The 72,089-nt window shown below is 41.6% G+C and overlaps 2 protein-coding genes and 1 non-coding gene across 4 annotated transcripts in view; all 3 read right to left on the bottom strand.

Moving 5' to 3' along the window:
• LOC145418541 (eukaryotic translation initiation factor 4 gamma 3-like) overlaps positions 1-16,403 on the bottom strand; it is a 536,301-nt gene extending 519,898 nt beyond the window's left edge. For both annotated transcript variants that reach the window (XM_080286907.1, XM_080286908.1), the window contains exon 1: positions 16,100-16,403. In XM_080286907.1, the coding sequence (XP_080143033.1) occupies positions 16,100-16,199 (100 nt within the window). In that variant the 5' untranslated portion in view covers positions 16,200-16,403. The remainder of the gene's footprint in view (positions 1-16,099) is intronic.
• On the bottom strand, positions 5,403-5,521 carry LOC145418671 (5S ribosomal RNA). The gene has a single exon (XR_013900731.1). It is a non-coding gene; the product is annotated as a 5S ribosomal RNA (ribosomal RNA).
• A 22,575-nt stretch (positions 16,404-38,978) lies between the features above and the next one.
• On the bottom strand, positions 38,979-50,250 carry LOC145418543 (flavin reductase (NADPH)-like). The gene is made up of 6 exons (XM_080286911.1): positions 50,157-50,250; positions 47,477-47,611; positions 47,017-47,123; positions 42,222-42,313; positions 40,468-40,635; positions 38,979-39,188 (listed from the first exon to the last, which is right to left on the bottom strand). The coding sequence occupies exons 2-6, from the start codon at positions 47,609-47,611 to the stop codon at positions 39,028-39,030; spliced, it is 663 nt and encodes a 220-aa protein (XP_080143037.1). The 5' UTR covers positions 50,157-50,250; the 3' UTR covers positions 38,979-39,027.
• Between the last annotated feature and the right edge of the window lie 21,839 nt (positions 50,251-72,089).

Here is a 72,089-nt window from a genome sequence, read left to right as displayed (position 1 = left end):
GATAAACTTCAAACTGGATACATTAGCTAGATGTAAAATACAGTTGCCTTAACCCCTTCAGTCCAATGACATTTTTATTACATTCTCTCTTCAATTCTGGTACCTTTTCAAACTGGGTGCATTAAGTATACTGGTACAGTATGTAAAATAATCTTTACCCCTCCAGATGATCATATTCACCTCAGGAGAGACCTTCTGAACCAGAGAAGTTGGTCATAGCTGTCACTGCCTTCTTTACTACCTTTGGTCTTTCTTAAGATGACTAAAACTGTCTGATGGTAGAAAGAATGGTGTAGAAATGACATCAATGGATTGGAGGATCGTTTAGTTGCATTTTTGAAGGCTCCAGCATGCTTGCATGCACTGGCCTTGGTCACCTATGGCAGCTCTCCATGCTGCTTGATCTCTGGCAACTTCCCTATTTAGTCCCTTACTCCTGAGGTCACACTCAATGACCTCGTCTCAGGTCTTTTTCAGTCTACCTCTCGCTACCCTACCCCCAACATTAACACTTCTCACTTTCTGCACCCAATTATCATCCCCTATCTTCTCCACATGCTCAAACAATCTCAATCTACCTCTCATCACAACAATAATACATTTTTTAAGTTGAATAAAACTATGTGGTCACAGCAAGAATAAACTAAAAAAAAAGGACGTCATCTGGAGTGACAAGGCTAAAGGGATCTGAAACAATGTGACTAATCTCTTCAGCTGAATGATGAGTTCTGTTCACTGTGGTTACTCCCAGGTGATTTTGTATGGCAATAACTCAAGACTGAAAGGGTTTGAAATAATCTCCACCAATCTTGTTAAGATGATGGTGATAAGGATGACAATGATGGCTTGTTTTACTCTAGCTGCTGACACATGATATTATGCAGCTTTATACCCCATGACTAGGGGTCACATTTTGCTTTCCCTAGACAATTTCATTTAGCTCTGAAGAGACTTTCAAACTGGAGAGGCTGGATTTAACCTCGACAACCTCCTGTATGAGAGATCTGTCCTGAGTTGAATAAAACTACGAATAGAAAGAAGGTACGACAAAATACATCACAGGACTGAAGGGGATAATAACAGAAATCCTAGTAATCAGAGGCTTTGAAAACTAACTTCAGTATCCCTGTCTCTGATATTGGTGCAGCTAAGAATGTAATTTGGACAATTTCTAAGCCAAGAGATATTACATCAGTCCTATGGTTAAAATAAGTACAGCATTCAACATCAAGAAGCACACGAGTAATGAAGAGTTTAATGACAGTTGCACCAAACCTTTCCAGTTGAAAATCCCTCTAGCAACATAATATTGCCTGGTGATAACAAGAGAGAATGGAGGGTGAGAGACTGACGAGGAGCGTGTATGTGAGTGAGGTGGAGGAGGGGTGAGGGAGGGGGAGGCTGAGGATGAGATGGAGGGATGGGATGGAGAGGTATGTGAGGGAGGGGGGTATGAGATGGGAGCAGGGCAGTAAAATGGCAGGGGACAGCGCAACGTGGAGGCGATTTGTTTGTGGCCACCCCGTATGGGATTGAGGCGTCTGGCAATAGATAGATAGATAAATAGACATAACAAGAATTACATAAAGAGATAGCACTATTAAAGGGCTAATGGATTTTATCTTTGCTATCATTAATTTTATGCACACGCAGGTTGGCCCCAAGGGGCTGATGTTATGGATCCATATTCTCATTAGGTAAGGAAACTCCCTAACACCTCTTCCTTAGCAATTTATTTTTAGATATACACATTGCTGGCTAATGTACTTTTGCATGCTACTTAGGGCAGAGTATGGGTTTATATAACACATAATAAGAAAGTCTCTATCTATCTATTGCCGGACACCATAATCTCGCAAGGGTGGCCATTTGACTTTGAGTTATTTGTTTTACAGGGAGGGGCACTAACCCTCCACCAACCCACTTGCAGACACGTAGGGAGCACATATGGTAAGATGAAATAAGTAAAATACAGTAAACCACCAAGGAAAAGGTGTTAGGGAACTTCCTAAATGTACAAAAGCTGTCTATTGTTGAAGAGGTAAATGAAGGCTGTATGTAACCTCTCCATCTCAGTCTCTCCTAAGCATACTATAATTAATCTTTCAGAGGTAGCAAGATTCAATAGTAAAATGATGTCACCATACTGAAGAGGTTAAGGAGTTTATTTCAGCTACCAACACATTATTTCATTAACCTGCAGGACAGATCAAAGGGTTGATATCACATCCCCCCCCCCCAAAAAACAAAAAATCTAATATTTTGTATTTTATTCTTGCTACTACCAGGCAAACGGTTCAATGAGTTGATATCAGATACCCCCACCACCACAAAAAATAAATAAAGAAAGTTAATAATGTATTTTGTATCATATTCTTGGTACAAACAGGCAATGTTTATTCAACTTAAGAAAGCTCTCTAGTTTTGATAGGTTAATGATGGTTCTATCAAACCTGTCCCATTCAAAAAATCTCTCCTCTAAGCTGAATACCATCATCCACACGTGGCATAAAAAAATGTAAAAAGATGTCATTACACTCAACAGGTTACAGACTTTAGTTCGGTCATCACCACAATGTTATTGATTTGCAGACTGGTTCCCAAGGGCTGATATGTCCTTAACTATTATACTGTATTACATAACCTACCGTACTGTATTGAAAAATGTAACTCCTCACAGCTTAAGCCCACTCAATCCAGGGTAAGTACTTTTCAGCAGGGCAGTCCCCACTGGTCGCAGCAGGATTAGGGAAGACAAACCCTCATGAACTTCCATGAATAATCAAAACCCTTCCAAAAAGTCTCAGCAGCTGTAATTTAACTACATTATGTGACTGCCTGAAAACCCTTTGCAACAGCCTCAAAGCATCACCTGACATCAGATTCTACTTGTTAACATAGCAGTATATTTTTAGATGATTTAACACCACAGGTTATTGAATCATCCCAAAATACACCATAGGAACATGCAATAACTGCAACCAGTACAGCACTGGTAATGCAAATCCACAAATGGCTGACTAAGGGAGGAATGTACTGTTAATTCATAGTATAGTACTACCACACCAAATTATTTTATTCAACTTATGAGTAGGTGAAGCCTCTCGTAACAAAAGGGTTTAGCATCTAACCCCTCCAGTTTGCAAAGTGCATCCTAAGATGAATGAAATAATCAAGAATTAAAAAGAAATACATTGTTTAAAAATGTCATTACATCATCAGGCTGAAGGGGCTAGTGCCATGATACAACAGCTAGCCATATACAGTACTGTATTCTGCTGCTGAATAGTGAGCTACAGTCCTGGCCAATGATTTATACAGATTACAGCAAGGATTAATAGAGCTTGTAATTAAACCTGGCTTTCCATATGACAGCAGCTATTTGACCCATTCACTGTGCTGACATCTTTTTTTGTTCTGATCAATTACCATCCGGCAATTTTACTCAGTTTATGATGGAGGTGAAATGGTGAAAGGATGATTGAAGGCTACAGTTACCTCAAAACCGAATAAAACTGTCTGGGAGTGGCATGAAAAAAATACTAAATGTCAATATATGTCAAAGGATAAAACATAATCCCGTTGGTCAAGACAGCTCCTGTCTTGTTCGAATGGTAATTAATTTTGCTTACTACATCTTATCATCTTGCATGTTATTTATGGCATTTCAATATTAACATGGATTGGATGAATATCCTCATCTTAAATGTCAGGACCAACCTGTCTAGCGTCAGGCTCCTACACTCCTCACGGGGCAACACAGGACTGGATGACGGATGGTTGGGGAAATATCAACCGGTATCTATCTATTGCCTGATGTCTTAATCTTGTACAGGGTAGCCACAAACAAACCACCTAATGTCATCCTGTTCCCTCCCATTTGGCTGCCCTCCCCCCAACTCACACCCCTTTCTCAAGTACAGTCTCTCTCTCCACTCTATCCCTCCATGTCATCCTTGGTCTCGCCCTCCTCATTCACATACCCATACACTAACTTAGTCAGTCTATCATTTTCCATTCTCTTCACATGACCAAACCATGTCACATCCACATCAACACCAAAATATTCCTTTACTAAATCATAATTTGTCTGTTTGTCTCTCAATGTAACTCCTCAAACTCCTCTCAAATAACTCCTCAAACTCCTCTCAAATAACTCATTTACACTGTACTCTCTTGATCTGTGCCCTTCCAACAAGGCCCAAGCTTTACACCATCCCATATACATGCCAGCAAATAAACTTTAAGAAAGAGGTATCATTGCCCCCCTCTCAAATAACTGCACCGCTCTTGAAATTCCATGAGCATTAATTATGAAGAGGAAATTTCCCCGGCTACCAAGACTAGCAAAATCAACTCTCCAGTACGAGTACAACTGACCACCAACTAAGCTGAAAGGGTTATACATCATTATCAGCCTAAAGATGCTATGGTCAAATCAACCTGCAAACCTGAGTACTGTACAGCACACTTGAACATCAACTTGGCTGTAAGGAGTTGGGAATCTTTGTCAAGTTAAGCATGCTGTGGTGAAAACAACCCTCCACCTGACCATCCATATGCTGTAATGGTTCAGGATCTTTGCCATGTTAGAACAAATATGCTACAGGTAGATTCCTTCAGTGATTACAATACAGTACAGGCCTATTTATGTTATGGGAATTTTAAGCTGCCTGCTCTAGGGTACGTGTCTGTATGGTCCCTTCTGCTTAAGATTTTTTTTTTTTTTTTTTTTTTTTTTTTTTTTACATCCCCCTCAATCTGGTAATGTATTCTTCCACTTCTTGCTATGTACAGATGTTTTTGTTCAGTTTAGGACATACTTTTCAAGCTAAAGGAGTTGGGATTATTCTCCCAAGCTAGACCTAGACAGATAATACAGCCTGCTATGGTTAGAGGAGAGCGTTACCCCTCCCAGCAACGGTATCTAACCGGGTGGGGCGCAAACTCTCGACCTCGCAATCTCAAGTCTAGCACTCTACCACTGAGCCACTCCGTTCCCTGCTACAGAGGTTGGAGATGGACTTACCTAACTCTTCATAAAATGTCTGGTGGCAGCAAGAATAACATGAGAAAGTGCGGCACATAATCGGATTGAAGCAGTTATTCTTATCTCCTTACGACTATACTCAACTCAGGAGGCACTTTTTGATCTGGAGGGAGGAGTGATTAGATAAATTATAGCCTTCAACCTCTTCACTACTACAGTACAGGTCTGTCCTGTGTTTAATAAAAATACATGCAAACAGCAAGAATAAAATAGGGAAATACATGTCATTCGTTCATTCATTGCCAGACGCCATGTATCCCAAACGGGGTAGCCAAGGGCTTAGAGTTAATTGTTTTACAGGGAGGGGCACTAATCCTCCACCAACCCCACTTGACACGTAGGGAGAACATTATGCCAACAGCATCTGGTGTTCCCAGAAGGTCACCCATCCAAGTACTAACCAGACCCAACGTTGCTTAACTTCGCTGATTGGACGGGAAGCGGTGTACTCAACGTGGTATGGCCGTTGGCATATATTACATGCCATACTGTAATATAAAGGGACCATTTTTATATCTACATGATTTTAAGAGGGATTAAATATAACCCTTATTTACCCCTTCACTTAAAGGAAGTTCTAGGTTGAATTTACTATACTCCATTTCACCAAGTTTGGCACCACCAGTGATGTCCTCAAAGCCTGTAGAGTTGATGTAAAACCTCAGCACTAAGTACAACTTTATGTTTTACCTTGAGAACCAATATATAAAGACAATACAAAAAGGTATAGCCTATCTAGTACTGAGGATCTTTATCAATGCTACAGGTGTTGAGGACATCACTGATGGTGCCAGGCTCGGTGAAATGGAGTATAGTCTGGTAGCAGCTACATCAAACAGATACGTGTATGTGACATCCTCTGGCTGAAAAGTCAATCCCCTTCAATCTGGTGACTGGTATTGTACTTTTTAAATTTATTATGGAGAGAACAATTTAAGGAATTGTTGAACATAAAGAATGGAAGTAATGCAAGTAAAAATGGCTGGGGAATGGCTGGGAGAAGGAGGGAGGTGAGAAGACAGGAAGAAATCAGTAGGACAGAAGTTGTGAAAGCAATGAAGAAAGTCAAACAGGAGAAGAACCCAGGAATTGATGAAGTGCGTTATGAAATGCTGAAGCATGGGGGAGAGATAGCAGTAGAACGGATGTGGAAGATGTGAAGATTGGCCTGGAAGGAAGGTAGAGTCCCGGAGGATTGGAAGTCAGGTACATCTGTTCCCTTATACAAAGGAAAAGGGGCATTTGTCTTCTTAGTGTACGGTACTTGGAAAAGTGTATGGTAGGATACTTACTGACAGAGTTAGGGAAATAACAGGGGAATTAGTTGGAGAAGAACAGGGAGGCTTTAGGAAGGGAAAAGCTTGTGTAGATTAGATATTCATTCTTAGATCTTTGGTGTAAAAGTTTCTAGAGAAGGAAAAGAAGTTGTATGCAGCCATCATGGATTTGGAGAAAGCATATGACAGGGTGGATAGACAAGGATTGTGGAAAATATTAAGAATATATGGAGTGCATGAGAAGTTGTTGAATGCTGTGAAGAGTATGTATGATGGTGCTAAGGCTGCAGTGCGTGTGGATGGTGAACTGAGTGAATTTTTCTCTTTGAAGGTTGGGTTGAAATAGGGATGTGTCATGTCTCCATGGTTGTTCAATCTGTACATGGATGGGGTAATAAAAGAGGTACAAGGTGGGGCAGTGGATGTTGAAGTGGCCCTAGTGAGAGAAGGTAGTGTTTGGAAACTCCCTGTACTGTTGTTTGCAGATGATACTGTGTTGTTAAATGAAGACAATGGGGAGCTGCAAGGCTTGGTGGATGAGTTTGGGAGAGTGTGTAAGAAACGGAATCTAAAGGTGAATATATATATATATATATATATATATACACACTGTATATATATAAGTATAAGAGAGAAGTGGAGGAACGATTGGGCAAATATGAATTGGAGTAGATGGGGGACGTGGAAGGTGTATGCAGGATATTTACAGAAGAAATATGTGCAGCATGTGATGTGGTGTGTGGGAGGAAGAGAAGACGGAGGGGGGGTGCAAGGAACAGCGTGGTGGACTGAAGAGGTTAGACAGGCTGTGGCACAAAAGAAGAAAGAATACAATGAATGGATGAGAAATAGAGGCGTAGAAGAAGTTGAGAGGCGGAGGAGAGAGTTATATGTAGAAAGAAAGAGAGAGATGACCACTACTTGGTGGTGGCCAGAATTAGGATACAAGTAAGATGGAGGAACAGAAGTAGGGAAAGACGAGAGGAAGGAGTAGTTGCAAGGAGAGTGGAGAGGTTACAAGAGGATGAGAAAAAGGCAGAGTATAAGAGAGAAGCGGAGGAACAATTGGGCAAATATGAATTGGAGCAGATGGGGGACGTGGAAGGTGTGTGCAGCATATTTACAGAAGAAATATGTGCAGCATGTGATGTGGTGTGTGGGAGGAAGAGAAGACGGAGGAGGGTGCAAGGAACAGCGTGGTGGACTGAAGAGGTAAGACAGGCTGTGGCACAAAAGAAGAAAGCATACAATGAATCGATGAGAAATAGGGGCACGGAAGAAGTTGAGAGGCGGAAGAAAGAGTTATATGTAGAAAGAAAGAGAGAGGTGAAAAGATTAGTAAGAGAGAGTAAGAAGAGAGTGGATGAGGAATTTGGAAGGAATCTGAGTGTAAAGTGGAGGGACTAAGAAAATGTTCTGGAAAGAGGTGAAGAGAGTAAGACAGGGTGGAAGTGAGGTTAGCAGGGGAGTGAAAGATAAAAATGGTACATTACTAGTGGAGAAGGGAGAAAAAATGAGCAGATGGAGAGAACACTTTAAGGAATTATTGAACATTCATCATTCATTCATTGCCAGACGCCATGTATCCCAAACGGGGTGGCCAAGGGCTTAGAGTTATTTGTTTTACAGGGAGGGGCACTAATCCTCCACCAACCCCACTTGACACGTAGGGATGCCAACAGCATCTGGTGTTCTCAGGCGGTCACCCATCCAAGTACTAACCAGACCCAACATACTACTGCTATATCTGGGGAATTTGCTTACTATGCTCTTGTTACTTTAACCTACGATTACGATGTCAGCAAAAATTTAGCAAAAAGAATGATGCTAGTCGTGAAGTGCAATGGAAAATGTGTGGAAGTTTTGTGTTATTCTACCACTGAGATACATGAAAAAAGCTGGTAAATGGACAAAAACCTGTCAAGTTACTTTAGGATTTCAAGACCTCTTAAGAAAATTCTGCCTGCCCCATTCGATGGGTTTATAGAAGGGACCCAGATGTTCCTCCTACACACAGTACTGGAAGTAATGCGAGTATAAGTGGCTGGGGAATCGCTGGGAGAAGGAGGGAGGTGAGAAGACAGGAAGAAATCAGTAGGATAGAAGTTGTGGAAGCAATGAAGAAACTTAAATCGGGGAAAGCCCCAGGAATTGATGGAGTGTGTGGTGAAATGCTGAAGCATGGGGGAGAGATAGTGGTAGAATGGATGTGGAAGATGTGCAGATTGGCCTGGGAGGAAGGTAGAGTCCCGGATGATTGAAAGTCAGGTATAATTATTCCCTTGTACAAAGGAAAAGGGGAAAAAGAAGTGTGTGGTAATCACAGGGGCATTTGTCTTCTTAGTATAAGAGGAAAAGTGTATGGTAGGATACTTATTGACAGAGTTAGAGAAAGAACAGAGGAATTAGTTGGAGAAGAACAGGGAGGCTTTAGGAAGGGAAGAGGTTGTGTAGATCAGATATTCATTCTTAGATCTTTAGTGGAAAAGTTTCTAGAGAAAGGAAAGAAGTTGTATGCGGCTTTCATGGATTTGGAGAAAGCATATGACAGGGTCGATAGACGAGGATTGTGGAAAGTATTAAGAATATATGGAGTAGATGGGAAGTTGCTGAATGCTGTGAAGGGTATGTATGATGGTGCTAAGGCTGCAGCACTTGTGGATGGTGAGCTAAGTGAATTTTCCTCTTTGAACGTTGGGTTGAAACAGGGATGTGTCATGTCTCCATGGTTGTTCAATCTGTACATGGATGGGGTAATAAAAGAGGTACAAGGTAGGGCTGTGGATGTTGGAGTGGCCTTGGTGAGAGAGGATAGTGTTTGGAAACTCCCTGTACTGTTGTTTGCAGATGATACTGTGTTGTTGAGTGAAGACGAAGGGGAGCTGCAAGGCTTGGTGGATGAGTTTGGGAGAGTGTGTAAGAAACGGAATCTAAAGGTGAATGTAGGGAAGAGTAAAGTGATGGTCTTTGAGAGGTGAAGTCAGTGAATGTACAGTGAGGTTGGATGGTGAGGAATTGGAAAATGTGAGTACGTTTAAGTACTTGGGTAGTGTGATGAGTAAGGATGGAGGTTTGGAGGGTGAAGTACTTGAAAGGGTACAGTAGGGAAGAAAAGTTGCTGGTTCTTTGAAAGCAGTGATAAGAAATAGGGAAGTGAGCATGCAAGTGAAAAAGTTACTACATGACAGTATTGTGATACCAACTCTAACGTATGTAAGTGAAGCTTGGACGTTGTTGGAAGGACACAAGTCAAGAGTGAGAGCTGTGGAAATGAGTTATTTAAGAGAAGCCTGTGGAGTCACATGGAGAGACAGGCTGACGAATGAGGACATAAAGGAGCGTTGTGGTGTGGATGTGGATGTGACAGGAAGCGTTAGGAGGAACACACTGAGGTGGTTTGGCCATGTGGAAAGGATGGAGGGTGCAAGACTGACGAAGAGAGTGTATGTGAGTGAGGTGGAGGGGGCAAGAGGGAGGGGGAGGCCGAGGATGAGATGGAGGGATGGGGTGGAGAGGTATATGAGAGAGTGGGGTATGAGTTGGGAGCAGGGCAGTGAAATGGTGGGGAACAGGGCAACGTGGAGGTGATTTGTTTGTGGCCACCGCAAACAGGACTGAGGCGTCTGGCAACAGATAGATAGACAGATATTCTTCCTGATTCCAGACAATGTTATTCATCTTGGAAGACCTCTTACAATGGAGTAGCATATGAGGATTCCATCTGACTCCTCCTAAACTAAATAAAACTACCTGAAGAGAGAATGAATGACTTGAAAAGGTCATCATCGTACTGAGGGGAGTGAGCCAATACAAATTCTGGCAGCTTTCATTCTAAGGGAAGAGTTCTAGACTACCATAGCTTTTTGCATATCTCTGCTAAACTGTGCGAAATGTGCATATTAACTTCACAGGTACCAATGAAACTTTAATGGGTAATTTTTCTATAAACTACTGATGAATTTACAGCACATGTGGCACAGGGAACCACCACTTTTTTTTTTTTTTTTTTTTTTTTACTGAGCACTTGACAGCACTGGTAGCAATGGAACTTTAACCTTTCAATCCAGTGATGTAGTTTTTGCTTAATTCATGCAGTGTCTAAACAATTTTATTCAGCTCGAGAGATTTGAAATTGGGAGTGTTACCGTACATATTATATATATATATGTATATGTATATATATATATATATATATATATATATATATATATATATATATATATATATATATATATATATATATATATATATATGTATATGTATATATATACAGTATATATATATATATATATATATATATATACAGTAAGCCCCCGCGTTTGGCGAATTTCAACTTGGTGAAACTCACTTTTGGCGGTAGGGTGGCCACGGACCACCGAATGTGCGCTTGGCAATTTGAATTCAAACTTGGCGGTCCCCTGGCGGTCCCCCCCACTCGATGTGCCACAAGAACAGCCCCAAAAGCAGCCACAAGAACAGTCACAAGAACAGCCGAAACCTCCCCAGCCTCCCCAGCCAAGCTTCGCTGCCCTCTTTAAGCTGGATGCTGACTTTTCTGGCTTCGATGAAGTGGATGATCAAGCGAGACAAATGGTTGCTAAGGGGGTTATGGGGGAGGAGGGGGAGAGTGATGAGGAAAGTGGTGGTAGCAACTAAGCTGCCCCCACTGCCACTCCGACGTCCCCAGCCAAGCAAGCCTATCTTCACTCTATTTACGGTTAGTTACAACCTTTATATCATGTCTTATTAGCTTTATTTATTGTTTATTGGTCTGTTTTCTACATGTGTATTAATATGTGAAGGCAAAAGATTTTATTTCAGCTCGAAAGATGGTGTTTTAGGGGTCAAAAGGGGGACTTTGGCAATGACCAAAGACTGATTGAGGCACTTTATAGGCAATTTATATGGTAAAAAGAACTCGCGTTTGGCGAAATTCGCATTTGGCGGTAGTTTCGCCAGACTAATTGGATCGCCAAACGCGGGGGCTTACTGTATATATATATATAGGCTATATGGAATTAATAAACTCTTTCCTTACATGGGGACACTTCTTAGGCTCAGTAAACTTGTCTCAAGATAAAATGAAGTAGAAAGCACGTCAATGGACTGAATGGATTAAAAAAGAATCGTTATTCAATTTACTGTGGACTTCATACCATTGGTGGCAATGACTTTTAAAGTGAATTTTTCTTTAATATACCTGTACTGAAAATTAAGACAAAGGATGAAAAATGTATAAATAAAAAATAAATGCTATTCATAACAAAGACTGCCATATAACCCCTTGCATACAATAACAACGGTACTGTACTGTATACTATGTAAAAAGCTTATTAAGTTCAGGCTAAAGTCACATGATTTTTGATCCCCAGTATAAATATGGTTTTTAATCCCAGTATAACTGCCTAAATCCTTTCACATGGGCTACCAAACAATGATTTATACCACAATTTAAGAAAGACTTGCAGTACAGTGGTTAACCTCCCCAATTCAGTAATGTATTAATTACTGTATACTGTACTGTAGTTATTTTATTCTTGTAATTTAATGATAATAATAATGGTATTCACTGTAGGACAGTTTTCTTTCTCTCCATGGGAGAGATATAAGCTTCATCAACCAGTTTACTGCAAGATGTCTCCCCAGGTTGAATAAAATAGTCTATTGGTGGCAAAAAATAGAGAAAAAATCTACTATTCAAGAAAATAAAAAATTAGTTTTCTTATAATATTCACACTCTTGTTATTAGAGGGACAAGGTAAAAAAAAAAATACATAAAAAATACTAATAATAATGCTCAGTTCAAGAGCCTATGTAAGTTAAACAAAAATATGTGGTGGTACAGTACTGTAACATTTAAAAGGATGTCATTGTTGTAGCTATTTTTAGTTTTACTCGTCTCCACACGACTTTATTCATCTAAGGGGAGACTCTGTGACCTGGTGAGATTAAACAACCTTCAAGAACCCCTCCGCTACTTGAGGATTCTTCATAACCTAAATAAAATCCTCTGACAGCAGCAAAAATACAGCACATATATCACCGTGGAGGGGTTACCATAATCATCTAGAGGAAGGCTGTTACCCACATAGTAAAAAGAATTCTGCATAGGCTAAATATCATACTGGAGGGGTTACAGTAATCACCCACAAGAAGGCTGTTACCCACAAAGAGGTAACCCCTTCAGCTTGGGGTACTTGATTATAGCCATCCCCTGATGAGTTTATTGAGCTTAAGACACACTTCTGAATGGGAGGGATTTGAAATAGCTCCAATTTCTCAAGCCCAGTGACCTATCTATCTAATATACCTAGACTGCTTCCCCCAAAGAAAGGGAGGCAGCCAAGACAGGACGACACACTCCCAGTTTACTCATCCAAATACACGCATACTTTATTCTTGTTGTCACCACATAGTACTATTCAAATTAGGGCAGACCTGTAGTTGTGAAAGGGTCAATAACAAAGGCTATACCTAACCCCTCCAGTTCACATCTCTCCTACACAACTTACCATAAAACTTAAGATATCAGAAAGGTCAAGGCAAAATATATACAGTAACTGGGCTGAATGAGTTAATAAGCTCATTCAATATATGATGTCTTTCCTAAGCTGAACATACAGTAAACCCTCGATATAACGAACCCCAGTATTGCGAAATTCGGATATAGCAAACAGCCAAATAGCGACCAAACTTCCCCCAGACTTTGCGAACAAAGGTCGTTAAATGCGGAGGAAGTTCGCGAATCAGCCCACGGTACCATAAGTGTACTGTAACCTTACTACATTATACTGTACTTTTATTACAGGTATTTTATTTATATGTACAATTTCGTACAGTACTGCATTGTATTTACAAGTACAACGTCATGAACCACTGAAATCTCGATGTAAAACTTCATAAGAATTAGTTTACGTTTGAGCACGTTGGACCGAACTACTCCCCTTATATAGCAAACTGTGTTCGGTAATCCCTCGGAAATACCAAACCCCTCATATATACCGGTAACAGACTTTCAGATGTAGTGACCCACCCCTCCCCCCAATTAGTTCGTTATATCAAAGGTTTACTGTAATCGTCTGGTAACTACACATACAGTAACTGTCTGGTGGCAGCAATACATTAAAAAGGCTAACACTAAATTTCAAGGTTTCAGAGATTTTCAGTGTAATGCCCACAGTACAGTACTGGTATTCTAAATGGTTTAACCACTTCTGCACAATGACAGATTTATGTACTTCTGCTACAAGACAATTTTATTTTGTTCACAAAAGCTCAGTAATAAAAGTTAGTGAAGGTTAAAGCTAACCCCTCCAGTTCAATATCTCTCCTAAGCTGAATAAATCATCAGGAGAAAAAACAAAAAATATCCTTGGGTGAACGGGTCAAAATACAGTATACAAAATTTCTACAGAATCATACAAGTCAAAGGTGACAGGAAATGTTTTAACAAATCCTGAAGTGTACAATATGAGAGTTCACTAGCTGAAGTCATCATCTACCGTAAATTTTTGGCTCAGAAATTATTCACCCTGTCATACTGAACCATTTGGTATGATTTTTTTCCCCCATTCATTTTTACTCATATGACAGAATAGCTTGTTCAGGGCAATTTTCAAGCCTAACTCTAGCATCCCTTGGTTCCAGCCTTGGCATTCTTGGATCCAAACCTTGCCATTCATTGGTCCTACCTTTGGTATCCTTTAGTCTTTGGTCCTAACTTTGGCATCACTGGTTCTAACCTTGGTATCCTTCACATCTAACCTTGTCATTCTTAGTACAACCATGGCAGTCTTTGGTCCTAACCTTGGCATTCTCTGATCCTAACCTGGCATCCTTTGGTCCTAACCTGGCATCCTTTGGTCCTAAGCTGGGCATTCTTCAGCTCTAACCTTGGCATTCTTTGGTCTTATCCTGGACATCACAGAAAGGGATATTACTGGAAATCACACAAACCAAACTCTACAATCACACACGTACATGGAGGTTCCGGGTGGTGGACTTTTCATAGATATTGGCCAAATAAACACTTAAAACACAGAGGATATCATATCAATATTGCATAACAAAGTGGCACTGGTCTGTCTATCACCTGACGCCTCAATTCCGTTAGAGGTGGCCACAAATAAAACTCCTCCACATACCCTTGTCCTCAGCCAACAGCCCACCTTTCTCCAATTCACACCCCCTCCCACATAATACTGTATGATGTTTTCATCCCATCCCATCTCCCTCCACCCTTTCACCCCACTCCATACTCTCCTAGTTAGTCTCTCATTCTCCATCCTCTCTACATGGCCAAACCATCTCAAGGCTACTTCTAATGCTTCCTGCACACCAATGTCAACACCACAACACTCCTTCCCTTCCTCCCTGGTAATCCTTTTCACATTATCGTGGTACCAAATCAAACTTTTCAGTAACTAAGTCGTTGTGTTGCCTTATTCATGGATAATACATAAAACCAAACTGGACAACATCTATCTATCTATCTATTGCCAGACACCACAATCCCGCAAAGGGTGGCCATTTGACACTGAGTTAGTTGTTTTACAGGGAGGGGCACCAACCCACTTGTTGACACGTAAGGAGCACGTATGGTTTGGTTATATGGTTACCACCCAGCGTTGTAAATGGTTTCTTGGCTTACAGGAAACCATTTGGCTTGTCACTCAATGTAAAGCCACCTGTAAAGGAAAGAAAAGGAATAAGAAGTGACAGGAAAGATACGAGAAATAGGAAGAGAGGAGGGCAGGCACAGGAAAAGAATGATAAAAGCTAAGGAAGTAGGCAGCACTACATGAAGTGAGTGGATGACATCTAACCTAACCATAAATGCTACTCACAGTCTTTAATTCCCAACTTTTGAAAAGAAAAGAAAAATAAAGTGCTAACAGCTTGCCCGGGTTAGGTCTGAGGTGTGTAATATCTACCAATAAGCCTGTGTAACTTATTTATACAGTTTAAATACCCTGCACCACACATCCAAAATGCAACATCAAAGAAATCAATATGAAGCAACAGTTTGGTAGGCTAAACAATAAGATCACAGCATCAGAACCCTAGAATCTATACAAAACAGCATTATAATTACTGTAACATTGCAATACAGTGCTACAAGTCATCACAATACTGTTAGGTTAGGTCTGAGCAGTGACTGTCTTCTGCCAAAATGTTCCTACACTGACACCTCCGTGATGAAAGCTTATGTATTAGGATATGATACCTGAAAATTATCATAAAGATCAATGGCTATCCTACCCATACTATGGCTGGGTAATTTTAGAACTCTCAGCTTTTACCAGGTATTTGTAGATTTCCAGAAACACCACTACTGAACTTTGGATGACTCATCACCACAAGGAAAAATTCACAGGAACAGAGGCCGAGAAAGGAACCACAGTCATGGCTGAAAAAATCAATTACGACTGCATCATGTAGGTGAAGCATTAAAATAATTTTGTCGGGATACAGTATGACACTGACCCAAATATTCAATTTTGCAGAAAAAAAATACGGTATACAGTACAGTACAAAATAAAACTTGTATATATTTTATCCAAGTGACGCCCATTTCTGTCTTCGTGTTTATTTGTATTTTATAATATGCAAACTATCAATGGTGAATATAATACGTGACTACTAAGGGAGTAAGGGAGGAGTGTCAGCTGAGCGGCCCTCCCACCACCGAATGTCAGCCGGCGTCCCTCCCCCTCCTCTACCCTCCGTAAAATCCATCATTCACCCACATCTACTCTCTAATTCCACTTACCTGGCGCTGTTTGGTGGAAATACTGAGCGTAGCTTTTGCCTGCGTGGTACCGACCCGCCGCCGTCACGAATTGCTGTTTCTTTGGGTTGTGACTCTGCATCTCAATTTCAGAGGAGGACTAGAGTCCCCATAGAGATGACCCTATGATTAGGGAGATTTTTTACAATTATCTCCGTCTATTTCCTCCAGAGACCACATAAGCACCTTTTGATGCACTATATATTTCACTAAGTATATCTTTCTGACACTAAAACCTTATATATAGGCCGATGGCCGACGATTTTATAGAAAATTCTTCACAATGGCTACCTTCAGTGGTAGAGCTTGGAGCTACCCATGTCTCGGGCCCAAGTTTCCCACACCTCCACCAGCGGGAACTTCAAAACATCACACATCATTACACACATCTCACCCACTCATGTCTACTATGCTCATTATTCATACGGATATACAAGCAATGGAATTATAACTCTGCGCTGAATCTGTGTTTTGGCGCTATACCGTCCGACTGGACGAGGAAATATCAAAACAAAACTCCGACTTGGAAATGACAGTTTGCAGTCGACATTGGCGATGCTTCCGCCATCTATGGACGACTTTGTTAACTACTCAGCGCGGCGTTGCCAAGCGTTAATCAAGTAATACAATCTTTATCTATTTTTCATTTAATTTATGAGATCCATAGCCCTCTGCAGCGAAAATAATTGCGAAGAAAACATTAAAATTAAAATACATAAAAAAATGATAAGTATCTCCCGAAACTGACGCCGAGGTCATTAACCTTTTTATTGATTAGTAGCATTGATTATAAAGTGAACAGTGCATCTGCTATAACAACGATAATGAGACCTGTGTGCCAAAGCTGGTTACTATTACCGGAGCGAATGTAAAGCACAGTCAGTAAAGAGGAGTATTAATAAGTTACTACAAGAGCGTTTTCTATTTTTTCCCTCGTACTATGAATGGGATATATCTACGAGAGTCATCCCATTAAGTCTTGCATGGAGCATCCTGTCTGAAAAAATAGGATGGGAGAATCCAGAATAGATAAAAATAGATCAACAGAGTGTATGGGCTATGGTGAGGCAAGATTTACTCAGCCAGGATCGGGGGTATGTGTACAAACACACTTAAAATCAATTTCCGTCGTAACTCAGGTGTTGATTTGCAGGAAGTACAAGGAGGGTCGCTTCTTCCTCGGCCTCTTGTTTTAACTTCATAAATAGTTCTAAGTTGCCAGACGAAAATTTGCTACAAGTTATAAGTTTTCTGCCCGAAGATCAGGGAAAGGAGCACAAAATCCTTCCTTGTCTAGGTAGTCTTACTGACCTTGGTTCTTCCTATAAAAACGTATCTAAGTTACGAAAGAAAAACTCTCATAAATATATCTGAGATTCCCATCCCAGGAGGTAACTTTCAAAATAAGATAATGTCGGAATCCTCACTCACATGCGTCAAACGCCTCCGGGTGCATAACCTCAATCACCTTGCGAGTACATCTACAAGGGTCCCCGGTGCAAGCCTCTGGGTGACTCTCCCCGTAAGTACCTCTAGACTAGTGCAATCGGTCATTACACATCCAGTCGTATCAGGGATACCCCACCATCCTGCCAAGGGACTACCACGTTGCTTTAAGTGCTCCAAAGCATAGTTTATTGTCCATGTCGCACAGCAGTAAGTTAAACAAGGAGCACCATTGCCTTGCAGAAACAAAATTTTGTCCAACACAAATATCAGCTACGCAAACTACTTGAAATGAGTCCGTAAGTCAGATCACTGCGATGGAATACCTCATCATCTGACCTAGCCCTGTTATGGGTCACACTACCAATGAATCTCGCCAAGATCTCTGTCCTCCACATGCCTGACCAGACTGTACGACTGTACTGCTTCATTCAACCAGCCACCAACTGTCTTGACCCAGGAGACCTTCAGTTCCAGTGCCTTTGCATCCTCGTGAAGTGCCTCAAGAGCACTCGGAAGTTTACAGCGACTACATTAGGAGAATCACCAGCAAAGTCAGTTGATATCCCACAGTGACTTCGACTCACAGCCTCAGTAAATTTCCTGTCATCGCACGTGCTCATAAGGGGGTAAGGACACATTCCCGTTTGGCTTCAAAACTTACAAGAAAAGTAAAGAATTTTCCTCCCCCTCATCCCTACATATGACATTCGCATTGGCTGAATACCGATTAGCTGAGTTGGATAATCCCTGTGGGTATATTCTGAATTTCGAGGGAACAAATCACGAGAGGGGACCCGAAGGAATCACCAGTTTATTCATATTGCCCCTCAGGTTTCTGAATCAAATGGTTTCTCGAGATCAGCATAGGCTGGCTGCTGGCAGTCCATGCTGAAACTAATGACGGAATCCGCTATGAGAACTCGATGTGCTTGGATCCGATCAATTACTGGGCATGAAACCGGATTGCTCAGACCTCTGAAACCAACAGATGGTCCTGCATATGCAGCTCGAACACGTGAGCCAGAACTTTGCTTGGCAATGTGAACACCACGGTGGTTACTGCAACGGTTGGTATCCTTTCTCTTGAGCAGACAGGGATGACCAAACCCCTTGTCCAGGCAGAAGGAATGACACCAGTACGACAAACGGGTTCTGTGACATGTCATTCCTGCGTCGTGGCCTCACCCACATCTTTGATCAGTTCTACAGGGATGCCACAAACACCAGACTCCTATCATTTTTCAGCCTTGTCACTGTCTTCCTGATATTGTATAGAGGAACCGTGACGTCGCGACGTCACAATTTCTCTATATTAGCTGCTGTTCCACTGGTCGACACGCGTCGACCAGTGGAACAACAGCTAATGGTTGCACACCAGCCAGTGTAAGTTCTCCACTGTGAGGTTCTGCCATATGAATGTGCTCAAAGTACTCAGTCCACCAAGCTCAAAACATACCCCCATCTGACACAAAATATGAATGTTATTTGAACAGAATTAACGTGGGCGGTGGATATCAAGCAGAGCTTTTTCAGAGATCAATAAGCAGGCAGGTCATTTGTATGAAAGCAATCTTGTAACTTTTTAGCAATTTCAGACATACCCCTCCTTGTCTTTTTCCAGCAAAATTCTTGCCTGATGAGAAAGAAGTGTGTGCTGCTCCCAATCCCCAACCAGTCTGACGACACGACTCGCATCAGCTGTAGCCAGCGTCCCCTGCGAGACAGATCCCCTTGATCTCGGATGCTCTCCAGCATTTTCATCAGCTACTGCCAGAGTGGCACGCTTGAAAGTATCTCCTTGTTCAGTGGGGTTCTTAATAACACTGAGCACCTCAGACCGATTCGAGACTGCTACTGCATCCTCGTGAGAACACTCTTCATCCCTAAATTTCTTAAGAGGGAACCGTTTCAAGTGGCATGTTGGAATTCTCTCAGTTCTGTTTTGCCCAAGTCTGTGATCAGCAGCAGAGGACTCTGCACTTCTTACTCTGCAGTTCAGAGGGCTCCTCCACTGAGTACTTAGGGAGATGTAATTAATCTCCTTAGATACCTACCTTATCAGCACTAGAATACCAAGTTCAGCAGCGAGGATAAATCCACTCAAACCGAGGTCCAACAATTCACAACTTACAGGATTTCTCAGACTCAAGAAGTTGAAAACCACTAGAATTCCCGGTGCCAGAGCCATGGGGACTTACACGTTTCTTGAAGCCCTCCGTCAGTGCCAGAAACTGCACTGAAGCCGCCCAGGAACAGTAATATATCCCACAAGGGGCACTGTTCCGCAAGTTAGTCGACTTTAGAGTAGACCTTAACATCACCCATCTCAGTAGGAGTGCAAATAGCAATTAGAGATGAAGCCCAAAGTTTGCTTCAATCTTACTAGCATTATACGCTCATTAACTGTAATAACCCTGTCCACAGATGAGGCAAAGCGAGCAGAAATCGCCACAACAGCACCCCTAAGGCGGACACCATAGTCACGTTCAGGCCAGTATCTACTCGTATGTTTAACCATCACTACTGATCTCACCATGTCCAGGCAAACCATTACAGAGTGCAGCCATACTGATCCCCAGTCACCCCGACTCTTACAACAAAGGCAACTGCTCACCCTCAAGACGTTTAGAACGTTGCAAGCCACCACGAAAAGTGGCCACAGAAGGTTAGACCTGTTTACAGAACTTCGGACTCATGGATCCTCTGTATCAATGTGACGTTCATTAAAAACAGGACAGGGACTAAGGGGTCCTCCCCCCTCCACATCCAGCTGTTGGGCCCCCGAAGAATGTCCAACAGCCTTCATGAGTAGTGACCACCTGACTAACGCTAGAGCCCTGCCCGCCCAGTACCTGAGGAGGAAATCACAGGTAAACCTGGGTCAGGGTCAGCAGAGGCCAGCTGGCTGTGTGGTGTTGGCGAAGTTTTTGCAGGGATGGAGTGCACACCCTTCCCCAAACCCCGCAGTTCAAGGGAGGACTTACCACAAGCCTATGAACAGGGACGTGGGATCCCTGGACACTAATGTAGGCCTGGCTATCCAGGTTTGGAATAAGAATATTCTCTCTCTAGCTGCCTGCCAACCAAGGGTAACAAGATCTATCTACCCTGCTGGATGACTATTGACATGAGAAACTCATCAGTCGCTTGACAGGCCTTCTTTTTCGTCCTGATGAGTGTGTAGTCACCCTTCTCACTGGGCACATCCAGTGGGGTTCCAGGTTTATACATGGTACCAGTGGTAGCTCAATACCTGACCTGACCATCCAGAATAAAACCATCCACTCACTCAATGTAGTGACAAGCCAAATGGTTTCATGCACAGTCTAGGACAAAAATTCGCCAAATATTCCAATATTTCTGATTCTTACTTCCCTCTTTTAGCTACTTTTCTTAAGCTAGGAGGGGCTTGGTGTGTTTCTGTCCTTAGATGAAAATGGCACGTTCACTTTTAGTGTCTGGAGTCAAAACCTTTCATGGAATTCTCTTGCAGCTTATACGTACGTATTTAGAATCAGGGCCTTGAACTCATAAAACCCAGTTTCCTTCACGATGCCACTCTATTTTCCAGTTCCCTTCTATACCGGTATTTACCTCATTTTTCTGTCTCACTGCATCGAGGTTCTTACAGCTTCACCAACTAGCATATCAGTCATTTCTCTATTTTATTTTCAAAGCGACGCGCTCACAGACGTCCAAAAAACTCTGCACCAGTCTGCAAAGTTCCTGTTTATTATTAGAAAGCAACACTGCATCATTTGCATACGTCAGAGCTGCAATACTCCACCTTTCATCATTCCTTATCATTCTAAACTTTCCTATTCACAACGCGAGATTAGGTTTACTTGCATCCCCATCCATACATACAGTATACTGAATAGCCACGGGGACAGCACACATCCTTGTTTCACTCCAACACTGATACTGACCCACTCACCCAGACATCCACCTATTCTTACACAGCCTAAGCTTCACTACCATCGTAAAACATTTTCAGCATTCAGCAGTGTTTCATTCACACCATACACACATAAAACCTTACATAATCCTTTCCTCCCATTCTTCAGCCGTATCACAGCATTCTTCATTTCTGTCAGTGTCACAGTTCCTGACATTACATTCCTTCTCTGCACACCAGAAAACCAGTCAGGTTTACTACCGCTCTCCTTTCACCTTTCTCATTTATCAGCCTTTCAAAATATTCCTTTCATTTTTTTCTTACTTCACTTTCATTTGTTAATACTCATTCATTCTCATATCTCACATTTTCACACAGTTTTGTACCATCTTCTACAGTTTCGCTCTACTTTCCAGAATTGTCCTCCATTTATAGAGTGACTTTACCTTTTCTTTCAAGATCATCGTTTACATCTTTCGTTTTCTCCTTACCAGTCTTTACACGTGTTTTTCAATCTCAGTATATTTCCTTCGTCTTCAAATGGAACCTAATTCTTGCATCCATCCAAGCCACTTCTATTTTCTTCCACTTCTTCCAGCACCCATACCAAACCACTTCTCTTTTCTTCCACTTCTTCCAACACCAATACAAAGACACTTCTCTTTTCTTCCACTTCTTCCAACACCAATACAAAGACACTTCTCTTTTCTTCCACTTCTTCCAACACCAATACAAAGACACTTCTCTTTTCTTCCACTTCTTCCAACACCAATACAAAGACACTTCTCTTTTCTTCCACTTCTTCCAACACCAATACAAAGACACTTCTCTTTTCTTCCACTTCTTCCAACACCAATACAAAGACACTTCTCTTTTCTTCCACTTCTTCCAACACCCATACCAAACCACTTCTCTTTTCTTCCACTTCTTCTGACACCCATACCAAGTCACTTCTCATTTCTTCCACTTCTTCCAACACCCATACCAAACCACTTCTCTTTTCTTCCACTTCTTCTGACACCCAGTGACACCAACCTATGCATTTTTTACTGTCTGCTACACTCACAAGACTATACACGACTTTTGCATCTCTAATCAGTCCTAACCAGACATTCTCTATATTCATTCCACAAGCTTCCCAAGGCCATTTACTCCCGGTTCATTGACTGTAGCTCCTCCACTATATTTCAGATTCGCCTACTTTGTTTTTCAGCTTCTCCACTTTCAATCTTCCACTCTTTCCCTTTATCCACCCTTCTCCTCTTAGTTTTACATACAATACCACAGTCATTTGATTAATTAATTCCCCACATCCTCCTCTCTGGAGCCGTGTGTTAACAGTGCTCCCAGTCTTCCTCCTTTCCACGTACACGTTTATCATTCCGTCTCCTTTGAACACTTTCTTCCGTAATCATTTAGTCTCCTTTCAACACTTTCTACAGTAATCATTTAGTCTCCTTTGAACACTTTCTACAGTAATCATTTAGTCTCCTTTCAACACTTTCTTCAGTAATCATTTAGTCTCCTTTCAACACTTTCTTCCGTAATCATTTAGTCTCCTTTCAACACTTTCTTCCGTAATCATTTACTGTAGTCTCCTTTCAACACTTTCTTCCGTAATCATTTAGTCTCCTTTCAACGCTTTCTACAGTAATCATTTAGTTTCTTTTCAACACATTCTTCAGTAATCACATTTAATCTCCTTTCAACACTTTCCTCAGTAATATTTCCTCCTCCTTTCAGCACTTTCTTCGGTAATCATTTAGTCTTTTCAACACTGTCCAGTTATTCAATGCTACGTACAAAGACACAAGCATCGTCCTAAAGTTTGACGAATACATAAGTGAAAAATCGAGCCATCTGAAACACGTACTATATATACCCTGTTCACTTTAACTTGGCCTAAAATTTTCATCTTTCCATCAGAGTTGTAACGATAAACACTACAATATTGTGCTAGTCGGGAAGTACTGTCCTGTGTCGTTAAAGCTCAGTATTCAAAACGGAGAGAACATTTTTAGGCCAAGTTAGAGGAAAAGGAGTGTTTTATGAGCATCCCCCCCCCCTCTCTCAAAAAAAAAAAAAAGAAAAAAAAAAGGGCAAGATAATTACAAAAACGGTGCATATATTTTTTTTTTTCTTCCCGGTAATCAAATTCTGAGTTACTGGAGGGAATTAATCGTTGTCTGCTATACTCTTTTCACCTTAACTTGGTCCAGATTTTTCGTCCATTTGTTGCTTATTTCACGTAGCTTAGTTGCAGAAAGACAAATGGACGAAAAATCTGGACCAAGTTAAGGTGAAAAGAGTATAGCAGACGGCTCTACGTTGTTTTCATGACTACATTTAAGTGTGAATATTTTGCTACAACTCCATGGCAGAAAAAACAGTGCCACGCCTCTGCATTCTTTCCATAGCACTTCTTCGTGACTAGTGCCCTAATGTAGTGTTAATACTGTCACCTCTGCATACGAGATAGCGAGATGTCTATAGCTGGACAAGTTTAAGTGAAAAATTGTTAAGATACGAGAAGAAGCGAGACCCCCCCCCTACAAAGGATAAAAGAAAACGGAGAAACAAGGGAGACTTAACTTAGTGGAGGCTGAGTGTGTGTTCTTACCTAATTGTTCTTACCTAATTGTATCTTTACATGAATGAGTCAAGCTCTTACTGTCCCGTGTCTTAAACCATATTTATCGTACATATCCTTAAATTTGTGAATTGTTTTGGCACACACTATTTCATTCGGTAGTGCATTCCATTGATCAACTGCTCTGTTTGGGAAACTGAATTTCCTTACGTCTTTATCACCTCTCTTCTTATGCAGTTTTTTGCAGTGTCCTCTTGCTGATGCTTCTCCATGTGTGTGTGTGTGTGTGTGTGTGTGTGTGTGTGTGTGTGTGTGTGTGTGTGTGTGTCCTGCTTTACCATTCCCATTATTTTATGCATGAGGATTTTTTTTTTTAATACTCCTGGCCAGGTAATTATGTTCCGTTCATGTTGTTCTACTGCATTATTTCCTGTTTTTTATTATTTCTTTTGTTCTGTGTTCATATATACGGTTATTTTGTTATCGCCTGACAGATCCCTAACTCTTTTCAATAACATCCCTAACTCCTTTCAATTACAAAGATCCCTAACTCCTTTCAATAACATAGCTCTAACTCTTTTCAATAACATCCCTAATTCCTTTCAATAACATCCCTAACTCCTTTCAATAACATCCCTAATTCCTTTCAATAACATCCCTAACTCCTTTCAATAACATCCCTAACTCCTTTCAATAACAAAGATCCCTAACTCCTTTCAATAACATCCCTAACTCCTTTCAGTAGCATCCCTACCTCCTTTCAATAACATCCCTAATTCCTTTCAGTAACATCCCTAACTCCATTCAATAACATCCCTAATTCCTTTCAGTAACACCCCTAACTCCTTTCAGTAACATCCCTAACTCCATTCAATAACAAAGATCCCTAACTCATTTCAATAACATCCATAACGTCCTTAACCCCTTTCAATAACATTCCTAACTCCTTTCAGTAACAAAGATCCCTAACTCCTTTCAATGACAGCCTTAACTCCTTTGAATAACAAAGACCTCTAACTCTTTTCAGTTCAGTTGACGGCTGAGTGTGGTCTGACTGGAGGATAAATTTGACTTGTAACAAAGGAGATTCATTCCTATTATAAGGCTAATAGAATTTCATGCACCCACAATTCTTCATTATAAGTGGCCCAGTCCCCTTAGATGAAAACAAATCAACTATATAAGTAACGATTTAAGTAAGATATAAGTAATGATAGTTTTTGCACCATGAATGTTGCAATGTCTCACTCTGCATCATATTAACTCCGGCTGCACCTTCAACGACATTAACCAGTGTTTGAATTTGCAATGGAGTGTAAAATAAACAGTCAGCGTGTAGGTATGGAGGACAAGTTTTTAGACGTAATAATTCCGACTAAAGGGTCCAGTCGTTTTAGCTACAAGTTTATTGCCTATAATGTTGTGTTACCGTCATAAATGCGGGGTTCAAAGCATTTTATTCTAATACCATGCTCTCTCTCTCTCTCTCTCTCTCTCTCTCTCTCTCTCTCTGTACCCATTATTTCAACATATTAACTAATAGTGAATGGCTTATACTTACAAGAACACCCACGGCGGCAAGCAGGGCGGTAAAGTATTAAGCCTGTTTTTCGCGCCAATATTTCGCTCGCTTACGACTTCATGCTAAGATGTTTCCTCGTAGCTTATTATTGGATATATTAAAAACAGCAGACTTTATTTCATCAGCTAACCTTGTAATTCCAAAAGCCGTTTTTGTATTGTTATTTTTGTATCGTATGGGTCTGTAGCCTATTTGTAGTGCAGGTATCGATAATGTTAATCATTCCCTCTCCTTCACACTCCTGAAAGTATGCTTCCTACTTACCCATTTCAGTTAACAAATTAAATTTATTACAAAACTGGTATATGTTAAGTGACAAAGGTAAATGGAGTTTTATTACCGACTACAGCGCCACACAAACTTGCTCAGTGATGTCTTTGAAAATGAAGATTTCTGAAGGTTACACAACACTGCTGACACTATATTCTGGTGGCTGAAACGACTAGATGTTGGGTTGCTTTCTTTTGCTAACAGGACTTTGTATTACGCATAAACACCAGGGAAAATCGTGACTGACAAACGGTGTGGAAACTGCCATCTCGTTTGGCATAGTGATCGACGTCATAAACCCTTGATTCTGCGGGTGAGTGCGGTCGTCAGTTGAATTTTAAATCTTCCTGTCTTTCCAATAATATTATACTATCGTTTCATGTTACAAATTACTTTCCCAGCCTGGGTCATTACTTGTGACTGATACCTGTTGATATTAATTACATCTAGAGTATAAAGACGAAATGGAAACGAGCTATTTATTACCTGAGTTCTCATACGTCAATCAGTCGCGCGAATGGAAACTCAGGTAGGCTCCAGGTGCAAGGTTCAAATGAATTCCCTACACTTTCCAACCCCCGGAAGGAGGTTAGTGGACTGCAAAAGGGCACCATAAGCCTGCAGTCGGTTCCGATGACCCTGGAATTGCAATAATTACTATGGTTAAAATTTTGCAGGCCACAAAGCGATTTCAGTAATGAAGCTGAACTTATTTTTTCTTTCTATGCAATACGTTCGATTCTGTCTGTTCATTCGGAAATAACATGGTTTTGTTTCGTTATGTTACAACCTTCCCAGGAGTGATGATAGGGCCTACTTGGAATCGAGTGATTTGCAATTAATATTTAAAAATAGAACTAATCACATAAACAGACATGACCAAAATAGTCTCATTATTGAATTAACAGTTTCCTGGTATTTATGGTAGGATGTTTTAGCCATTAACCTTCCCAGATCCTATTCAGCCTAAAGCACACCAAGGCAGTCAAACGAAAGACCTTACACACGCATGCACGGAAGCCTAATCGTCCCCCTCCCCGACCTCACTAATTTTCACATTTCACTTCCTACCTGTGATGTAAAGCAGGCTCCAGATCCTTGTAAATCCCCGTTGTTTGATGAGGGTTTCAGTAACACGCACACCACGACTGCCATGCCCGCTCTGATTTCAAAGCCTGGCTGTATTTTGGCGCGAGAGTTGGAGCGATCTGATTGGTTGTCAGTTCAAAAGTCGACCGCTGATTGGTTCTTGCTTTATCTAGTTCCGAGGTAGGCCGCTAGAGGGACAGACAACACTGCCATTTTAGCCTTTTTTTCCCGCCAGATCTCTCTTTTACGTGCTATCTAGCGGATAAATTCAGAACTGGCGGCCAGCTTTTCTTTAACTTTTACTATATTGTAAATGCTGACACATTAATACCAATGTCAACGTCGATTTCATTTCTTATTTTGGTATTACCTATACTCAATAAATTATGAAAACGTTAAAAATCTTTGCTTCCTTAGCCTCCCTCACCCCAGTGCTTGTTGAAAGAACATTCATAGAACATAGTAAAGAATAAACTGAAAAAACAGCATGCCAACAAAAAGATTAATGCCATTCTTGCAATCTGGGTAGAGTTAAAAGGAAGTGGAAAAGTGTGTTATGAGTAAGCAATCTCTACGGATGTACGGATACTTTAGGCAAAATTGGAGCTTTCCAAACCCATTAGTGAAGATGAGCCAAGGCCAAGCAGCAGCGCAGACACCCAGGATAATGACTAATGATTTTTCAGAACTAACTTTCTTTTTTAAGTGAGTTTCATGTACTATAACCATTACATCGGTACGATACAGTAGGCCTACAAATTTTCTTAAACTAAGCATTTTCTATTATAAACGTAGTTAAAGGAAATATAATATCGCGATTTTTTTGCAAAGGATTCTGGATTTCTTTATTAGGTCTCATTTCGTCTATTCTATCTATCTATCTACAGCCCGACGCCCTAATCCTGCAAAGGGTGGCCGCAGACAAAACGCCTCCAAGTCACTCTGTCACCCACCATTTGACTCCCCTCCCCCCAACTCACCCCCCCCTCCCTCATATACCTCTCAACTCCATCCCTCCACCTCATCCTCGGTCTACCTCCTCTCTCCCTCCCTCCACCTCACCTACATACACCCTCTTAGTCAGTCTTTCATTCTCCATCCTCTCCACATGTCCAAACCACCTCAGTGTATTTCTACTAATCTTTTCAACCACATCCACATCTACCCCACAACGTTCCTTCACTTCTTCATTCGTCGACCTGTCCCTCCATGTCACTCCACATGCTCCTCTCAAGTAACTCATTTCCACTGCTCTCACTCTTGACTTGTTCCCCTCTTGCAAGGTCCACGCCTCGCTTCCATACGTCAGGGTAGGGATCACAATACCATCATGCAGTGACTTCTTAACTTCCATACTCACCTCCCTATTTCTCATCACTGCTCTCATTTCGTACCTAAGAAATATATATATATATATATATTTTTTTTAAATTCTATCTAGCGGTTCTTATTGCTCATCTAGAAGGATTTGGCTTACTTCGATGGTAACACTGGGCGTAGAAGGTTTGGCGGGACAGTGGGAGCGGGAAAGCACAGGTACAGCATCATAAAATAACTCCTTTATTATTCATTTGCGATAAAAGTGTTATGGAAGAAAAGTGTTTCCAAATGTTGTGATATAAATAAAAAACACTTCAAAATCCTTGAAATCCAGTTGCTGCTTCTGTTAAATATTATTCACACTACTACTACTACTACTACTACTACTATCTGTGGCTCTATTCATGAATTATATCAGCCGATGTCTAGGTATAAGAAGTTTGCAAATCAGTTGTTTCAGGAAAACTTTTGTTTGGTCGTTTATTTCTCCTTAATATTCACGTTACAGGATAAATAAATAGAGGCATAAGGGAAAAAGAATATATATATATACTTTTTTTGTAGCCGATTAATATCCTTTTGCACGTTATCTATGCAGAGTATGGCGACATTAGAATGGTATATGTAACAGATATACGGCGTAATAAGCAATATATATTAGGAAAAGGCGTTAGGGAGCATCCTTGGCAAACGAAAATACAGACTATCTCACCATCTTGAATGCTGAGCTGTAGCAAGAGATGAACAAGAATATAATGCTGGTCACGAAGAAGTGCTATGACAAGGATAGAGCCGTGTTAGTCAATTTTCATCCATAGAGAATGCTGAGCTGTGACATGAGATAAACACGACTGTTATGCTGGTCACGAAGAAGTGCTATGAAAAGGATTTGTGATTGTACTTTTTCTGGCATAAAGCAACATGGAAAAAGCTGCAGAAGGACGAAATCTATGGCAAATAAAAGTGAAAATAAAAAAGTTACCCCGTCACAATAAAAAAATATAAAAAAAAGAGTACAAGGCCAGTATTCTCGTCGGTGAAGCTCCCTAACACCTCTTCCCAAGCGATTTATTTTGCTTATTACACCTTAATGTCCTATTTTGTGCCATAAATTCTTTCCTAAGCGATTTATTTTGCTTATTACACCTTACTGTCCTAGTCTGTTACGTATATCCTTTCCTAAGCGATTTATTTTGCTCATTACACCTTACTATCCTATCCTGTTAATTTTGTTCCATAAATCCTTTCCTAAGCGAATTATTTTGCATACCACACCTTACTGTCCTATTCTGTGTCACATAAATCCTTTCAGCATCGCCATACTCTGCATAAATATCGTGGAAAATGATAAGCAATCATCCAAAAATAAATTGTTAAGGAAGAGGCGTTTAGCCAAAAATAAATCGCTAAGGAAAAGGTGTTTAGCGATTACCAGACGATTTTATTAAGTAACGGAAAAGGACAATACTACTCCTCTACATCCCTTCCATAACACTTCTTCGTGACTAGCATCATAACCATAGTCTTAATCGATTTTACTGTTATTTCTTTGACTAGGCGTAAAATCTTGAACGCTGAGATGTAAAAAAAAAAAAAAATGCAGAATAATTCGCTTAGGAAAAGGGGCTACGGCACTTCACATCTCCCAGCGGTAAGTAGAGACAACAGGTAAACGAGCCGGAAGTGACGTAATTCCCGGAAGTGACGTAATTCCCGGAAGTGACGCAATTACCGGAAGTGACGTCACCAGACAATTGATTTTTTTTTTTTCATTACCAGCAGGATGCGAAACACTGAGGTTTCTTTACACCTGTTCCTAAGCGATTTATTTTGCCGATTACACCTGACAATTCCCTTATTTATTTTGTCAGTAATCCCCACAGAGGTTATGGGCAATTGTAGGATAAATCACCATGAAAAAGATGTTAGGTAATCTCCCCAGCCGCCTAGAATATCACCCTAAATGTCATCATCATTATTATCATCATTATCATCACCATCATCTTCATTTTCATCATCATCATCATTATTATCATCGTCATCATCATTATCGCATCATCATCATCATCACCATCATCATCATCATCATTATCGCATCATCATTATCATCACCATCATCATCACCACCATCATTATCATCATCATCATCATCATTATCATCATAATTATCTTTATCATTATCATTTTCATTATCATCATCATCACCGTCATCATCATTATCATCATCACTATCATCATCATCATCATCACCACCACCACCACCACCACCACCACCATCATTATCATAATCATCATCATCACCACCACCACCACCACCATCACCACCATCATTATCATAATCATCATCATCATCATCACCACCACCACCACCACCACCATCATTATCATCATCATCATCATCACCACCACTACCACCACCATCATCACACCTCCTTTCTCACCTACATATAAGCTGAGGTGAAGAGCAGTTTTACGAGAAATCCCTAACACCTTTCCCTCATCTATTTATTCCTCTTCTTACACTTTCGCCTCAACCTGTAATGCCAAATCATTGCCCACAAAACACATAACAACATATTAAGGTGCAATATGAAAACTAAATCGCCCAGGAATAGGTGTTTGGGAGTTATTTATTTATTTTTACATTTTTCTTGCATATCTTGGGGAGATTTCTTACTTTCTCTCGGTGCTTAGTGTGTGTGTGTGTGTGTGTGTGTGTGTGTGTGTGTGTGTGTGTGTGTGTGTGCTCTTACCTAATTGTATCTTTACAGGAATGAGTCAAGCTCGTACTGTCCCGTGTATTAAACCATTTTTATCGTACATATCCTTAAATTTATAAATAGTTGTGGCACACACTATTTCATTCGGTAGTGCATTCCATTGATCAATTGCCCTATTTGGGAAACTGAATTTCCTTCTCTTTATCGCCTCTCTTATGTAGTTCTTTGCAGTGTCCTCTTGCTGATGCTTCCCCATAGGTTACCGGTATATATTCATTTATGTCTATTTTCTCATTCCCTGAAATGCATTTATATAGCATAATCATGTTACCTCTTTTCCTTCTCTTGTAGTGTTGGTAGATTCAATTTTTCTGGTCTTTCTTTCGTAGCTTAGGTCCCTTAAGCTTGGTACCCATCTTGTAGCGGCCCTTTGAACTTTTTCAATCTTCTCTATGTGTTTTTTGAGATGAGGACTCCAGACTACTGATGCATATTTCAGGGTTGGTCTGATGAATGATGTTATTATCTTTCTCATCATGTCTTCATTTATATATGTGAATGCTATTCTCATATTAGCAAGCAGTGCATACATGTTACGTACCTTCTCACTGATCAGCCGGAGATGGTCTGTTACTGATAATCACTCCTAGGTCCTTCTCCCTTTCTGATATGTGTAGGGTTGATCTTCCTAACCTATAATCCCAATCCGGTCTTTTCTTTCTTTTATCAAACTTAATCACACGACGCTTATCCACATTGAACTCCATTTGCCATTTATTGCTGTATTCATGAAGCTCATTTCATTCTTCATGTGGCTCGTTGCAAGAATCTGTGTTAGTAATTTTCCTTTGTATTTAGATGGCTTCCATTACCAGTGTTACGAGGTTATATATGTATACTAAAAACATAATTCCTTGTGTGTGTGTGTGTGTGTGTGTGTGTGTGTGTGTGTGTGTGTGTGTGTGTGTGTGTGTGTGTGTGTGTGTGTGTGTGTGTGTGTGTGTGTGTGTGTGTGTGTGTGTGTGTGTAATTATGAAAGTATATGTATTTTGTGTTTGTATCTCTGTGTCTGTAAGTGTGTGTACTGTATATGTGTATGTGTATGTACGAGTGTGTATGTGCTATGTAACCGCCATGTACACGGAAACACACTTGTTTAAATATATTCCTGACATCACACTGTTATTAGACAACACTTGTGACCTTACCACACACACACACACACACACACACACACACACACACACACACACACACACACACACACACACACACACACACACACACACACACACACACATACATACACACACACACACACACACACACACACACACACATGGAAGTAACAGGAAAGGATATGGATGATGATGATGATGATGATGATGATTACGGATGAATATTAACGTACACACACACACACACACACACACACACACACAAAGCCTGACGTATGATAAGTCCGTAATATTTCAGAAGCCAAAGCCAAAAGATCAGCAACATATTCTGAAGACGAGATTTAAACGTATTGCTGAGGCTGTGACGGCAAATGCAGCAGCCTCCTCTCTCACACCACTTACTTGGCCTTCCCCGCAGCCAGCATTGTGTTCGTAGAGAGAGTTGTTCTCCACTGTTATATGAGGGAGGGGAGAGTGACTTGGGGGGAGGGCACTCAAATGGTGGGTGACAGAGCGACTTGGAGGCGTTTTGTCTGCGGCCACTCTTGCGGGATTAAGGCTTCGGGTTACAGATAGATAGATAGATTTTTTTTTTAAAATGACGACGGGTTTTCCGTGTCTATTCAAAATTCAGACACTAGATTACTCACTGTCTTGATGCTACAGGTAATTGCGAATTTTAGGTCAACAGTATTTCCCACTTCCTATGATCTCCAGTCTTTCAAACGCAGTGTGTCCAGGCATCTCGAGATGAACGGATCTTGAATTTGGCTCTCTTTTATACTGTTTTTGTTTTTTCTTGGAAGGAAAGGTTTCCGGGCTCCTGGCCTTTGGTTCCTTCTTCCTTACATTAAGAGAGAGAGAGAGAGAGAGAGAGAGAATTAAAGATACAAGGAGACGCAGATACTAGACTGCAGAAAGAATTTGACTTTGACGAGTAAATTCTGCTTCCAATTGCTGTGTTGATATTGTGTCTTCCATGCATGTTTCCTTGTCTATATTGTACAGTTTAAGCATTTTTCTTTCTTTTATCTATCTGTTTATCTATTGCCAGACGCCGTAACCCCGTAAGGGATGGCCACAAACAAATCGCCTCCATGTCACCCTTTCCCCCGTCATTTCACAGCCGTGCTTCCAGCTCACATCCCCCTCTCTCATATACCTCTCCACTCCATCCTTCCATCTCATCCTTGGCCTCCTTTCCTTCTCCCCCTCTCCACCTCACTCACACTCTCCTCGTCAGTCTCTCACTCTCTTTCTTTTATGTTTACAGTTAATTAAAATTTTAAATCTAACACACTGCTTTACATATTGCCAAACTCTTTCCAAAACATTAGTTGTTGTGGAGATGGACATTCAAATACAGTAATGTTTCAGTGAGTTACTTTCAGTGTACAATAACAAGGAAAAAATCTATCTATCTATTGCCAGACGCCTTAATCCTCTAAGGGGTGGCCACAAACAAATCGCCTCCATGTCGCCCTGTTCCCCCGCCACCTCCCTCTCTCATATACCTCTCCACTTCAACCCTCCATCTCATCCTTTGCCTCCCCCTCCCTCTCCCCGCCACCTCCCTCTCTCATATACCTCTCCACTTCAACCCTCCATCTCATCCTTGGCCTCCCCCTCCCTCTCCCCCTCTCCACCTCACTCACATACAAAAGCGATTTATGAATATGACCTAAGTATGCCTGGTATGTGTATATGGTGTCTTAAGTTCTGAAAAAAAAGAAATGCCTACCCACTGCTCTTCTAGTCAGTCTCATTTCCCACACTCTCCACACAGCCAAACCATCTCATCCTCGGCCTGGCCTTTCCATCTCACTCATATTCACTCTTCTAGTTAGTCTCTCATCTGCTAAACACACCTCAGTAAATCAGTCAATATTATACACACTTGTTCTTACTGCGCCATTCTATATTTTCTTGATCTTTATCCCTTCTTGAAAAACTCGCTCACACCCCCACACCAAGAACCTGTAGCAGTAGTGGTAGTAGCAGTAGTAGTAGTGACGGTGGTTGTAGTAGCAGTGGTGGTGGTGGTAATAGTAGTAGTAGTAGTAGTTTTAGTAGTAGCAGCAGCAGCAGTAGTAGTAGTAGAAGCTGTGGTAGTAGTAATAATAGTTGTAGTAGCCCCAGATTTATTTGAAACGTGAATCCGATAGACCAGGGGTGGGGAAAGTCCGGCTTCCGGGCCGTATGAGGCCCGCTAGACCGTTTGACCAGGCCCCCGAGGCAGTTCATAAATGCACTGTCATAAACTCATGAACGAATATATATATATATATATATATAAATAAATATATATATATATATATATATATATATATATATATATATATATATATATATATATATATATATATATATATATATATATATATGTGTGTGTGTGTGTGTGTGTGTGTGTGTGTGTGTGTGTATGTGTGTGTGTGTGTGTGTGTGTGTGTGTGTGTGTGTGTGTGTGTGTGTGTGTTATGTAGCCTACTGAGCTACAGTTGATTTTAAGTTGATAATTTTGTATGGCCCGTGTATGATGTTAAAAATATCGTAATGGCCCTTAATAGGAGAAAGGTTCCCCATCCCTGCGGTAGACTGTAGGCTGAAGTGGTCCCTTTCCTGCAGCTCACCATCATCCTTTCAGGGGATAGGGACGGAACTGGGATTTGTATTACCAGTTAGTGACGCTGCCTTGCTACATCGGTGCCACCACGTGAAGGCGTCCCTCTCCACCACGTACCACTATCCCAGAATCTCAGAACGGTCCGAATTCCATAATATCGTGAGTTAAAAGGACAAGTAGTACCTCAAAATGCCTTACGACCCATACCGAGATTCACGTTGCGTCTCTTCTATAGTCGTTTTACTCTAACTTGGCCCAAATTTTCGTCCTTTTAACGGCACTTCTTCGTGACTAGCACCATATTCTAATGTTAATCATCGCTACAACTCAGCACTGAACATGGAGAGATAGCAATTTTAAGCCAGGTTGGAGCAAAAAAGAGTATAGAGGGAGAAACTTAAAAAAAAATTAAGGTTCTTCCCACTCACCTCTGCCAGGCACGGAGAAGGAAGTGCACCTAACCTGGGGGAAAAGGGCCGGATCGGGAAATTTAACAGGAAAGGAGCAAGTAACCCAAATATACTTCATCTAACCTAGGTCTCATCTTTTGTGTTATGGCAGCCGTATCTAGGAACTGCTGAGTTTAGATAGACATATGTAGATGGACTGAAATATGTGTAGATTGATAGATAGGTAGGTTGGTCGAGAGATAGGTAGATACATCGATAGATAGAGATGAGTAGATAGATAGCTAGGTAGATATGAAGATAGATAAAGATTTTTTTATGCAAGGAAGAAGGAACCAAAGGCCAGGAGCCAGCAAACCGTTCCTTCCAAGAAAAAAACAAAAACGATACAAATGAGAGCCAAATTCAAGATCCGTTCATTTCGAGATGCTTGGACACACTGCGTTTGAAAGACTGGAGATCATAGGAAGTAGCAAATACAGACAGAGGGAGACAGTTCCAGAGTTGACCTGTTGCATACATGAGGAACTGGGAGTAACGGTTAACTCTTGCATTAGAGAGCTGGACAGAAAAAAATGAGAGTTTGCTGCTAGACAGGTGCTACGCGCCCGTCGTAGAGGAGGAGGGATGCAAGCAGACAGTTCAGAGGAGCAGTGACCATTGAAGTAGCGATAGAAAAGAGATAAAAAGGCAATAGTGCGGCAAAGAGACAGAGGTCAGAGGGAGCCAGTAAGAGAAGGAGAGTTAATGAGACGAAAAGCCTTTGACTTCACCCTATTGAGAAGAGCTGTACTCGTATGTTGGGAGCCTCCTCACACATGAGAGTTATACTCTACACAGGGACGAATAAAACCCGTGTACTGTATAAAGTCAACAACTGTGCAGGAGTAAAGAAGGTATGGAGTCGGCTTAGCACACCTAATCTCTTGGAAGTAGATTTTACAAGAAATGTAATATGATCTTTCCAAGATAAATCCCGAGTGAATGAAACCCCAAGTACATTTAAAGATGGTGCAGGATTAAGCTGAATTTTATTAAACATTAGTGGGTACTCCTGTGGAAGATTTTGACGGGTTGAAAGATGCAAGAACCGAGTCTTTGATGCATTAAAAACAACAAGATTATTATTACCCCAATCAGAGATACGAACCAAGTCAGACATTAGGTCTGCCATAGCCTCATCAACTGTTCGTTGAAGTTACTGCTGAGATGGACGTTGCGGGAACCGAATGGAAAGGTGAAGGGTGGAATCATCAGCGTACGAGTGGATAGGATTAGATGTACTGTACAGCTCAGAAGGTCATTGATGAATCAGAGGAAGAGAGTTGGAGATAGGACAGAGCCCTGAGGAACACCACTGTTAATAGATCTAGGAGAAGAACGATGGCCGTCTACAACAGCGGCTATAGAACGACCAGAAAGGAAGTTAGAGATGAAGGCACAGATAGAAGGATAGAAACTGTAAGAGGGCGGTTTGGAAATTAAAGAATTATGCCAGACTCGATCGAAAGAGAATTATGCCAGACTCGATCGAAAGCCTTTGAGATGTCAAGTCCAATGGCAAAGCTTTCACCGAAGTCCCGAAAGGAGGATGGCCAGGAATCTGAAAGGTAGGTGAGAAAATCGATAGATATAGGTAGACAGACATAGATAGACTGACAGACAAATAGATAGATAGACAGACATACAGAAACAAATATATAGTTAGACAGACAGACAAAGATAGACAGACGGATTGTTAGACAGACAGACAGATATAGATAGATAGATCATGAGAATCGAACCTACACAATCCCATCATTCCGACTGGTGTGTTCTGACCATTAAACCACCAGAGATGTTGACAAGGGTGAAATGATACAGATGCAGGGAAGTTTGTGTTTATTAGGAAGATACAAATAATAATAATAATAATAATAATAATAATAACAACGGGACTATAAAACTCTATACAGGATTAAGGACTATAAGGAACTCAACAAAAGATTCAGGACTCTGTGACACTCTATATAGGATTCAAGACTCTACACGGAACTCTAAACAGGATTCAAGACTCTATAAGGAACTCTATACAGAATTCAAGACTTTATAAGGAACTCTATAGGATTCCAAACTCTATATACAGGATTCAAGCCTCTACATATAGGATTCAAGACTCTATATACAGGATTCAAGCCTCTACATATAGGATTCGTGACTCTATAAAGCCCTATAAAGGATTCAAGGCTCCACAAGGAACTCAATACAGGATTCAGGACTCTATGACACTTCATATAGGATTCAAAACTCTACACGGAACTCTATATAGTAGTCAGGACTCTATGAACGGTTCAGGACTCTATGACACTCTATATAGGATTCAAGACTTTATAAAACACTATAAAGGATTCAGGACATTATGAGGCACTCCATATAGGATTCAAGACTCTATAAGGAACTCTATACAGAATTCAAGACTTTATAAGAAACTCTATATAGGATTCAAGACTCTATAAGGAACTCAATAGAGGATTTAGGACTCTATGACACACTATAATGGATTCAAGACTTTTTTTTATAGAAATTCTACATAGGATTCAAACCTATACATATAGGATTCAAGCCTCTATAACACTGTGTATAGGATTCAAGGCTTTATTAGGAACTCTATATAGGATTCAAGACTTTACAAGGAACTCAGTAAAGGATTCAGAACTCTATGACACTCTGTAAAGGATTCAAGACTTTATAAGCAATTCTACAGAGGATTCATGCCTCTATATATAGGATTCAAGCCTCTACATATAGGATTCAAGAATTTTTAAGAACTCAATAGAGGATTCAGGACTCTATAACTCTCTTTCATAGGATTCAGGACTCTATGACACTCTATAAAGGATTCAAGACTTCTTAAGGAATTCTATATAGGATTCAAGACTTTGCAAGGAACTCAATAAAGGATCCAAGACTTTATACGGAACTCTAAACAGGATTCAAGACTCTATAGGAAACTCTATATAGGATTCAGGACTCTATGACACTCTTTTATAGGATTCAGGACTCTATGACACTCTTTTATAGGATTCGGGACTCTATAACACTCTTTTATAGGATCCAGCACTCTGTAACACTCTTTTATAGGATTCATGACCCTATAACACTCTTTTATAGGATTCAGGACTATATAACACTCTTTTATAGGATTCAGGACTCTATAACACTTTTATAGGATTCAGGACTCTATAACACTCTTTTATAGGATTCAGGACTCTATAACACTCTTTTATAGGATTCAGGACTCTATAACACTCTTTTATAGGATTCGGGACTCTATAACACTTTTATAGGATTCAGGACTCTATAACACTCTTTTATAGGATTCGGGACTCTATAACACTCTTTTATAGGATTCGGGACTCTATAACACTCTTTTATAGGATTCAGGACTCTATAACACTCTTTTATAGGATTCAGGACTCTATGACACTCAAAAAAGGATTCAGGACTCCATATTTCTCCCTCTGTTGATTCACTGCTGCGGTTTTTGTTGTTATCGCCACCATCTTGCGATCGTACTGTGGTGTGGTGATGTTCTATATAGGATTCAAGACTTTATAAGGAACTCTATAGGATTCAAGCCTTCCTGTATAGGATTCAAGACTCTACAAAAATTCTATATAGGATTCAAGATTTATAAGGAACTCTATATAGGATTCAAGACTTTATAAGGAACTCAGTAAAGGATTCAGGACTCTATGACACTCAAAAAAAGGATTCAGGACTCCATATTTCTCCCTCTGTTGATTCACTGCTGCGGTTTTTGTGTTGTTATCGCCACCATCTTGCGATCGTACTGTGGTGTGGTGAGGCAGTGCAGCATGAAGCCCGCCACGTCCGCTCTGGTCGTCCCGTTGAACACAGTGCCCGTTTCTACCACATACCCGTCCCTAACAGTCATCTCCAGACCTGAGGAGTATTAACAGTTGAGAGAGAGAGAGAGAGAGAGAGAGTACTGTACATTCGCCTTGCTTGTCTCTCCGTCTCTGAATTAAAAGATATTTGAATTTAAAGGAAAGAGAGAGAGAGAGAGAGAGAGAGAGAGAGAGAGAGAGAGAGAGAGAGAGAGAGAGAGATCCGCTATACTTAAAAAACAAAAATCAGTTACTTCACATGAAAACTCAAATAACTGACAGAGAGAGAGAGAGAGAGAGAGAGAGAGAGAGAGAGCAACTACGAAAAAAATCAGTTACTTCACATAAAAACTCAAATAACTGAGAGAAAGAGAGAGAGAGAGAGAGAGAGAGAGAGAGAGAGAGAGAGAGAGAGAAGATAATTTGCACTTCTTGTCAGTAAACATCATATTCTCGTCAATTAAGGAAGCTCCCTAACACCTGTCTCGTAGCGATTTATTCTGCGATACTCTTATGGCTGGTTAATATACTTTTATTTATGCAGAGTATGGCAACAGTGGAAGGATTTATAGAACACAGTAAGGGGGCAGCAAGATCTAATAAGCAAAATAAATTGCTTAGGAAGAGGTGTTACGGGGTGAGGGGAATACGGGTCTTGATTCGTACTCTTGACGGGTAAAAGCTGCCAAACATCTCTTCCTTAGCTATTTATTTTGCTTATTAATCTTCACTATCCTCTTCTGAGTCACTTAAATCTTCTTCTCCTCCTCCTCCTTCCCTTTCTTCTTCTTCTTCTCCTCCTCCTCCTCCTCCTCCTCCTCCTTCTTCATACACTCTACCTCGATGTTGAAAAGTCATATGAAGAAAATTAGGGTATATTAATGAGTAGTTTCGAGAATAAATCTCTAAGGAAGAGGTGTTACGGAGCCCCCTTAGACTAGAATAAGTGGGTATGAGGTTGGAAATGCTGGGCCGTCCCTGGAACACACAAGGACCCTCTCGTTGGTTAAGGAAGTCCCCTAACACCTCTTCTTTAGTGATTTATTTTTGGATATGGGTGGTTGAAATGCTTTTGTACGTTATTTATGCAGAGTATGGCGATGTTGGAAGGATTTATGTAGCACAGGAAAGGAAGGTAAGGTGTAATAAACAAAATGAATCGCTTAAGAAGAGGTGTTAGGGAGCCTGCTTAACCAACGAAAATACGAACCACAGACTGACATACCCAAGGACCATCTCGCACAAAATAAATCGCTTAATTAGAGGTGTTAGGGGAAGCCTCCTTACAAGACGAGCATACGGACAATCTCGTACAATCCCTGACTCGACCTCACCTGTTTTCGGCGCGTTTTTGAGACCCGGGGGCCTGACCACGGTGTAGTTGATATCCGAACAGCTCGTCTCAAGATAGAGCTCCATCTCCCTCATGTTGGTCAGGACTGGCTTCAAGAATGGCACAAGAATCCAGTTAGTCAGGAAGCCCATGCGAGATGCGACGGAGGCTGGGGAGGCGGGAAGGAATTGGTGGTGTTATTTATATTGTATCGTTGTTTATCATCACCATCATCATCATTACTATTTATCATCATCAATATTTATATCCTAATCATCATTATTATCATCATCATCACCACCATTATCAACATTATCATCATTATCATCATCATTGGCCAGGAAACCCATACGATATGCGACAGAGGCTGGGGAGGCGGGAAAGAATTCGTGGTGTTATTTATTTTGTATCGTTGTGTATCATCATCATCATTATTTGTATTATCCTCCTCACTATCATCATTATTATCACCATTATCATCACCACCATTATCATTATCATCATCACTATTATTTACATCATTATTAGCCTGTCATCTCCATTATTATTATCATCATCATTACTTATATCCTCCTCATTATTATTATCACCATCATCACCACCAATATCATTATCATCATCACCATTATCCTCCTTCTCCTCCTCATCATCGTCACCACCATTATCATCATCATCATCACCACCATTATCATTATCATCATCATCACCATTATCCTCATCATCATCATCATCACCATTATCTTCATCAACATTATTATTATTATTATTATTATTAGTAGTAGTAGTAGTAGTAGTAGTTATAGTAGTTGTAGTATCTCTTTATTTAAATTATCCTAAAGCTGCCATCTCTCCATCACGCCAGTTATACACACGTCCCTCAACTCCCTCCCTATCCTCCGAAAGGACGATGGTGGACTGCAGGAGAGAGAGAACTTCAGCCTGCAGTCCACTGGGTTCACGTTTAGATGAGCTTAGGACTGTATCTACTACTACTACCAGTATTACTATTACTACTACTACCTGTTCTTCTTCTACTACTACTACAACTACTACTATTACTACTACTACTACTACTGCTATTACCTCTTCTTCTTCTTCTTCTACTATTACTGCTACTACAACTTTTCCTGTTTCTTCTTTTCTACTACTACTACCACTACTACTACTACTACTACTAATACCACCACCACCACCACTACTACTACTACTACTACTACTACTACCACCACCACCACTACTACTATTACTACTACCACCACCACCACCACCACTACTACTACTACTACCACCACCACCACTACTACTACTACTACTACTACTACTACCACCACTACAACTACACAATCACCACCATCACCACCACCACTACTACTACTACTACTACTGCCACAACCACCACCACCGCCACTAACACCACCACTACTACTACTATTACAACCACCACCACCACCACTACTACTACTACTACTACTACTAATACCACCACCACCACCACCACCACCACCACTACTACTACTACTACTACTAATACCACCACCACCACCACCACTACTACTACTACTACCACCACCACTACTACTACTACTACTACTAATACCACCACCACCACCACTACTACTACTACTACTACCACCACCACTACTACTACTACTACTACTACTACCACCACCACCACCACTACTACTACTACTACTACTACTACCACCACCACAACCACCACCACCACTACTACTACTACTACTATTTTCAACTTACTATCAGTGTACCATGCCGTCATCGTCACAAGGCGCTGAACGTTACCCTCCCTCATAGCCTCCACCACCGCCTTCATCGACTCGGTATACCCACTGCAAAGAGACGAAGGAGAAGGAGAACAACAACCAGGTGAAGAAATAAATAATAATAATAATAATAATAATGATAATGATGATGATGATGATGATGGTGATGATGATGATGATGGTGATGATGATGGTGATGGTGACGAAGAAGAAGAAGAAGATGATGATGATGATGGTGGTGATGATGATGACGGTGGTGATGATGATGATGGTGGTGATGATGATGACGGTGGTGATGATGATGATGGTGGTGATGATGATGATATTGATGAAGAAGGTGATAATGATAATGATGATGATGATGAAGACGAAGAAGGCGATGATGATGATGAAGAAGATGATGATGATTATGATGATGATAAAAAGGAATGAGGAGGAAGAGGAGGAGGAGGAGGAGGAGGAGGAGAAGAAGAAGCAAGAAGTGGAGGAGGAGGAGGAGGAGAAGCAGAAGACGATGATGATGATGATGATGATGTATAAGAATAAGAACAATAACCGGAAAGGGTGGCCTTCAGGTGGTGGCACTGATATAACTGGGTGGTGGAGCTGCCTGGTTATACACACGTCCCTCAACTCCCTCCCTATCCCCCGAAAGGACGATGGTGGACTGCAGGAGAGAGGGAACTTCAGCCTGCAGTCCACTGGGTTCACGTTTCAGATGAACCTGGGGCTACTACTACTACTACTACTACTACTACCACCACCACCACCACCACCACTACTAATACTAATACTGCTATACTAGAAGGCAAAAAAGATGTATCATCATCATCATCAACCGGACCTACTTTCCCACCCTAGGGCAGGGTGAGGAGTAGCAAGTCCAGACAGCCTAAGTTTGCCCAATCCAATGGGCCACGCTTCCATTCACTCATCATTCAAGCCCACGGAATCCTGGCTCTATCTGATACGCCAAAAGCATTCACCACATTCTATAGCTTCACATAAGAGTATCCGACAGAGTCAATCCGGACGCTGTCACGTTAAAAAGGGGTGCCAAATCCCTGATCATGCACTTCTCCTCACAACATCCAGCCTCGATCTCTTTTCAGTTCCCTAGCCTCACCGACCTCCAAATCTCTCTTCCTCACACACTCATCCACCATATCTCTCCACCTTCCCCTTGGCCTACCTCGCCTCCTCCCTCCTTCAAATTCGCTCAGATATACCTTTTTCACCACTCTAATGTTATCCATTCTCTCCACATGACCATACCATCTCAGTACACTCTCTTCGATCTGGTGTCCACAGACGTCCTCACTCCACATCTTTCACGAATCACATTATTTCGTATCCTATCCACTCTCTGTACTCCACATTCAGTACATTCCTCAGCAGTCCCATCTCCACTGCTCTCACCCCCTGACTTTTCATGTTCATGCCACACCATAGTCTCACATTAATATGTTAAAGTTGGCACTAACACTCCTTCATGTAAGCCTCGTGCAGCTGCAACACTCAAGCCTCTGTTTCTTATCAAGGCCTTCATAGCACCAGCTACTTTTCTTCCTTGTGTCACTCTACTTTCCACTTCTTTTGCACATTTTCCTCTCTTTTCTATCACTGCACCCTGGTATTTGAACTCTCTCACCATTTCCAGTCTCTCTCCATTCACTGTAACATCACACTGGGAGTCACCTTCTCTTTCAATAACCACCACTTTACTCTTTTCTACATTTACTCTCAAGGCACGATGCTCACAGACATTAGCAAAACTCTGCATAAGTCTACCAAGTTCTTGTCCAGTATTTGCAAGTAGTACTGCATCATCAACATACAACAAACTTGAGATATTCCATCATCACATTCATTACCAGTGCCATCCCCCTCTCCATTACTCTTGTTTTTACTTCTCTCATCACCTCATCCATATATATATACTGAACAACCATGGGGACATCACACAACGATGTCGTACGCCCACACTGATTGTGAACCATTCACTTAGATGCCCCTTTACCCTTACACTTGGTTCACTACCATCATAAAAACTCTTGACGGCACCTAGCAGCTTACTATTTACGCCTTACATTCGCAAAGCTTTCCAGAGTCCTTCTCTGTCCACTTTGTCGTATGCATTTTCCAGATTCATAAATGCAATAAACACCTTGTAGAATGGTCCTTCTCACAAGCCTTCTCCACTATTTGTCTTACTGCTAATATTTGATCCACACATCTACCATTCCTAAAGCCACCCTGTTCATCACTCACTAGGAATTCTGATATCTCTCTTACTTTCTTTACAATAATTCTTCCATATACGTTCCCTACCACACTAAATTAACTTATGCCACGATAATTATTGCACTCACTTCGCTCACCTTTATTTTTGTATAGGGGTACAATCACAGCCTTTTTCCACTCTGCTGGCACAGTTTAACTCATCCATGCTAATTTACATATCTCCAACAAGCACTTCATTCCGCTCGCTCCACTAGCCTTAATCATCTATCTCTGCATACACCTCATCAACCCCAGCTACTTTCTCATTTTCAGCCGCTTCACAGTGTTCTTCACCTGCGTGAGAGTCACATCTCCTGGCACTGCATTCCTTCTCTGCACACCCCCGAAACCAATCATGTTTACAGCCGCTCTGCTCTCTTTATTCCCATTCATCAGGCTTTCAAAATATTCTTTCCATCTGGTCCTTACTTCATCCCCATGGGTTAATAATCTACCATTTAGATCGTTCACACTTTCACATTTCTTTCCGCTGTCACTTCTACATTTCCGCACCTCTTTCCAGAATAACTTCCTATTTTCAGAGTAATTTGCATTCATTTTTCTTCCTAGATCCTCATTTACCTCCTTCTTTTTCCTCTTCACTAGTCTCTTTACGTGCTTCTTGCTCTCAACATATCAGTTCTTATTTCAACTGAACCCCTGTCCTGTAACCACTTTAGCCACTTCTTCCTTTTTTCCTCCATCGCTCTCTTAACCTTCTCATCTCACCATGCCGTACCTTTCTTCCTTGTTGTTACTCTTGCCACACCACACACCGCTTTAGCATTCCTAAATAAGCAGTCCTTATATGCATTCCACCTGCGTCCAGATTCATTGCATTCCAATTCACTGATTCTAACTCCTCCCCTACTTTGGCCCCGTATTCATCTGCCAATTCTTTGATCCTCAGCTTCTCAACTTTCAGTCTTTCTCCCCGACTGCTCCTCTCTCCCGTGGTCTACCTCACTTCTCTCAGCTTGATCTTGCATACCACAATCATATGATCTGACCATTTCCAACATCGACCTCTCTACGAGCACGTAATCAATCAGGCTTCTTTCAACATGATCCCCATTCTCTTTACACCATGTATATTTATGTGCATCTTTGTTTTCGAAATATGAGTTACACATCCGCAACCTCCTTTCCAGACACATATCCTTCAGTCGCTACCCATTATTATTTTCTCCTGGTACTTCATTACGACCCATTATGTTATCCTCAGGACCAGTGCCTACTCTTCCATTCATATCACCCATTACGATCACTTAATAGCTCCTGGGCATTTCTCCCACTGCTTCACCCAGGTCATCCCAAAACCTGTCTTTCTCTCTCTCACTCCTGTCATCACACGGTGCATACGCAACAATTACTGTCATTTTCACCTGCTCAAACTTGAACTTGACATACATACACCTCGAGCTGACACACTTATAGTCTTTCATTCCATTCTGCCATACCTCATTCATCAACAAAGCAACTCCTTCCTTACATCTTCCTCGCCCATTCATTCCTGATCTTACACATTTCACACCCTCCCACTCCTGCACTTCGCACCCTTTCATCTTCGTTTCACACAATGCCATCACAGCATATCTCGCACTCTCGAACACATTCACCACTTCCACCCTCTTGCTCTCCTCATTCACACCTCTCACATTCCACATGGCCATGCGAGTCTGCCCATTTGGTTGGGGCCCTGGGCAGGTATTGTGCCCTCCGAGGCTCTCCGAAACATTTGCCATGATTAAGTGATTTTAGATAGGGGAATAGGGGAAATCCCAGAGCTAGACCTCATCAGATTATATAGCCCTGCTAGGGTTACAGGAGAGCGCTACCCCTCCCAGCACGGCAGCCACCGGGCGGGGCGCGAACTCGCAACCTCACGATTACGAGCCCGACACCCTACCACCGAGCTACCGCGCTCCCCTTAGATAGGGGAATCTGGGGGACACTTAACCAGGCCAAAAACCCCGGTTATATGGTTAGCCCAGAGTAGTAAATGGTTTCCTGGGTACAGGAAACCATTTAACTTGCCACTCAGTGTAGAGACCGTACGGCATCCCTACACTGAGTGAGTGGATGATGGGCGCCCCCATGAACTGTATGACATTTGTGCATTTTTTTTTCTTCTTTTACTGAAAATTGATTATTACAAATTGTGTATGTTAACCATCCACACAAAAATGTTCTGTTATAAATAGCTGCCAACACTGCAGAAACAGGATCATCAGGAGTGAAATTAGAGTTGATGCCTGTTAACTGGTCAAGGATTGGTGTTTCATAATTTGACTGTCATGTCCAGTACGCTAATTAAAAGTCATCAATCACAATATTACAAGAGGCCTAATGAAATGTATAATTATAAAAACATTGGCCGAGGCAGAATCGACTGTAACTTACGTGAAAGTGAACTGATCTTACGTGACTGAAAAGACTAAGTTCCGCCTGGTCGTGTGTATGTGAATCTGGTGAGGTGGACTTACGTAACAGGCTGTGGATGTCGGGGAAAGCCGAGGCAGGACACCACAGCCTCTTGTTCCGCCATAACAGGCTTCAGGGCCCCCTCGTCAAAGATATCAGCCTTCACCACCTGTCAATGAGAGGGTCAATATTGTAAAACACTAATGCCAACCTCCACCATCTGTCAAAGAGGTGGTCAATATTTTAAAACTCAAATGTCAGCCTCCACCACCTGTCAAAGAAGTGGTCAATAATTTTTTTTTTCTTTTGTTTACATAAAGTGGACGGATCTTGGATTTGGCTGTCTGTTATCTTGTTTTTGCTCATTACAGAAGATGAACAGATCTTGAATTTGGCTCTGTTTTTGTTTTTTTCCTTAACGGGAACAATTTTCAGGTCCCTAGATAGAGATATAGGCACACAGACGGAGAGACAGATAGATAGGTAGATAGATAAATAGGTAGGTAGTGTGACCTGACCTACCTGCAGGTTTGGGTGAGAGGCGGTGACCTTATCTGGGTCTCTAACGACGGCGGTGATGAAGTGACCTGCATCTAGGGCCTGTTGAACGACCTCCTTCCCAGTCTGACCAGTGGCCCCCAGTACAACCAGTCGCATCTGTGGGAGGGTGCGATAGTGGTAGAAGTAGTCGTAGTAGTAGTAGTGATGGTTGTAGGTGTAGTAGAAGTTATAATGGACGTGGTGGCAGTAGCAGTAGCAGTAGTAATAGTGGTGGTAGTAGTATTTGTGGTGGTGATCGTGGTGGTGGTGGTGGTATTATTATTATTATTAGTAGTAGTAGTGGTAGTAGTAGTAATAGTAGTAGTAGTAGCAGTAATAGTAGTAGTAGTAGTAATAGTAGTAGTAGTAGTAGTAGTAGTAGTGGTAGTAGTAGTAGTAATCATCATTTTATCTCCCCCCCCTGTGCCACCAGACGCATCTATGTGTGCATGTCAGGGGGAAATAATGATGATATTAATAATAATCATCATCATCATCTTTTAAAATGCCTGAAATCTTTTAAAACCTTCGAATTCTTCCTCCGTGCCGTCAGCTGCAACGTTTCTCGCATTTTAAAATTTCGTTTAAATTTGAAGACTGAACCGATTTTAACCGACTTGGACCCTGTTGAGATATAAAAGTGTGCGTGCCTTCCATATCTACTGCATTATCTTTGTTATCGCTTTTTTATCTTTATCATCCGCCCTCCCCTTGATAATACGGTTGACAGACAGAGAGAGAGAGAGAGAGAATACGAATCCTGGCTTTATGAAGATGGTACCGGTATTCAAAATAATGTGGCACGCTTAACGGATTTACTGGCTTTCGTTTTTATATATTATACATTATCAGTTTGCATATCAATACAAATCTGAACTGGAGATTTTGAGCATATTACTTACATATGAACTACTTCTATGATATATTTGTGGATGTGAGGTGGACTGCGAGATAATGTTGATTTCGTGTGTGTGGTGTGTAGAGGAGAGCGTGTGGAGATTGTCAGGCGTGAAAGGATTGATCTTACTGGTGAGTCTCTTGAGTGTGTGGAAGTGTTTTGTTATTTGAGAGACATATTACGTGCTACGGGGAGCTTTGTACGTGGCATGTGTTAGAAGTGTAATACTGTAAGGCTGTGAGACATGGGCAGTAAAGGAAGAGGAAATTCGTAGGCTCAAACGAACAGAAATGACAATGATTAGGTGGATGTGTAGTGCGTCCTTGAATGCGAGGCCTGGGGGGGCTAGGATTACAGTAGATGAGAGGCAGGATGGGACTGGAGTGTATTGGTGTTGTGATGAGGTAAGGGTATATTGAGATGGTTTGGGCATGTGGAGAGGATGGGGGATGACAACTGAGTGTGGAGGGTGAAAGGTGTGAATGATGAGTTGTGAGGAAGGATGGGACTGGAGTGTATTAATGTTGTTATGGGTAGATTGAGATGGCTTGGGCATGTGGAGAGGATGGGGGGTGACAACTGAGTGTGGAGGGTGAGAGGTGTGAATGATGAGTTGAGAGGAAGGATGGGACTGGAGTGTATTGGTGTTGTGATGATGAGGGGTAGATGGAGATGGTTTGGGCATGTGAAGAGGATGGGGGGTGACAACTGGGTGCGGAAGGTGAGAAGTGTGAAAGTCAGGGATAGGGTTGTGAGAGGCAGACCGAAAAAGACCCGGGACGAAACTGTGACTTCAGGGATAAGGAACTGAACAGGGAGGCTGCCAGAGATCGAGCAGAGTGGAGAGCCGGTATTAGGTGATCAAGGCCGACACATGCAAGCAAGTTGGAGAATTTATAAACGATAGAATATATATATGCACTACGTATATTTAGCAGTAATAATAATTCCATCACTCTCAGTCAAACTCTTCTCCATTGAAATCCTTCTCACACACTTATGCACGTAACACCATTATCTTACCGATTTAGTTTGCCTATTGCAACCTAATATTCTCTCATTAAAATTTATCATCAACATGAAAGAGAAGTAACAAAACCGCTACGATTACGTCTCTCTCTCTTTCTCTCTCTCTCTCTCTCTCTGCTAAATGATCTTATGCGGCTCAGAAGAAACTTGGGTTCGTATTCTCATCGATTAAAGGAAGCTCCCAACACCTTTTTCTAAGCGGTTTATTTTGTCTGTTATACGCTGCTGTCTTATTTTGTGTTTATAAATCCTTCTAACATCGTCGTGCTCTGCATTTACAACGTACAAAAGATATTAACCGGTCATATTCAATAATAAATCGCTAAGGGTACGGTGTTAGGGAGCCTCCTTACCTAAAACCTCTCTTCTATTCTCCTTTTACTCTTACTTGGCCTACAACTACCACCTCTCCACCTTGAGTACTTAGTAGTGAATTAACACAAGAATACCGTACTAGTCACGAAGAAGTGCTGAGGAAAGGATGTAGAGCCGTAGCATATTTTTTCAGCCACTGAGCAACGTGAAATTAGCTGCAAAACGCCGAAAATTGAGCCAAGTTACAGTGACAGAAGTATAGACATCCCTCCTAGGTTGAATATAGGTCTGGTGGTGGACTGATTTAAGCGAAATACGTCGTCGGATTGAAAGGGTTCGTGTGTAATGTATAAAATAAATCGCTAAGGGAGAGGGGGTTACGAAATCTAGTCAACAACAATACGGCCCGATTTGTATTACCTTTCGGTGATACAGGAACTGATGGCACAGACGGTGGAGTAGGGCGGAATATAGTGACGCGGAGGCAGAGACTGGAGATCCGCACGGAATTTGTGGGAAGGTGCACTGTACAGGAGATGTGATTAGGGTTACCAAGTGCAAAGTTATAGTAACAGCTAAACTTGATCTTAAAACCCACTAGATAAGAAAATAAAAGCTGAAATAATTGCCAAAATCGCTATACTAGTGCTAAAATTGCGTAAAAATATGTAGAAAACCGCTAGATATCTTGTAGTTAGTCTTTACAAACTGTTGCTAAATGAAATTGAGTCAGATCTGGCTTTAGCGACGCTACATTGGCAACCCTGGAGAGGCTGAGCCAAGAGTTGCCAATTTAGAAGGCACTAAAACGTTGCTAGTGCACAAAGTATTATAAACAGCTGGATATATTGTTAGAAAAATATTGTTCCGACACGGATGAATTCTAAAGCGGCAATCAAAATCTGGCACTAGATAAAAATGTCTTCAAATCGGATGTCAAAAACGCTAAGCTGGCATTGTAGTGACCTTCACGTCAAAGCCGGATTTATAAAAACATCTTAATATGTTCCTGAGATAACTTATTACCAGTGAACTTGTATCACGACTTTTTTTTCGCATGTCATGTAGATATTCACTATAAGTAAGTTTTGTTGTGAAGTGTTTGGTTACTGTAAGACCTAGGATAAAAACATAGACACAAGATCTTACAGTAAAATTCAAAAAAGCTTATGCCACTCTCTCTCTCTCTCTCTCTCTCTCTCTCTCTCTCATCCTTTTAGTGAAATCAATAATCGTGCTTTCTGGCAAATAATTCTTGACTCACAATTAACGTCCATTTACGAAAAACTGACATCACTCTCTGACAACGAAAAAAATGATAAAAGATGCTATGAACATGGACACAAACACTTACATAAGCGTACTCAGTGATGTAACGATGGATGTTCCGTGATTAAGCAGTTTTTGCTACACACACACACACACACACACACACACACACACGTCCATTTTATCACTATCTACCCTGGGTCATTTCTTTATTTTCGTCTCCCACTGTCACAACCACGCCCACACCAGCAGACTGAGCCGTCTTCACAATACACAAGATACAGCTACGTGATTTTTTGCGGTATTTAAATGCAGATCTAAGAATAAGCACATTTTTAAAACCATGAATTCTAAAAAAAAAAAAAGGGTTATCAATAGGAATGTGATTTAGAGAGAGAGAGAGAGTACATTAGCATGGATCAATTATTTCTTGGAGAGAGAGAGAGAGAGAGAGAGTACATTTATAGCCTGTTTCTTGCAGAGAGAGAGAGAGAGAGAGAGAGAGAGAGAGAGTACATTTATAGCCTGTTTCTTGCAGAGAGAGAGAGAGAGAGAGTACATTTATAGCCTGTTTCTTGCAGAGAGAGAGAGAGAGAGAGAGAGAGAGAGAGAGAGAGAGAGTACATTTATAGCCTGTTTCTTGCAGAGAGAGAGAGAGAGAGAGAGAGAGAGAGAGAGAGATCTGCAGCCTACGTTTCTTGCAGAGAGAGAGAGAGAGAGAGAGAGAGAGAGAGAGAAACTGACAGACAGACAGACAGATAGTACGGCACGCAACAATAGAGTTAGGCGAACTAGGAAACAAACTTTACCTAAGAGTCTGACCGGCCTGGAAGTCGATCTCGTGCTCTTTCAAGTGCAAACTGGAGAAGCTATTACACCAATGAGTTCTCGAGCCAAGGTAAGAGGTGGGATTCTTGAACACGAGAGAGAGAGAGAGAGAGAGAGAGAGAGAGAGATAGTAGGAATATGGGTTACCAAGCATACAGGATGACTCATATCACTCCAACCTCATTTTGACAGCCAGCCATTAGCAAAGACATACTCAGGTAGCCTTCAGCCGCAAAATCAAGATAAATTCTCAGTTACTATGATTGTATGTCTGCTTGTCAGCCTTGATTAATGGCCCTCACATTCTGAATTAATTTTTCGCAGATCATCGGTCGAGGGAGTCAGGGGAAGTCGTGGAGGTTTTGGAGTAGCCTATAGGTAAGGCGAGGGGGTGAGGGTTGGAAGGGGGAAGGGCACTTATTTTTCATGCCACCACCTTCTTTTGTTGTATTAGCACTCTGCACCTTTTACAGCAATAAATATTTCAACTCAGTTCAATGACAGTTGCTTCTGATGGTGTACTGATACCTGTAAAAGGACTTAGGCTAGTGTTAAAAGATGTTCAAATCGTCGCGCCAAGAAGGTATTCGCCTTGAAACTGTTTTCGGTTTGTTTTGATATAAAATCCCTGCGATTCTTATGTGAATACAAAGCTGAACATGAGATTTTAAGTGTAGGTTATATATTACTTATGTACAATTTGCTTTATGTATGCTTTTATATTCATGTACTGTGCATTTTTAATATCTTACGATTCCCATACGCTTACCTCGTAATCGTCATAAAATTTATAAATTGTACAAAAATAAGCTGTGTTGCAGTTGTGTCTCCTTTTAGAAACCCAAGAAATTTCATATGACTTGGTAGCACCGTACAGGGATTACAAGTTGTAGCGTTGTAGGCTGTCCAGAACCTGTACTGTTCGAATGGTGCTGCCGTCGCGTAGCATCTGTCTAAAGCACTAAGCGATAACGATACTGTTATCTTCAGCGGGTGGAGACCGTGCTATATAATATATTCCTTCATTTTCACCACTAAGCAGGCAAAGAAGAGAAAACACATTATAACAAGGTATTTAAATGAGTACCGCGTATCATTTGGTTGTTTCGTAAATGTTACAGGATTCCTCAGTACTGTATTGGGACGTGAGGTTGAAATTATGGTGATCGTCTGTCTGTCTATAAGCAGACGCCATAATCCCGTAAAGGGTGGCCATTTGACTCTGAGTTATTTATTTTATGGGGAGGGGCACTAACCCTCCACCAACCCACTTGCTGACACATAGGGAGCACGTATAGTTTAGTTATATGGTTACCACCCAGCGTTGTAAATGACTTCTTGGTGTTTTGCAGGAAAACGGATATATTAAATCCCTTTGGTATACCATGCTCTTTCTTGAACAATAATGTTTTCAGATTTCAAGCCCTTTTTCCCTATTTTGGGTGTTTTTTTTTTTTTTTTTTTTCATGTGATGCAAATGCTGTGTGTTATTGGACATTAATTCTCCCCAAAAGCAGTAACCTAAGTTTCAAGGCCTGAATCAGCTGACCTAACCAATTTACCCAAACCAATGAGCCCAACATGCCGGGAATCGAACCCGGGACTCTCAGGTGAGAGCCAGGCAGCATACCACTACACCACGACCAGGTAAAAGTTAACTCACGTTGTCACAATCTGCCTGGCTCTCACCTGAGAGTCCCGGGTTCGATTCCCGGCATATTGGTAATTTCTCTGATGATTTTTCCTGTGAAAAAAATACAGGTTCTCTCTTCAATGAGCCCAACTTATCCTAACAACCTGTTTTAACAATCTAACCCTTCCAAAACCTCCCAGACCTAACTAGCTTACCCTAACCCAACCAAACTATGTAGCTTACCCAGACCAAACCAGACCATTCCTAACCAAACCTGACCTGTTGTGTTGGTAAGCTGGACGGTGCTAGGACCTGGTTTAGGCTCACAAGATTCTGCATGTTTAACCACCCTGGGCAATATTATATTTATTTTTGTCCTTTTTTCCTTGCTTTCATCAACCAGAAAAATTCCCTCAGTATTTCTTTTAGGCATAGTAGAGTGGTAGGTGGTGGCGACCGTCTTCCACTCACTTGATGTAGTGCTGCCTACTTCTTCCTTAGCCTTTATCATTCTTTTTCTGTGCCTGCCCTCCTCTTTTCCTATTTCTCCCATCTTTCCTGTCACTTCTTATTACTTTTCTTTCCCTTACAGGTGGCTTTACATTGAGTGACAAGCCATATGGTTTCCTGTAAGCCAAGAAACCATTTACAATGCTGGGTGGTAACCATATAACCAAACCATACGTGCTCCCTACGTGTCAGCAAGTGGGTTGGTGGAGGGTTAGTACCCCTCCCCATAAAACAAATATCTCAGAGTCAAATGGCCACCCCTTATGGGATTATGGCATCTGGGAAAAAAAAAGAAAAAAAAAAAAGGTCTGTTTGCTTCTTATAATAACTAAAGTGACAGCTGTACACACTGGTGACAGTGAAGTAGAAGATTTGTTGGCTGTACATCTTAGCATTTCTCACCTTGTATTTCCTTTTCATCCACCAGGAAGCAAAGGAAACTCACTTTAAAGCTTCTGACTGGGGTTGTTAGTCTCTAACTAGTCATTGAACCATTTTTAATTTGTTAACTGTTTTTGCTCTGTTGTTTGGGGCTGTTGGCATTGCCTGCTGTGTTTGTTTAAAAAACCAGCACAGGTTGTCATGGTTACATGACGTGACATCACACTTTGGCTTTCCATTATTGAACCCTGACAATTATACTCCTGGCATAGAGGAAGCATATTGGGTGCATGCTGGCTCAGAATATGCACTGTTAATTTTCTCTTGCTTTCATGCTCTTTGTCACCAAACACCCAGAGTCTTTTGGTAAGAAAACCTTTATTATATCATCATAATCGTCATCATCTGATCCAGTGTTGCCCCATGAGGAGCATAGGAACTCGGGACCAGGCAAGGTGGTCCTAACATTTAAGATAAGAGTGACCAGCCTCCATTATCCTTGAGAGGCATAACTTGAGCAGTAAATGCCAACCACCTGTTGGATATAAACCTGCACCGTCTCAATCCGATTTGAGCCTGTAATTACCCACTAAACCACCAGGTGCCATAATTTTGCTATGTAGTTGCCACCCAATGTAGTAAATGGTTTCCTGGTGTACAGGAAACCATTTGGCTTGTCACTCATTGTGGAGTCACCTGCAGACAGAAGAGGAAAGAAAGGAAAGAAAGACAGAAGAGGAAGGAAGGAAAGAAGGAAGGAAGAGAGGACAGAACAGTTACCCAAGAGCAGCACTACATTGAGTGCATGAATTGTGAGCGCCCCCACTGATATTTTCACTCACTAGATTTTAACTCCTCGGTTTCCCTGATGATGCCCACTCAACTGCTTAGTTCTTGATTGCTAAGCCTCTGCATACGTACTGCATCACAAAATATTGTCCAGTTGACCACACAGTCTGAAGTAAGACATGTTACTGTACTCTGACAGCATACTGTGCTCCACTGTTTTCAGAGAAAAATTAATTGATATGAATGTTTTGTTAGGGCTCAGATGTACAGGTCTAGACACGTGAAACAGGACACACCAACCATCGAGTCAGATACGATGGGTTGTGTCTGCTTGGTGTGTCAAAGTGTGAGAGGGCAGAGTGGTGGTGCGAGAGGGTGGAAGGAAGTGGTGATGGTGAGCCTGATGTTGTGATGGAGGACGGGTTGTTGCTACTCTGGATTCGTATATTCATGGACCCAACAAGAAGGTGGAGTGACAGAGGTGCAGGACAAGTGTGACATTAGGTGGTCAATGGAAGATGGTAGTTTGGTGCCTTATGAGAAGTGCACAAGCTGGACAAAGATTTGTTAGAGGGGATTTTATTTCCAAACCACCACCAGACCTCCACTATAACTCATCCAGCGCAGCAGACTTCCATACATTTTGCAATTTATCATCAGTGGCTAGTGAGCTGCTTAGCTCTAAGGAGCTCCTTTAGTTATGGTATTATGTAGGCATAAATACAACTACAATACAGATATGTAGCACCAATACCAGCAATTAATGGTAAGATAATTTCCTGCCCAATTTTCCATAGAGAATTAGATCACCATATGACCTTCAATTTAGTGCCCTCACAGTCACAGTATGTGGTTATTATAGTGCTATACATTGATTCTTCTACTAATGTACATGGATTCACACTGCATGATGCACCAAGTACGCGGTGGCTTGGGTTAACAGTTTCTGTTTAAACTTAATTTCTCAGTAGTGTATCTTCTGTATGCTTGGTCTGATGGGGCCATATCTGGTGTTTTTGCAATATACATGGCACTCCCACATAGGACGTGGTGCTGACATCATGGCACTGTGTAATGTTGGCTGCTCCTGTGTAGTACCTTTGGCTTTTTTTTTTCTTTTCAAGGTGGTGACCATGCACAATGAGGATGGACAGTTAGGAAATGGAAGATATGATTGCATTTAAGCACTTGGGTTGTGTGATGAGTAAGGATGGAGGTTTAGAGGATGAAGTGCTTGTAAGGGTACATTAGGGAGGAAAGGTTGCTGGTTCTTTGAAAGCAGTGATAAGGAATAGGGAAGTGAGCATGGGAAAGTCGCTTCATGATATTACAGTATTGTGGTACCAACTCTATTGTATGGAAGCGAAGCTTGGACCTTGTTGGTAGGATGCTAGTCAAGCGCGAGAGCAGTGGAAATGAGTATTTCGAGAGGAGCATGTGGAGTTACATGGAGAGACAGACTGACTAGTGAGGAAGTGAAGGAGTGTTGTAATGTGGATGTGATAGAAAGTTTTAGGAGAAATTCATTTAGTTGGTGTGACCATGTGGAGGGGATGGAGAGTGAGAGACTAATGAGGAAAGTGTAGGTGAGTGAGGTGGAGGGGAGGAGAGGGAGCAGGAGACTGAGGATGAGATGGAGGGATGGAGTGAAGATGTATGTGAGAGAGGGGGATGTGAGCTGGAGGAAGGGCAGCAATTAGTGGGGGACAGGGGGACATGGAGGCAATTTGTGGCCATACCTTATGGGATTAAGGCATCTGGCTATGGATAGACAGCTTGTCAGTTCTGGTGATGGATGTGTTGTCTAGTGTCTTGAAGCGTTGTCCTGTTTCTTTGGTGAATTTTGTCCAACTGGCTCTCTTGAAATTTGTGTACATGATGTGTGATTGTTCTGCTTTGGGATGTGTTCCCATGGTGATAATGATGGGGAGATGATCTGATGGAAGTTTGGGCTCCATATGCCCGGTGATGTTGAGTGAAAGTGTGGGCAAACAGAATGTGAGGTCTGGGGAGGAGTGGGAGCAATATGCTTGGTGTGGGATGTGCTGTAGTTGTATTGTGAGATGTCACTGAGAATGTGTACGTGTTTTTGAGCTGTGATGTAATGTTGATGTCTCGGCAGTTGTTTTTGTTGTTTGTAGCAGGCAGTGTTGTTAGCGCAGTCCTCAACTATGATAGAATTACCAGTGGGTGTCTGTGTTTGCAGGAGGTGAGGCTTATACAGTGTTGTACTGGTATGTCATGGGAAGCATTAATTTGGGGGAGTGTAAATGTTAAGCATGGTATATAATTTCTTGCTTATGGACAGAGTTGACACTGAGTGACCATATTTCTGATGTGGTGTCATTCCGGAAAATTGATTATGTTGTCTGTATTGTGGCATTTTAGATTATGAATGCATGTGATAAGGTGACCTTCATGGCCATCAGCTCTGTTGTTCAGTGTTTGTTACTGTGGAGCTCAAAATTATTATCATTCAGATCTGTGTTACATTACATAGAACACATCAGGGATTATTATGGCACATTCTTGCCCAGGATGACACAACCTTTGTCTGTGAGCCTTGTCTCCATTGAATAAAAGTAAGGTGTCTTCAGTTCTTCATGACACAGAAGGGCACCAAGAGGCACTGAATTAGTTTCATGTGTAAATAGAAAGATTCACTTTTTTATGGATTTTTATTAATGTATGGTATGGATTTTTATTAATTTATGGGATGTCTGTAAATATTCTTCCATAGGGTTTAGTATTTAGTATTGTTTCTGTACCTGTCAGCTGTGTTGAGTAAAATAACTGAGTGCCTGACCTACATTTTTTTTTTTTTTTTTTCCCCCCTCCAAGCCAGTGGTGTTGTGAAAGTTTGGTTACTGTTAACGATGACTAGGTGTAAAAAGGTTGGAATTTAGCATGATTATCAGTATAGCAAATGAGAAAATATACCGAGGGATTTTTTTTTTTTTTTTTTTCCATCCAAGTCATTGTTATCATGAACATTTGGTTACTGTGAACTATGAAGAGGTGTAAAAGTGGTTGGAATATAGAATAAATGTTGGTACAGCACATGAAAAAAAACATACAATGGGAGTCCTTAGGTACTATTCCTGCCGCCATGTCAGTCGTTTAATGGGACAAGTGGTAGGTGGTGGTGACCATCATCCACTCACTTGATATAGTGCTGTCTACTTCTTCCTTCACCTTATCATTCTTTTTCTGTGTCTGCCATACTCTCCTATTTCTCCCATTTTTCCTGTTGCTCTTTATTTCCCTTCATTCCTTTTTGGATGGCTGTACATTGACATGCTTAATGGTTTCCTGTAAGCCAGGAAACCATTTACAGCACAGGATGGTCACCATACAACCATCTCATACATGTTCTCTGTGTGTCAACAAGTGGGTTGGTGGAGAGTTAGTGTCCCTTCCCATAACACAACAAACTCAGAGACAAACGGCCGCCCCTAATGGGGTGGTCATAGGTAGATAGACAGAATACAGTTGTCTTTCAGGAAAGGGTGTCAGAAGTGAATATTGTTTAATGGTTCTGTGAAATTTTAATTACAGGATAATACATACTTATATGATATAAATTTGTGCCAGATCCTGATGTCAGTGGATCTGGGACATCTATCTGTCTATCTATTACCAGACGCCTCAATCCTGTTTGGGGTGGCCACAAACAAATCGCCTCCAAGTCGCCCTGTCCCCCGCCATTTCACTGCCCTGCTCCCAACTCACACCCCCCTCTCTCATATACCTCTCCACCCCATCCCTCCATCTCATCCTCGGCCTCCCCCTCCCTCTTCCCCCCTCCACCTCACTCACATACACTCTCTTCATCAGTCTTTCACCCTCCATCCTCTCCACATGGCCAAACCACCTCAGTGTGTTCCTCATAACACTTCCTATCACATCCACATCCACACCACAACGCTCCTTTATATCCTCATTCGTCAGCCTGTCTCTCCATGTGACTCCACAGGCTTCTCTTAAATAACTCATTTCCACTGCTCTCACTCTTGACTTGTGTCCTTCCAACAACGTCGAAGCTTCACTTCCATACGTTAGAGTTGGTATCACAATACTGTCATGTAGTAACTTTTTCACTTCCATGCTTACTTCCCTGTTTCTTATCACTGCTTTCAAAGAACCAGCAACCTTTCTTCTGGGACATACCAGTAGTAAATTTCTTCACATCCATATGGTTGAAAACTCATATTGCAAAGTGGAAATCCACTCCATTTTAACACATTTATGCTTCACCTGTGGTTATTACAATTGCTTTGCCAACATGACACAAGTGCAGCCAGCAGTGATAGAGAAGGCTTAGATCCATTCCATCTTCCCCACATGTTTCAGAAATGATTGTAGGAACATGTAGGGCATACCGTACCTTTCTTCTTGCAGTATCAGTCTAAAGCATCCTGTTGGTGCCTGAGAGGGATGCCTTCATGTGGTGGCACTGAGATAGTCAGGTGGCTCCACTGCCTGGATGTACAAACATCCTCAGGTACTTTTGTATCCCTTGAAAGGAGGATTGTGGACTGCAGGAGTGGGGAACTTAAGCCTGCAGTTCATTAAATTCATGTTTCAGATGAACATGCTCTTGCTGCTGCTGGTATTATTTGCCTCATATAAGTTTTTGTTACCAGGGTGATGTCTTGAGCTATCCACTCCATCAGAGCTCATCGCCAAGTGTTATAAGTGTCCAGTCACCACCATTGTGTCACTGAGAATGGTAAGTACAGGTAGTTTTATTTTTAAATTTCTTTAAATCATTGACTAACATTATTGCATCTGTGAAAATCTGAGTGTGTTTAAGTAAATGGGTAGTGTGATGAGTAAGGATGGAAGTTTGGAGGAAGAAGTGCATGAAATGGTACAAAATGGAAGAAGAGTTGCTGTTTTTTTTAAAGCAGTGATAAGGAATAGGGAAGTGAAGATGGAAGTAAAAAAGCCGCTAGCTACTTCATAGTATTGTGATACCAACTCTAACGTGAAGCTTGGACCCTGTTGGAAGCACACAAGTCAAGAATGAGAGCAGTGGAAATGAGTTATTTGAGAGGAGCAAGTGGAGTCACATGGAGAGATGGAAGTGAAGGAGAGCAATGTGTGGATGTGGACGTGATAGAAAGCGTTAGGAGAAATACATTGAGATGGTTTGACCATGTGGAGAGAATGGAAAGTGAGAGACTTATGAGGAGAGTGTATGTGAGTGAGGTGGAGGGGGGAGAGGGAGGGGGAGACTGAGGATGAGATGGAAGGATGGAGTGGAGAGGTATATAAGAGAGGGGGGTGTGAGCTGGAGGAAGGGCAGCGAAATGGTGGGAGAAAGGGTGACATGGATGTGATTTGTTTATGGTCACCCTTGATGGAATTAAGCGCATGGCAATAGGTAAATACTGTAGTATTGTTCTTTTCTTTGATATTAGCAACTTTTTTTTTTTGATCACTAGTGAATTTTTCTGAGAGAATTGGTCCTTTTGAGAAATAAAGTAACCTGATTTTTGTTATTATTTTTATTATTATACATACATACATTCACCATCTAATACTGTGGTGCCCCATGAGGAGCACATGAGCTTGGGGCTAGGTAAGTTGGTCCTGACATTTGAGATGAGAGTGACCGGCCTCACTCATCCCTGAGTAGCGTTACATGAGCAGTTAACCCCAACAAACCCTTGGATATAAACCTACTCAGGTTCAGTCCGATTTGAGTGCTTTAATTACCACTAAACCACCAGGTGCCATAGTTTGGTTAAATGGTTACCACCCAGTATTTTAAATGGTTTCCTGGTGTACAGGAAACCTTTTGGCTTGTCACTCAATGTAGAGTCACCTGTAGATGAAAGGAAGAAGAAAGAAGGAAAGAAAGACAAAAGAGGAAGGAATTATTATTACTATTTTGTATTATTAGGTGGTAGGTGGGGATGCTCACCATCCACTTATCGATGTAGTGCTGCTTTGGGTGTCTGCCCATTCCTCTCATCCTTCCGTCCTCTTCTGTCTTTCTATCCTTTATGCTTTCCTCTTCCTTCTGCCTATGGGTGACTTTACACTCCCTCTTCTGTCTTTCTTTCATTCATTCTTTCCTCTTCCTTCTGCATGTGGGTGACTCTACACTGAGTGACAAGCCAAATGGTTTCCTGTACACCAGGAACCCATTTACTACACTGGGTGGTAACCATATAACCAAATTATGGCACCTGGTGGCTTAGTGGGAAATTAAGGCACTCCAGTCAGATTGTGCCTGTGTAAGTTTATATCCAAAGGATGGTTCAGGTTTTTTGCTGTCATAATGCCACTCAGGGATGAGTGAGGCTGGTAACCCTCATCTCGTCAGGACCAACTTGCCTAGCTCCAGACTCCTATGCTCCTCTTGAGGCAATGTAGGATTGGATGATGGATGGATGGATATTATTATGTTACAGTGAATGGAGAGAGACTGGAATTTGGTGAGAGTTCAAATACCTGGATACAGTGATAGAAAAGAAAGGAAAATATGCCAAAGAAGTGGAAAGCAGAGTGACACAAGGAAGGAAAGTAGCTGGTTCTATGAAGGACTTGATAAGAAATAGAGGCTTGAGTGTTGCAGCTACAAAAGGCTTACATGAAGAAGTGTTAGTGCTAGCTTTAACATATGGATGTGAGACTATGGTGTGGCATGAAAATGAAAAGTCAAGAGTGAGATCAGTGGAAATCGGACTGCTGAAGGATGTATGTGGAGTACAGAGGGTGGATAGGATACAAAATAATGTGATTTGTGAAAGATGCAAAATGAAGAAGTCTGTGGACATCAGAATCGAAGAGAGTTTACCAAGATGGTATGGTCATGTGAAGAGAATGGATAACAATAGAGTTGTGAAAAAGGTACGTATGAATGAATTTGAAGGAGGGAGGAGGCGAGGTAGGCCAAGGAGAAGGTGGAGGGATGTGGTGGATGAGTGTGAGGAAGAGAGGTATGGAAGTCAGTGAGGCTAGGAAACTGTCAAGAGATCAAGCTGGCTGGATGAATGTTGGGAGAAGAAGTGCATGATCAGAGATTTGGCACTGCCTTTTAACGTGACAGTGTCCGGATTGACTCTGTCAGATACGTTTATGTGAAGCTACAGAATGTAGTGAAAGTTTTTGGCGTATCAGGTAGAGCCAGGATTCGGGGGTTTGAATGGTGAGTGAATGGAAGTGTGGCCCATTGGACTGGGCAAACTTAGGCTGTCTGGACATTGCTACTCTTCATCCTGCCCTTGGGTGGGAAAGGAGGTCCAAATGAGGATGATGATGGTGATTGATTATTGTTTGAGTTATTTTGATTATTATTTGAGTTATTTTATTCTTTTTTTAATAGATAGAAACACTTAGAAATAATGTACTTGAATTGTAGTTATGGTTCTTTTGGATTTACTCACTTCATTCTTGGAGTGGGAAAGGAGGTGTTGATGATAATGATGGTGGTGATAGTGACAAAATATTAACAGATGTTATTGTTGACAGAACAACCCTGATGAGTGTAGCATTTGCTTCATCACCTATGATGAGGTTGGACATCATCCCCACACTCTGCCATGTGGCCACACTTTCTGTTATTTTTGCATCATTGGCAATGTGAAGGATGGCCAGCTAGTTTGTCCTGACTGCCATGTTTGCCATTCCACTACATCTGAGGATCGGTTCCCAGTAAACTTTGCTTTGGAGGCTATGATGAAGCAGTTGAAAACTGTTCCGCTAGCACAGGAAACAAGAGCTGCCATAGAAAAGGGAACTGCAAAAGCTGCAGCAAAAAAGGAAGTGCCAGTCAAAACTGAAGGTGACACAACCAAGGAGAGGCCCATTGGGATGAGCAAAAGTCAACAGTCTGTGCCAGGGGGGCAAGAGAGCAGCACGAGCAGCTTTGTCATTGGCTGCCTAGATTTTCAGTCCCAACTGGACCAGTACAGGACCAAGCTGGAAAGCTGGAAGGCCCAACATCTCCAATTACAGGACAGACTCGATGCCGTGATGAAGAACAATGCAGCTGCCATGAAGCTGATAGAGCAGGAGGACACAAGAGTGGCAGGTATGATGCAAGAAGGAGAGAAACAGCTGCAGACTGCACTGGAGGGTATGGCTGGTGTTGATGCAGCACAGGAGGTTGGCACAAACATCACCCATGCTGACCAGTGCACAGTGGAGGTTGATAACTGGAGGCAGAAGTGCCAGGAACTGTTCCCAGACATCAATACTGTCATCACCAGTAGCAAGGTAGGCAATAATTCCTTCCACTTCTACAACCAGATGTCTGTAACAGTATGAGAATAACTGCAATCATATCCTATATTAAATATTTTCATTATGTTTAGTGGAGATCAGAATTGTAGGGTGTTGTCTTGTTGCTGCCACACCATTATCACGTGGTTGGTGAGCCTGGCAGCCAGAGTCATCACCACTATTATTTGTGTTTGTTTTGACAGGTGCGTGAAGTTTCCAGGATCATTCTGCACACTGTGACAGCAGAAACTGATGCCACCCCAAACCCCAACTCGCAACCATACCCAGACCCAGTCGTCACCATCATGGAGAAGGTTAATGAACTCACCAGGAAAGCCCTGGACACTGTGAAAGCGGAGATTGATGTCCCTTCATCCCATGCCCACAAACAAATGGTAATGCCACCACTTTTCACTTGTATCTTCATCTCTTAATTGTTCATTTCTTTTTCCATTTCAGTTATGTATGTCAGCATTTATTATGTGCTTTCTGCAGCCTTTGTATGCTTCTCAACAGATTCATTTCTGCAGATCTCCAGTTTGATGCATTGTATGTTGTACCACCAAATTTTCTCTTCATACTCTAAATATTTATAGTCTAATTTTTTGCTACTGAACAGCTTTTTAATGTTATTGGTCACCACCAGTCTTCTTTGAGCAACAAGATTCCAAAAATCCATCCGTGATTCCAGTGTTACTCTTTGTTTACACACATCATTTTCTTGTCCTTGTAACCATACTATGTCAATCCAGACACGGCATGGGTATTCAGAATGGTTGAGTGATTGAAAACAGTCCTTTCTTTTTCTCCCCCCACCCCCCCAATAGCATTCCTCCACTCACAGGCTCAGCTTTGCCCCTCACCCCCACTCCACACTGCTTTATATGACAGTTCAGAAAGATCAGATCATTTAATGCTGGATTGAGTTTAGTGTTGTGTGCAATGCCTTTTGAAAGCAATGGCACTAATGCTATCACTACTTGGATCAAAATGTAGTGCTGCTAGTGTTACAGCAATTATTTTTAGAAAAGTAGTGTACTATTACTACACCAGTCGGTATTGTTAGTTTAAATATATAGATATATACGGTATATATATTATTTTAAGATTATATATGATATATGTGAAATACAGTAAAACCTCACTATATCAGACTAATTGGGGCCCAAGCCAGTCCGGAAAAAGCGAAAGTCCGATAAAAGCGACATCAGGACTTCCCCCCCCTCCCCCGGACTTCCTCCTCCTTTTGTTTAGCACAGAGGCTTGCTTGTCATTCATGCATTTATTCTTTCTCTCTCCCCGCACTGGGTACTTCTATTTTACTTCACATATTTTTGTCTTCGTCGTCACCTTCATTTTCACCTTCCCATTCATTTTTACTTTCACTTCCAGTTCACTCTGATATTCACATTCACTTTCATATTCTCTTCCATGCTCATTTCACATTCACCTTCACCTTCACCTTCACACTCACTTTCACTATCACTCATTTTTAATTTCCCTTTCACCTTCACTTGCAATCTTACTTTCTCATTTTCACATTTGCCTTTCCAATTATTCACTCACCTTCACTTTTGCCCTCCCTTCTTTTACTATCACACTTACCTCCACCTTCACTCACACCTTCACCTTCACTTTCAACTTTTCTTTCACCTTCACTTTAACTTCATCTTCACTTTCACCTTCATTTTCTCCTTGGCCTTTACTTTCACCTTCACTTTCACCATCTTCACTTTTACATTCATTTTCACCTTCACTTTCGCCTTCATTTTCATTCACTTTCACCTTCACTTTCACCCCACTTTCACCTTCACTTTCACTTTCGACTTCACCTTCACTTTCACATTCATGTTTACTTCCACCCTCACCTTCACTTTCACCCTCACTTTCACCTTCACTGTCACCCTCACTTTCACCTTCACATTCACCCTCACTTTCACCTTCACGTTCACCCTCACTTTCACCTTCACATTCACCCTCACTTTCACTTTCACCTTCACTTTCACTTTCTACTTCACTTTCACCTTCACTTTCACCTTCACCTTCACTTTCACATTCACGTTTACTTTCACCCTCACATTCACTTTCACCTTCACGTTAACCCTCACTTTCACCTTCACATTCACCCTCCCTTTCACTTTCTACTTCACTTTCACCTTCACTTTCACTTTCTACTTCACTTTCACCACCTTCACTTTCACTTTCACCTTCACTTTCACCTTCACCTTCACTTTCACATTCACATTTACTTTCACCCTCACATTCACTTTCACCTTCCATCTTCACCTTCACTTTCACTTGACTTCACTTTGACATTCACTTTTACTTTCACCTTCACGTTCACCCTCACTCACCTTCCACCTTCACTTTCACTTTTGACTTCACTTTCACCTTCCACCTTCACTTTTACTTTTGCCCTCACTTTCACCTTCACTTTCGCATTCACACTACCTTCACTATCACCTTCACAATGCCTTCACTAATCTTCACTTTTTCATTTTCTCCCGGAGACTGAGAGAAGGGGAGGAAATATATAAGGTGAGAGAGAGAGAGAGAGAGAGAGAGAGAGGAGGAGGGACCAAAGTTATGCCTATCTCCCTCATTTATTTATGCCAAAGGAACACCACTTCTCATTTCTGTATTTATTCTCTCTCTCTCCTCTCTCTCTCTCTCTCTCTCTCTCTCTCTCTCTCTCTCTGTTAACTTTGACATTCCATATTCACTTGTGTGCTCTCTTTTACCCTCACTGTTACACTCATTTTCACGGTTATTTTCATTTTCAGTTTTACCTTTCTCTCTTTCTCTCTCTCTCTCTCTCTCTCTCTCTCTCTCTCACCGGAGAGGGGACGAGGAGGAAGGGAAGGTATGGAGGAGGAGAGAGAGAGGATAGACCGATGTTATGGTATCTCCTCCGTTTGTTTATTCGTTTATTCAAAGAAAGGATTGCTTCTGGCTTTATTGGACTTTTCCTGATGCATAAGAATTTAGTCCACTTGGGTCCTCGAGTCCGATAAAAGCGAATTCTGCTATATTGAAGTCCATTATATCAAGGTTTTACTGTACGTATGGACTGACACTTTTTACAAATGCATGTATCAGTAAAGTACATCCCAGATGCAGGTTATATGAGTTTCATTTATTGAAACTCATATAACATATTTATCATATATTAAATTCATTCATTCATTCATTCATCATCTAGTTGAGTGTTGCCCCATGTGAAGCATAGGAGCCTGGGGCTAGGCAAGTTGGTCCTGGCATTTAAGATGAGAGTGACCTGCCTCATTCATTCCTGAGTGGCATTACATGAGCAATAAACCCCAACCATCCCTTGGATATAAACCTACACAGGCTCAGTCTGATTGGAGTGCCTTATTTACCCACTAAACCACCATGTGCCATAATTTGTTTATATGGTTACCACCCTGTGTAATACAGTCATCCCTGTACTATCCGGATGCCCACTTTCCAGACTCCCCACTTACCGGACATTGTGGGCCTGGACCTTTGGAACCCCAAAATGGCCAAGAAAAGAAAAAAAAATTCCCCCCAAATACAAATTTTTCCCCATCTGTAATTTGAAATTGCTGCGTGCGCCGAACAGCTGTTGTTTATGCACGGCCCCTTCATCCCTTCCTTCCTCGTCCCTCCCCAGTTACTGCCTAACCACCATCGAGAGTAGATGTTCATCGCAGTGGGTGCCGCACATGCTCGTTTTTGTGAATAAACTGCAATACCTCGCCACTAGACCACATGGGAACTTACAGTGTTGTACAGTGTTAAGAAATTAGAATTTAGAGTGCAAAGGATTAAGTGCGGAGTGTAAAGTGGCGGTTGAAACTGGCGTGGCGCAATTAAGAACAGAATGTGCAGTGTTAAACAATTATAACTCACAGTGCAAAGAATTAAGTGTAGCACAACACTGGATTACTGTATGTGCTTCAAGAGCAATTTCACCACTATCAGAGCCCTAGAGGAGGCAGCCACATTCATGCTTTATGTCCATTATTGGTGTGAATAGGGTTTTAAATAGGTTTAAATAGGTGATATACATGTCTGGTAGGGAGTTATTTAGGTGGCTTTCAAAGTTAGGCTGGTTAGGGTCCATAAGTACCAGTCCAGTAGGCAGAGGCCCACTTTCTGGATGGGACCACTTTCCGGACATGCCTTTGGCTCTGTTACATCGGGTAGTGGAGGGATTACTGTAAATGGTTTCCTGGTGTACTGGAAACCAAATTTTAAGATGATATACATGAAATAACTATGGATTGACACTTTGTACTACTGCATGTGTCAGTAAAGTACATTCCAGATGCAGGTTATGGCTTTCATGTATTGAAACTCAGATAACATTTATCATAAATTCTTTCACAGTGAATACAAGGATGTGTCATGTCTCCATCATTGTTCAGTCTGTATATGGATGGGGTTATAAAAGTGATACAAGGTAGGGCAGTGGATGTTGGAGTGGCCCTGGTGAGAGAGGGCAGTGTTTGGAAACTCCCTGTACTGGTGTTTGCAGATGATACTGTGTTGTTATGTGAAGACATAGGGGAGCTGCAAGGCTTAGTGGATGAGTTTGGAAGAGTGTGTAAGAAACAGAATCTGAAGGTGAATGTAGGGAAGAGTAAAGTGATGGTCTTCAAAAGAAGTGAAGTCAGTGAATTTACAGTGAGACTGGATGGGGAGGAAATGGAGAATATGAGTGCATTTAAGTACTTGGGTAGTGTGATGGGTAAGGATGGAAGTTTAGAGGGTGTATTGCTTGAATAGGTGCAACAAGGAAGAAAGGTTGCTGGTTCCTTGAAAGCAGTGATAAGAAATAGGAAAGTTAGAATGGAAGTGAAAAAGCTACTATATGACAGTATTGTGATACCAACTGTAACATATGGAAGTGAAGCTTGGACCTTGTTGGAGGGACATAAGTCAAGAGTGAGAGCAATGGAAATGAATTATTTGAGAGGAGTGTGTGGAGTCATATGGAGAGGCAGGCTGACAAATGAGGAAGTGAAGGAATGTTGTGGTGTGGATGTGGATGTCATGGGAAGCATTAGGAAAAACACATTGAGGTGGTTTGGCCATGTGGAGAGGATTGAGAGTAAGAGACTGACAAGTAGAGTGTATGTGAGTGAGATGGAGAGGGGGAGAGGGAGGGGGAGGCCCAAGGATGAGATGGAGGGATGGAGTGGAGAGGTATATGAGAGAGGGGGGGTGTGAGCTGGGAGCAGGGCAGTGAAATGGCGGGGGACAGAGTGACATGGAAGCGATTTGTTTGTGGCCACCCCTTACGAGATTAAGGTGTCAGGCAATAGATAGATAGATAGTAACATTGCAAATGACCCTTTTGGTAGAACGAACATCCTTGCCAGTAAATTTGCCAGAAATTCCACCTAAGAGGAAGTCAGCCAGAACGTCCCTGTACTGGAACTTGACTGTTAAGCACCCACAATCAGTAATTGCATGGGGGTGTTGCTCAGGTGAAATGGGAAGGGGAGACCTCTACTTTCTTCCTAAGAACTTGATGATGAATGATGGCTGGTGCATTCCAGTTCTGAAATATCATTTGTTAAACTTTTTTGCTATTCATGGGTGCGACTTTTTCAAGCACGATTCAGCTTCATGTCACATGTCAAGAAAGATGACAAAATGTCTTCAGGATAATCGGATTGAGGTCCTCGACTGGCCTGGGAACAGTCTGGATCTAAGTCTAATAGAAAACTGCTGGGCAAAGATGAAGAAAATCACGGCAGAGGAGAAGACACCCAATCCAGACAACCTCAAGACTGAACTGACAAATGTTTAATGCAAAGAATTGTCTTAGATTACATTAGAGATCTAAGTGATTCCATGCCAAAATGCATCCAACTGGTCCTGAAAAACAAGGGAAACATTATTTCATATTAATGACTGGCATTTCATGAACAAAGAGTGTGATATACAGTACTATGATTTCTGTGTTTTTGGATACCTTGTGGGGGGAGGTCCCAAGTCAATCTGCAGTAGCTGTACATGTGTGTGTTCTCCCAGATGACTAGCTGAAGAGTGTGATTGAAAGTGTATAAGGGGCCATAGAAAGTTGAAATTATAGAGGCATAAAACTTTGAGATGAGGTAATGAAGGTAATGGAGAGAGTCCTAGAAGGGAGAGAGTGATCATTGATGAGACACAGTTTGAGTTTATGCTAGGAAAGGGATCATTGATGCCATATTGTCAGACAGCCAGAGAAAAAATTTATACAGTAGTCAGTCTCCAACGCCTCCGCCTTGGACACCCCTGCTACTCACAGATATCTGGCCAACAACCCGACCCGTGCCCTCACTGTCACCAGCAAGATGACTGGCCTCTATTGCACTATATCCTAGATTGCCCTTCAGATGCTTCTCTACGACTCACACTACGTGACAGTCTCGTCAGACGAGTGTCACGTACTGACACCGACTCTGAGATTGTCACACTTTCCCCTACCCTTTCGCTACTCTCTACTGTCTCCTCATACCCTCTGCCTCGCTAGACATAGTACCTCTCATTTACTTTCACCTTCTTAGCCTGCATCCATCTGCCGCCATGCAGAGGACGCTTCACATACAACACTTACAATAACTCTTGCGGGCTCTACCCCCTGGGCCCGTGTCCATACTGTTTCGGTAGTTGGACATATCTCAACAACAACAACAACACTATATAGGAAAGAAAAGGGAGCTGTACTTGGTTTTAGTTGACTTGGAGAAGGCCTTTGACAGAGTTCCTAGGGAGGTGGTGAAGTGAACAGTGAGAAAGCTTGGAATATTGGCAGGTGAGAGTGATTATGGCTATGTATACGGGTGCTCACACCCAGGTTAGGGTAAATGGAGATTTGAGTGAGTTTTCCATGAATGTTAAGTGTTCATCATGGGTCAGTCTTGAATCCCTTATTGTTTGTCATGGTGCTTGAAGCTCTCACATGACTTCGGGAATGGACTCCTGTGGAAGATATTATTTACTAATGACATTGTAGAGAATGAAAAGGAGATGGAGGAAAGATTTAGGAAGTGGAGAGGGTGAATGTGACACAAGGGTTTGAGGGAGAATGAAGATAAAACAAAAGTGTTGACATCTAGGGTTGGTGGCAGTATTGTCAAGGCAGAGGCAATGTGGCCATGTTCCGTTTCCCACAAGGGTGTGGGAAGTAACTTCATGTTGTGCAGTGTTTGTGATAAGTGGGTGCATAAGAGATGTGATATTAGAGGTAGGCTGTGAAATATGCTGATTTCGTGTATGTGGTGTGTCGGAGAGAACATGTAGAGAGTGTCTGGAGTGAAAGGATTGATCTCGCTAGAGAGTTTCTTGAGTGTGTGGAGGAATTTAGTTATTTGGGGGACATGTTATGTGCTAGAGGTGAGCCTGGAGCAGGCTGTGTGGCTAGAGTAAGGAGTGGTTGGAAGAAGTCCAGGAAGCTGTTGCCTCTCCTGACGCTGAGAGGGCACTCCTTCCATGTTAAAGGACCCTTGTATGTGGCATATGTTAGGAGTGTGCAGTGTAATGCTGTATGGTAGTGAGACCTGGCCAGCAGACGAAGAGGATATTCGTAGGCTCAGATGATCATAAACGACAGTGAGTAGGTGGATGTGTGATGCCTTCCTGAATGTGAGGCCTGGGAGGGATTACAATCGAAGAGTTGAGAGGAAAGATGGGACTGGAGTGATTTGATGATGTGATGAAGAGGGATAAATAAGTCTTTTTACACATCTTAGATTTCTGTTTTCATCGACAGTTTCCGGCAACAGTTGATAAGGACAATTATCATCTGATTTTGGCTCTTAGTCTAGCTTTCAGTCAATTGAACACATTAGCAATGCCACGGCCATTCCCAAAGATTCTTAAAATATGTAAGATTGATTTATTGTGTATGACATTGAGACAGGATGTACTTAATATAACAAGTTCACAGCAACTATGGATGGTTTGCCTGTCACCATGACAAACCTGTACTTGTGTGATCTGTAAGATTCTTAGGAGATGCTTGGTAAAATTGATTCTTTATGTATTGCACTGAGACTGCGTGTGCGTAATGCAACCATGGATGGTTGGCCTGTCACCATGACAAACCTCTGTATGTGTGTTTGGTAAGATTTTTATGAGATGCTTGGTAAAACTAATTTTTTTATGTATTGCACTGAGACTGCATGTTCTTAATGCAACATGTTTACAGCAATTATGGATGGTTGAGAGCAATGATTTATGTCAAGTTTTATCTTTTCAGCAACCGAAAATGATTGGGTGCACTGATTTATGTATGGCATTGAGATTGGTTAACATAATGTAACATGTTTCATAATGTTTTTACAGCAGCCAAGAGGGGAGGGACGCAACAGCCAGTGGCGTCGTTATCCTGGTGGTCAGCCGTTAAGAGGTGGTGGTGGGCGTGGGCAAAGAAAGATCTTAATTATACAATCCATTGGTCGTGAACCCAAACTAAAGACTGCGGAGAATGCTTGGAAGCCTTCAGTAAAGGAAATGAAGAAGCATGATGATCCACAAAAGGCTCAAACAGATGAGGTTTGTAAGGTACATGCTTTTCACAGAAGTCATTGTAGGAGCTGACCAAGTCATTTGCATGCAGTGTACATGTTCATTATACAAGACCAAGTTCTTGGTGTCTCTTGAAAGGTACTTCCTTTTTGTATACTTGGTACATTTAACATAGCCAAATGCTGATTCAGGGTGCA

The sequence above is a fragment of the Coenobita brevimanus genome, chromosome 115, assembly GCF_032717465.1.
Source record: "Coenobita brevimanus isolate Jiangsu-jjx chromosome 115, ASM3271746v2, whole genome shotgun sequence".
Lineage (NCBI taxonomy): Eukaryota > Metazoa > Arthropoda > Malacostraca > Decapoda > Coenobitidae > Coenobita > Coenobita brevimanus.
Note: the sequence above shows the minus strand (reverse complement) of the source record. Positions and strands in the feature narration are given on the sequence as shown.

Excerpts from the sequence above, each read along its gene's own strand:
- LOC145418543 (XM_080286911.1), bottom strand. The coding sequence starts at position 47,611 with ATGCGACTGGTTGTACTGGGGGCCACTGGTCAGACTGGGAAGGAGGTC. Across the intron at positions 42,314-47,016 it reads CGACATCCACAGCCTGTTAC|TGGGTATACCGAGTCGATGA; the intron begins GTAAGTCCACCT and ends GTCTCTTTGCAG. Across the intron at positions 40,636-42,221 it reads GACGGCATGGTACACTGATA|CCTCCGTCGCATCTCGCATG; the intron begins GTAAGTTGAAAA and ends CCGCCTCCCCAG.